This window comes from Lonchura striata, chromosome 3, assembly GCF_046129695.1.
Source record: "Lonchura striata isolate bLonStr1 chromosome 3, bLonStr1.mat, whole genome shotgun sequence".
Lineage (NCBI taxonomy): Eukaryota > Metazoa > Chordata > Aves > Passeriformes > Estrildidae > Lonchura > Lonchura striata.
Genome location: NC_134605.1, coordinates 73,955,338 through 74,027,426, shown reverse-complemented (window position 1 = coordinate 74,027,426; position 72,089 = coordinate 73,955,338). Strand labels below are relative to the sequence as shown.

At 41.8% G+C, this 72,089-nt stretch overlaps 1 protein-coding gene across 1 annotated transcript; it reads right to left on the bottom strand.

Annotated features, from left to right (window-relative positions):
- Positions 1-43,171: 43,171 nt before the first annotated feature.
- On the bottom strand, positions 43,172-71,867 carry FAXC (failed axon connections homolog, metaxin like GST domain containing). Its single transcript, XM_021544995.3, has 6 exons — positions 71,586-71,867; positions 71,012-71,147; positions 65,619-65,815; positions 58,108-58,325; positions 52,402-52,518; positions 43,172-50,869 (listed from the first exon to the last, which is right to left on the bottom strand). The coding sequence occupies exons 1-6, from the start codon at positions 71,852-71,854 to the stop codon at positions 50,586-50,588; spliced, it is 1,221 nt and encodes a 406-aa protein (XP_021400670.1). The 5' UTR covers positions 71,855-71,867; the 3' UTR covers positions 43,172-50,585.
- Between the last annotated feature and the right edge of the window lie 222 nt (positions 71,868-72,089).

Sequence of the window (72,089 nt, the reverse complement as noted above, 5' to 3'; positions counted from 1 at the left end):
AGTCAGTCAGATTGAATATGATGTGCATATAAATGAAGTTCCCAAAGTGGGGTGTGATGCTTCAGGAGAGACAGGGAAAATATGCTGTCTCTGCTTCATCCAAAGTCCAATAGAAACTTGGGGATTTTATTTTTTTTTTAACTGGCTTGAGATAAGCAAGAGCGGAAGCAAAAAAAAAAATACATATATATGTACAAATATATATGTATGTATGTATGTATTTCCCCCCTCCCCATTTATTGAATTTACATCTCAGGCCAAACGCTCATCGCTGGAACCCCATAAATCACATTAGCTCTGCGTTATCGGAGCACACATTTGGTTTGCAGGACACCTGCACACACAGCCCTGCACAGGGCACAGCTGCAGGGCTCGCCTCCCTCGCAGCACACGCACCTCACTCAAATCCATCCCTCTGCTGACACCAGGGATATGAGGAAAGCTGTTGGGCTTTGCTAGGCTTTGGGCTTCCTTGCACACCACATCCTGCTCAGCCAAAGCCACCACTCACAGTTTTTTGGCTAATCAGGGGGTGAGCAGCATGTAGCTTTGGCTGAGCTTTGTGCTTGGGTGCAGGCAGGAAGCATGGGGCAGTTAGAAGAGTCAGGCAAATATGTTGCTTAGGAGGAGATATGGTCCACCCTCAGGAGCTGGTGTGCTCCAAAAGAGATAGGAATTATCAGAAAAATGCAGCACCATAAAGGGTAAAGGGCTAGAGGGAACTCTTCTCCTAGCAAAACAATCATTAGCAAAAGCTACCTTTCTGGAAAGCACTGAATTTCAATAATACTGCAGGGCTAACCTGGGACAGGAAACAACAGTGTCCCTATGAGACAGGACTCCCTGGGTTTGTGGGGCCTTCTGACCATGCTAATGTGCCAGGATTTGGGACACACTCCCGTGGCACATGAGTGCACACCAGACCCCTGGGAGAGCTGCACAGACCCAAGGTGTCCCAGCCCTCTCTTCACAGCTGGGATAATAACTGGCTCTGCCTCCTCCCCCAAGCTGGCTGCAAGGAGGAGCACAGGGAGATGCCCAGCAGCCACACAAGGGTGTTGCTTTCCCTGAGCCTGGCTCCTCTGCTGAGATGTGGCACCCATGGCTCTGGGGAGGCAGTGCAAGCTGTAGGTGAGGGGATCCTGCACCTCATCAAGGACAACCTCTGTAATATCTGCAGTTTCATTTTCAGCAGATCTCTGTCTCTCTGCAGCAGAGTCTCACTGGTACCGCAGCTAATGCCCAGCTGAAATTCAGATTCCTGCAGTCCCACCAGCAAGGAGAGCCTGGGGAGTGCACTCCACATCCACAGGGAGACACGCCGGTGGATGAAATCTTACAGGGCACTCTTGTGCCACAAGCAGCAAATCCGGCAAGAAGAGACCCACCTGTGGAAATAAAAATACTGTGTGTACCTCTCTCCTCAGTGTTACTGGAAGATGAGAAGAAATAGCTTACATAGTGATGAGGATGCTCTGGCAAAAATAGTACCTTGAAGCTAGATGCCATAGTTTCATTATCTTAAAGCCACAATGCATATCTCTAAGAGAAATTATCCCAATGCAATCTGAAGAACTAAACTTTAAAGCTGTCTCATATTTTTTTTAACCTGCCAGGACTTGTATCCTGGTCTGGGTGTTTCTCACAAAACATTAGATAATATCAAACATTTCAAGACATCACTGAAAGGAATTTACTGTACAGCTTTAGGGATACTACCAGACATAAAAAGATGCAAGCAGAACACTGAGAATAGGTAAATATAACAGAGAGATATTTCCATTCCTGCTGCTTAAAAATATTTGATTCTGTAACTTTGGACTACTTGCTATTTATGGTTCAAAATCTAAAGAGCTTTGTTTTGCCTTTACTTTAAAGCTGCACTTTGAACTCCTTTAGAAATACCCTATGAAAAGCAGAGCAGGTATCAGGCCTTAATAACAGGGCCTAAACTCCAGTGTTTGTGGAGAAATATGAAGGATGGCCACTGCTAAAAGAGAAGGCTTAAAGGCAGGAGAACATTTGAATTTTTATCTGCAGTACGGACGGTAAAATAAAATCTTGCACAATTCACCAATGACACTAAGATTGGAAGAGTGGTAAACAAGGAAAGCAGCTTATTGTTCCAGGCAGACAGGAATTGCCTGCATGGATGGTTGCGAGTCAGCAACGAGCATTTTAATACAGGTGAATGAAGTGTAATTCAGGTAAGACATAGGGCAGCAGAGAGCAGGCTCTGCCTGGGCTTCAGAAAATACTCTGAACCACTGAAGACAAGAGCCCCTAGAGAAGCTCTCACAGCAATGATATTGCAGAAGGGACAGTGTGGGCTTTTGTATGTATAAAGAAATACCTGGCAGAAATCACAAACCATCTTGCCTCCATAGTCTAGATACCAATGTCCATCTCTGGAGAAGAGTCCAAAGGGTCCATATACATATAAACTAGATATGAAGCAGGGATAAGAAGGACTTTTCAGCTTCTCCAACGTGGGCACAACACAGATGATGAGCAAGAAGCAAGGCAAAGCACTGGGACTCCATGTTTACGTGTCAGATGCCTGGAGACTTTTCAGAGAAAAGGAAGCATAAGGGTGTAATGTAGAGGGAATTCGTGTGGTTTAAAGGAGTCTTTTATAATCCATAAAATGTCTCTCAGTCTGAATTGTGGCACCAGCTATTGAAAACTTACAGTGGATACCTGTCACTGGTACATTCTTCTTTCTTTCAGGATTTTTCATAGAGAAGCACAGAGGAAAGAAAAAGAAAACAATTTCTATTTCTGCTCTTTGTTTTTCCCATGTGAAATGTGTTTGGAGCATTGTTTACCTGAGGTGATTGCTTGATTAGAATCTAGTGAGGATTGTTTGAGCCTGATGGCCAATCCAATCCACCTGTGTCTGGACTCTGGTGAGAGGGTCACAAGTTGTGAGTTAGATATAGTGGTTTAAAAAGTAGGTATGTAGTTTTAGTATCTCCTTTAAATAGTATATTAATGTATTATAGTATAGTTATAATAAAGAAATCATTCAGTCTTCTGAACTGGAGTCAGACATCATCATTTCTGCCCACCGGGTTCACCTGCATTTACAATAATTACCCAGCACCCACTTATTATTTATAATGAGCCTGGATATCTCAGTGGTGAATCAGCCACTTGCCAAAACCTTCTGTCTGGTTACTGATAATAATCTGAGGTCGTGGACAATGAAGTGTGGGGCAGAGATCCTCGCTCTTATGTTTCCTTGGATATAGGCTGCTGTCTTATAACTGTCCATGCTTCAGTCAGGGCACTGGACTAAATGACCTCCCGAGGTCCCTTTCAATCTGATTTATTCCATGATTCTACCATGATACCTTATAAAAAGTGAGTATCAAGTCACAGACCTCAGCCTCAGACCTTGCAGGGTTTTTCTGTCCATCACCCTTGTAAGTTCCCAGATGGACCACTCTTACTACTGAAGCACTGCAAGTGCCTCTGTGATAAATGGACTTGCATGTAAGGAAAGCATGATTGTGGCCATCTGGGATTATGTTATAAACATTTCTAGAAGAAAAAAGGAAAGTACTCCTGGGAAATAATTGTCATTTGTCATTATTTCAACCTTCAGAAAGAGTTTTGGAAATAGTTATACACTGCCTTTATATAAAAAAGTTAAACCATACCATACATATATGATATGCATAATATTGCTTCCTTGAATTGGCCAGATATAAGAGAGATTGTCAGGTGTGAATATAAGTGGTTGCTTAAGTAAAAATTCATATTGAAGTTAGGGATAGTTACTTTAGATCTAGCTACCAGCATTAATAATATAAACAACAACAATTAGGAGATTTTTCCCAGTTCATCATCTCTAAGGCTTAGATTTTAGTGATTTTAATGTTAATCCACATTGTTTTAAATGCCTGCTGCCCTTCAAAGTATAATCCACCTGGAACAATGAGAAAAACAAGAATCAGTAACCAGTGGTGCTATTAATTATCATTCACGGATTAAATGCTTCAATTTCACTGAGTTATCACCCTGTAACATTACTGCCCAGGAACTTTGCACTGTCTTTCCTTGCCCAAACAAGCTGAATTACATCATTTTTTTCACAGTGCTGCTAACATAGTTCAAGGCATCATCTACATAATGTTGTTCCTGGGAGCTGGTGATTGAGAGAGCACAAAATGTCTGTCCTGAGGGTTTCCAATGAAGGGCTCAAATGGAATAGAAAGTCAGAGGTCCTGAGTGGTCTTCTGGTAAAGATTGTTTGCTATGCCTTTGAGCAGTCCTAAACTGCAAGAGAAGCAGGATACTGGTGAGTTTTTTCTCTGTTTCAGGAGAACAAAAACATTTTTTCTGACTACTATAACTGCAGGTTTAATTTCTTATTTATAATAATTTGATTAAAATTCATTGACATTTTACCTGGAGGCCAGAGGGAAAAAAGTGTTACTCAGACCTTACCTTGGACTTGATCCTACAGATTGAGTCAGCAGGGAGGTGGCTTCTGTGAGGACTCCTGAAAAAGATCCTTTGTGGGATTAATCAGTATTATATATGCTAATATTTCTTGCAAGTAATTGACATGTTTTCTTATAAATCACTTCAGAAACCAGCAGAAATCAAGTGGTGCAATGGATTTGGCTTTACTTTCCCATTCAGGTCAGTGATGTGGGAACACACAGAATCTGCTAGCAGAAAATACAGGCATATCCCTAACATTTTTCCCAACATTTTCACAGGCACCCTGGGAGTCCTTCTCTTCCTCTATCAGACCTCATCATCATCTTGCCACTTAATTTTCTCAACAAACCTATGTAGCAAGAGCTGGTACTGTGAGGAAAATATGTTCTTACTGAATGTTGAACATCTGTATTTTATTTGTGAAACCCTTTCCACCACAGACAAGGTAGTGAGACACTATTGACTAAGATTTAACTGCAGGGTTTAGGGTTTGTCTTCTGCTCCCTGCAGAACCTTTTTTTCTTCAGTTTTTGCTATTTCAACTGCTAAAAAGAGTTATATTTTTCTGACTATTTGCAAACCCATACATACATATATATATACACACACACACAGAAGTGGAAAAAAATATGCAAACAAAAATTTGCAAATTCTAATTGATTAAAACAAATGTTCTTTTCATTTATGAGCTATGCCCAGTCTGTATTTTAAAAGTCAGCTTAATCAGTATGAACACTGTCATAAAAAGTCAGTATGTAAAAATGAGCTTTTCAGCAGTTCTGGGAAACTGCAAAATAAATGGAAACAGCCATTTAATGCTTACCAAGTACAGTATATATAGATTTAATAGATGCAAGAATACAAAGGATTTTATTAAAATGTAGTATTTGTTATTAAAATATACCAAAGGCTAGCTGTTCAGACATATGACTCATCTCTACTAGAAGCAGAAATGGTCAGAAAATATATTGCTTAGTAAAAGTTTGCTTTGGCTGTAAATAACTGCAGATGAAATAATAGAGCATTCTGTGATTTTTTTTTTAATCAGCATTGTGATGTAAGAATGTCATTTGGAATGTAAAAATTTTACTTTGTGTCTTTTTGAATTTTATTTAAGTGCAAATATTTTCTTACTGCATTACATGTTGACATGGTCAGACTATGAATGTTATTTTAATTATTATATTATCTTAATGGCAAATTGACATTTTAAAATGTCACATAAAAGCAAAAATTAAAGAGGCTAGTTTAGTACAATAAACATGATGTGTGATTGAGAACAGATACTTTCCATTTTCTTCTGCTAGCCTAGTAATACTTAATTAAGCTATTTTGGGGATTAATAAAACCATTTCAAACCAGTTTATTAAAGCACACAAACAGAAGAAATTTTATCCAGCAGAAGAAGTTTCAACCCCAGATAAGTAGCAAAAACTAAAAATTTATATTAAAATTTCATTACTTCAGTCATTATTTTGTATGATACTCCTTTAAGTAAAGACCATAAAATTTATTTTAAAAAATAAATAAAATTGGAAGAATTTACTTTGCAGAGTCGAAGTGCCCAAAATTTGCAAAAAAGCTCTTGAAATAATTCCTCTTTCATGGAGAAATTGAAGATGTTTGACATGACAAGGCAAGGCAGTGATGGCTTATTACCCTTAGAATATTGATGTATTATATTGCAAATGGAAGAAAACCACTCAATGTCTCAGATCCCCCACCCCCTTATTCCTTCTCATGGACTGCGTCCAGTGCTCAGCTGCTCTTGCTGGCATAAAACTCCGTTTCCCATATCTGATACACACCTCCATCACTTCTCTGATCTCCAGAGGACACCCAGATAACTCAAACACCTCACATTTTTGCTTATGGTGCATTAAAATTGCCCCATGTCCTTATTTTTATTTCTTCTTCAGAGGAAACAAAGATAGCCATGAGATTTTTTTTTCCTCCAAAGGTGGTGTTTGCTGTTCCTGTTCCTGCTGCCCTTCCCTGGTCCCTCCTCTCTCCAGAATATGTGGTACCTAACACCAGTCTCCAGTGCTGAGCCCCATGCTGTCTGAATATCTGCATACTAACACTGAATGTGTGGCTTTAATTACTCTTATGTAATGCTCTGGATGTGCATTCATCATTACAACCTCCAGCTCCTCTGCTGCCAAACTGTTCCCTTGACAGTTATTCCCTTCCTTGCATTTCTGCAGTCAATCACGCTTGTGAAGTGTAGGAGCCTGCATTTATCAAAGTCTACTCTGGTTTTGCAGATAAATTCCTAAAATATTCAATGTAATTCTGAATTCTAGCCCTGCCCACCAATGCACTTGAAGTGTTTCTCAGTCTGGTATTTCTCTAAGTCTCTCAATTCTCTGCAATCAGTGCAGACTTGCAGCGTAGCAGTGAAGGGTTGCCTGCTTTCTTTGGCCAACTTTCCATTCACCCATCTGCCCAGAGATAATTTTTTTTTCAAAATTTGCTCACGAACCTGTCATGTGATACATGATATCCAGGAATCAAGATTTATCCTGAATATCACTCTTCTTTCTGCATGAGGTCTGTTGCCCATAAATCGGTTACTTTGGCTGGATATATTTGGCTTGATGAGGCAATTACTAGCTGTTGGATGCTTTTTTTTTTTTTGTCATCTAGATGGCTGATCCATTAGCAGATGGATCAAATAATCAAAAATAAATATATATAAAATAAGATATAATAAATATAATCAAATCATTAAGTTAAAATTAGTCTAATTTCTGCAATCCCTTCTTCTCATTTAAAGAGAGACAGCAGATCCCCAGGCTGCCATCAACCACTCTTTTGAAGTTGTCCACTCCCTTCCCAAAGACCTGCTAATACTCCAGTTCTTTCAGGCAGCTCCCAATATATTCAGCCCTGACTTGTCCAGCTTGAATGTCTCAATTTTCATGTAAATTTCTTTCAGATTTTAGCCAGAGTCCTTAGCCATTAGTTACTCTTATTAACTGCTTTAGCCATCTCATTTAATCCTTCATGAAATACTAAGAAATAACAAAACCTTTTCCCTTCTTGGTTGCCTTCTTGTTAGATTTTCCTCACTGTTGAAGACTGAACTGACATTTTTGTCTTGTCGTCCTCTTACCAGTTGCATATTTTCAGAATCATGTATCTTTTAAAATTAACTTTGTTTGCTGCACTTCACATAACTCAGTAAACATCCTCTAAAAATCATTTTTATTTTAAGAGGTGAGCACAAAAAGAAGATGCAACTGCTTTCCATAACATAATCAAATAGAGGTTTTTCAAAGTTCCCATGTCATTTAAATATGCCATATCAGTAGTGGCATGGTGAATGCCAATGAAACACCTTTTTCGTATCATACCAGCATCTTTCTGCTGGTAAATTTCCCCACGCGGACAAGTCTTTAGCAGTATTCCCCAGTGCTCCTCCCATTGTGAGTGAGATTTCACAGAGCTGAGTAGAATAACATTGAAATGACCCCAAACCATGATGGAGCATGGCAAAATTGCAAAAATGCTGAGGCTTTGAACATGAATTATTTTGGATTTTAAATACATCTTTCTTTTATTAGTCTAGTGGTATTAGGAAGCTATTAAATACAGCAGACCAAACAAAAAGAAGCCAGGAACTGTCACGCAAAAAAATTATTCCAGTCAAAGTGGGACCACCAGGCTAACAAATCTCACTGCAAAATACCTACAAGGCTACAACTATTAGTACACCTAGACCCTGGTCATATTATTCCATGTGATGATAAATGCAAGTTGTGCATATTTTTTTCTGGGAAATGGTTTTTAATAATTATCATAATAATATCTATCTCTAAATACCATGTAATTCCTCTATTCTTTCCAGCCCTTTAGCCCTTTTAGCCGGCTTTTGTGTTTCCCTTGACACGCAGTGGCTTCCCAAGCTGGGAAGGGCTCTGAGAACATCTCAAACTTTTCCTCCTTCTCCAGAACCAATTGCAGAAAGCCACTAAACTTGGCTGAGGAGGCAACAAGTCAAGTTCAAGGTATCTTTTTCTTGGCTGTCCTACAGCAATGTCCCCTTAACTGCACTAAGGTAGATGGCATTTTCTCCCAAGTGTCAGTCTCTGCAGAAAATATTCAGAATTACAAGCAAACTTACGACTCTTCCTTCCATTTGTGACTTTCAGGTGCAAAATGGCCAGACCACCATGCTCTATTCAGTTAATTCTCAGCAAATTATGCATATAGAGAGAGAAGAAAATCCCAAACATAAATCAAAAGGAGGTCACATCTTGGATATCTGCTCACTGGAAGAATCTTCTACTGCAAATTTTCTCCTCCAAAACCTGGAAACTTACCAGGGTAGGTGACAAACAAATAGCAATAAGCAGGATTCCATCCACTGGGATTTGAATGCCTGCAAAGATGGCAATTCCATGTGCTCTCTGGGCAACCTGTACCCATGTCATCCACAGCATAAAAAAAGTATTTCCTGATGTTCAAGAGGGACCTTCCTGTGTTTCAGTTTTGTGCCCATGGTCCTGCCACTGGGTACCACTGAAAAATGCCTTGGTTCTTTTCACTCTCCCTTCTTTATACCTTCTCTCACCTTCTCTCTTATTATATATGAACATTCCCAAGTCTAATTCCTTTGTACAGAAACTCATCAACTTTAAATTGCAGTCTTAAAAATAGATTTAACTTATACACTCGTCTGGCATGGGCCCTCTCCAGGACACCTTTGAGCTACGTCAGCAGACCACTACAGAGAAGACTTGGCTGTTATGGGCTCTGCAGTATTTATTTGGGGTTTCAATGGGAGGCTTGCAGTTGCAACACCTTCCATCCAGCCTAGGAGTGGTAAAATTCCATTTGTTTGAAAGATTTGTCTCTGTATTTAATCATGTTCCTTGCATGCTCTTTGACAATGCTCATTTTGTTCTCACATCTTTTTTTGCATGATTTTAAAATGGGTGGGGGGAAAAATTGCACAGAAAAAAATATATATATATTAGCAAAAAGAGTTTCATGCAACTATAATTCCATTTAGATCACTGTCAGTGACAGGCAGAATTTACTTAAAGATATTTTCTGTGCTTTACGGTTACTCATTCATGCAAATAAAGATAGCCCTTGAAGCCAAGTCACCTTGCCCTCTCAATCATCCACCTTGCCCTCCAGAGCTCTGGGGGGAATGCTAAATTAAAATCTGTCTGCTCTGGCAGAGGTGGTTTTTTTGATATAAAGCCAGAATAATTATTCAGACATATGTTTACAGCTGCAAGGTTATATTTTGCTGAAGATTTTTTAAAGTGAAAATGTAACTTGGTTGCTAAAGGGTTTTCTGTTTAATCACTGCAGAGGTATGGAAGACAGGAAAATTTGTGAATTTACCCTCTTTCATCTTGGTCCTTGTGATTTGTTTGTTTAGCTCACTATTTTTTTTTTTAATAACATAAAATTTTTGAGGGTCAAAAACATTTCCAAGTCATATTATTTAAAGAGTTTAATTCTATTTTTGCACATAGAAAGAGTTTCCCCTCTTTTTTGCCTTCTGTGATGATAATAAACACAGGTCAGAGTGAAATTAAACACTACAGGAAAATTGTGTTAGTCATGTTAAGAGTTCAATGAAGGGCTTCAAACAATATTTTGAGTTGTTTTGCAGCAGTGAAAATTAGCTGGAAGGATGACAAATGCAAATTGAGAAATGCCTAGTTGGAATTTACAAACTGTCCTGTAATGAAAAGAGATCCAAACTTTAATTTTTTTAACTGTAACAATCCTTGAAGCAACAAGAACAGAAGAAACAGAAGGGAAAATTCTCAAAAGGAAGACAACTTTGATGATTTAACGGCACTCATGTTGCACAAACTTTGCAGGAACAGTAATAAAATACAAAACAAAGCTTCCTCAAATGTGGAAGGATTTCACTACAGGTATTAAACTCTCAAGTAGAGATGCATCTCAAGAAACTGTCTGCCATTATGCTAACTCAGTGAGAGACATTAAGTACCTCTACATGTTCCTCCTCACTTTTTATTTAGCCCTCGTCTCAGTTAAGCTGGAGCTTTCAAAGGATGTCTGTTGCAAAGCAGGTCTGGGTAGTTTGGCAGACTCCCTTTCCACCTCAACAGCTGGAACACATATGTGATGCATGAGATACATAGTGCATCCTGATTTTTGCCTCTCTCACTCATTAGTGTGTTGTCTGGCCACTCCTGAAAGAAAAACAGTTCTAGGTAGATCAGTGGTTTTCAGACATTCACCTGCCTTGGGGTTTTCCACTGCCCTGGAAACTCTGCCTTGTTAAGCTGCAAAGTCAGGAAGTTGGTGGTCAGGAATGCCAAGGCTCTGAGCAAATGGAAGATGGAAACAATGGAAAAAGCTCAAGTCATAGTAAACATTCATAAAAATTGCTTCATAGTAAAAGATTCCAGAATCTTTGTTTTTATAGATTTATTTATTATGTAAATCGTTTCATTTATGGAATACATATAATATAAATATATATATTATAAACAATACTGCATATTATTTAAACAAAAATCCTTAAGAAGTGATTGACTGCTGCAAGCAGGCACCTTCAAGATCTCTTATGCTGCATTGCTTTTTGGTTCAGCAGGAAAAGACATCCAGGTGTTTGAAGCCAAAGCTAGAGAAAAAAGTATAAACATACTTTTTAAAAGGAGCTTAATTAATATCTAAAAGAATCACGATGTGAAGTTTTATGAATCTCTCAAAGCTTTCATTTCAGGACTGGATAAGTTTCTGAAGATGTAGGAGCTATCTGGGCATAGAGACTGGAGAGAGGTCACATGGGCTAGTCACTGCAGGTTCCTCTGTCCTTGCAGTCCCACGGAATCAGAGACACTGTGAAAAGTTTCAAGTTTCAAGAAGCTTGCAGACAAAGAGAAATTACCTGGAGTCTGTGAATTCTTACATTAAACCAAGAATAGTGATTTTTATATAATTTATATAATAAGTATCTCAAAATACCTTTGAAACTAGGCCACATTTTGTGTGTTGAGAGTAGGCAAAAGGAGGAAAAAAATTATTGCAATTAATTCCGAGAAAGTCTGCTTGTTTATTTTCTTCATCTGTCTGTCTCATAATATATTACACATTGTGAGGTTGAAGTCTTTAGTGTAATCTAATAATCAAGAGAGTTTGAGAAAAAATTCATGTGCACAAAGAAACTTTTTCTCAGTTATAATCCCTAAGCCTGGATAATGACATTACATTTTTGAGACACCATGATCAACATTGCAACAGCCCATTCCAAGACCTATCAGCTTGCATTAACACAGCGATTCATCCTCGCCTTAATCTTTCTTCTTAAACTATTCAAACCGTGAACCAAATAAAATGTCTGTATCCACATGGCTTAAGTTTTACTAAAATCTGATCTTTAGCTCAGAGTCTGATTCGCTAAAACATCTGCCTGCCACTCTAGATTTGTACATTGATTTTCAGGTAAGATATCTCTCTTAATTTAAAAGACCAGACTTCATACTGGAATTTAACACTGAGTACAGAAAAATGTATACTGACATTCAGTTCAGGGGCCTAATGAATCAAGCCAGAATGACTCAGGCCTTATCAGCCTCACTTACGTGTTGTTTCATCTTCTCCCTGCCCATTTAATTTAGGAATAATCTTTTGTCACAGTTATTTTTTTAAAATTTAGGAATCAGGTGGGCTGCAACCAGGGCCACTTTCTGGTACAATTTTTTTCCTTCTTTAATGAAAAGTCAAGGTACTTTCCAGTCTTTCTGAAAAAAGCTCATAAAAGGTACCTTTTCTTTTTTTAAAGGAGTAGATTTCTGCTCTTTGCAGGTATTGCAGAGAGTTGTCCTCTTCTTTAATTGAAAAGCAGCCAATGTTTGATGGAGAAATTTCAGCCTCAACCTGTGGGCTGAAGTTTTCAAGGTATCTAAAATACCCAGTGTCCTGTTTCAACTGTGTTACATTGTGAACTGGCAAGAAGCTGGGTTATCTGTAGCAGCACAGAGAGACAGACACCACAGAATCATCACAGAGTCACAGAATGGTTTGGGTTGGGAGGGACCTTGCAGATCATCTAGTTCCAACTCCTCTATCATGTGCAGGGACACCTTTCACTAGATCATGTTGCTCAGAGCTCTCTCCAACACAGCCTTGAACACTTCCAGGGATGGGGCATCCACAAACTTCTCTAGGCAATCTCTTCCAGTATCTCACCTCCTTCATAGTAAAAATTTTCTTCCTAATTATCCTATTAATTCCTATTAATAATTTCCTCCTAATATCTAATTATCACGACCTCCTGCATTTCAGGTTGGTACTGTAGTCCTGTAAACAGGCACTGCTGTTGTCACAGAAAGAAATATCTCTTTTGAGAAAAGGTATTTAAATCCAAAGAAAATCCTCAAATTTATTTCCATGGCATTTATCAATAACACTCATTTACAGAGAGTCCTGTGAGCATGTGTTGCTAAAAATAAGGGTCAAGACAGAGGAGTTGGGAGTAAAATTGTACCAAGTCATACAGAGAACACCAAATATTTGCCTCCATTCATGACCCACCCTGGGAATCAGCCGTCAATCTTTGAAGTAGTGTTCCAACCCAGTCCCTTTCTTCACTGAGAGTAATTCCTTATTCCCCAAGTAACCTTGCTTATGGAGAGGTAAGAAAGTGTGGAAAACCTTTGCCTGCATAGCAACCTATGGAGCTTTTGAGCCTCCATGGATCAAATAACTAAGTGTCAAGTCCATTGAAATCATTGCCTGCACACAGGAGCTCATAGACATGCCTATCTACCTACATATACATACATACACACATATGTGGCACTTACTCTCTTATCAAATCCAGCTTTTTGGATGGGATGATAAATTTCAAGCAAGAATTCTTGCAAAGAGCCATCCAAATATGTTGCAACAGTGGAAAAGAGGCAGAGCAAGCCATGATCTGCTATGAAAGATCTCTCTTCCTCAGTCTGCATCCCTCTCAAAAGGATCACACCTCTATACAGTTGTCTCTACATCAAGAGAACCAACATGGTGCTCTCCACAAGTCACTAGCTACAACATGAAACTCTCCACTGCATTCTGACAGCCATCCAGCTCCATCCAAAGCCTGAGTCCCTCTCCTGCAATGGGATTTATCTCCTTTCCAAAGGCCAAAGATTTCTCTGTGCTCTCCCTACTACAGCCTCTTGCCACTGATGCCCAGAGAAGATGAATAAAGCTGGAGAGCTAAGTAAAGGCACATAGACACCTTGAGGTATGACCATAAAGAGACACAGGCTGGTGCAGATGGCATTTATTTCACAACTGTGCACTGGAGAGGCAAATTTTGGAGCTGCCTGGTGTGCAAGAGACTTTTCTGTCTCCCAGAACATTGCTACATGTTAGCAGCAGAGTTTTCATAGATATCCAGAGACAAAGACTTATGACTTTTTGCTGTCTCCCTTAAAACCACTGGAGGCCCTTGAGCAGGTAAATACTTCCACCTCCCTCCACAGTAACTGGCACCACAGTGTTTGACAGACTTGTAAAACCATAGGCAACTCAAGTTAATATCAGCCCTAGGGATATATGGAACTTGCTTGTAGCAGGTGTTATTTAGCTTTTGAAGTTCCTGAAATTGCCCAGAAGTTAAGGACGAAAGAGAAAATTTGCAAAAAATATGTGAAAATACTTTTGGGGGTGTAGAGAAGGCAAAGATACTGAAAGCAGTGCCACACAGATAATGCTAAAGCATTTAAATTTCAACATTTGAAGCTTCAGATTAGCTGGCTATGGTCAAATTTTCAGTCTTAGAAGCTAAGTAATAAGATCTAAATGTGGACAGTGCAATTAAACCCTTGTATTTAGAAGCCAAAGAAGTATAGCTGTTTGACATCTCCTGAAATGAGGTGAATGTGTATGTTAAGTACTTACAGACTCTAGTGAGCTCCTGTAGTTTTAAGAGAGACAGACTACCTCATCCTTAATCATTCATGTCTTAAACCAGTTTGCAAAGATGCCTCAGGTGAACTCAGAAGAAAATAAGCAGGACAAAGATCTGAATTTTAAAGGTACATACACAGTCTCATGCTGCAAACAAAGTTAAAACCAGAAAACAGGTATTAAACACTGGATTCTATCCTATCAAGTGATACAGTGGTGGTTCCCTGAACTAGAGTTGTGGCAGCCCTTGTAGAGGAAGTATATTTTCTACAGCAGATGGAGAATTTATGTTCTACAATGATGAAGTCTAGGTAAAGAAAACTATCACCAGCAGACCACAAATATATGGATGAATGAGACAAGACCTATTTTGAAGAGGAAATCTTGGTAACTGATAAAGGAGATACAGTGGTAGCCAGTGATACAAGGTAGCCAGTGGAGTTGCTCCCAGTAACTGGGACCAAACAGAAATTGCAGAATGTGCCTTCACTGTTTGATGAAGAGCCTTCTTCACAGAAACTAGATATGTGCTCTCCACACCAAAGGACTGCCCAGCTCACATTTCCTTTGTCCCATCCATGAGGATGAACCCTCAGTCAGCTGTATTAATCAATGTTCCAGTACATGCCAGGCCCTCGGAACATACCTTGTCTAGGTGTGACAAAAATAGCCTTGAAACTGCATGATAGCATTAAACATCTCACCATGCCCCTATGAGATGGAGAAGAATTTTGTGATAATTCCAAGGTGACAGATACCATTTGGACAAGGAACAAAATTCCTCAAAGACAAATTCACACTGGATTCCTGTCCTTCACTTAGACTCAGACAGACCAATCAGCAAAACCTATTAAACTTCTGGGCTATGTTTATCTGCAATTAGATGAAAGAATGACAAGAAAAATAAAGGGAGCCTAGGCAAGCAATTCCTGCCATTTAAAAACTTTCCGTTGAAAGCCTATATTAAATTTCTGGATAACCTTTTTTTTTTTTTTTCCCTAATGAAACTTTTCATTCTTGTGCTCAGGATTGTGCAGAAACTTCAGTGTCTGAAGTATACTGGCATGCCCATACGAGTCACTCTTTCGTAACTTCTCCTCCTCCTCCAGCTCTCTTAAACAGCAACTCTTAGATAAGAAAAGTTTCTTCAACTTTCTCAGCGTTTCTGTTACAGCACCTGACCAAGCCAGCCTGATCATGGAGAAAGAAAGAAACAGTGTTCATTGCCTCATCTACTTTCCTCTCTCTGCATGGTGTAACCAGCCCGGATAACACTGGAAGCCACAAGCTTGGTGTGCATCAGTCTGATATGAACCTTTACTGATCATGTTTATCCAGCACCTACTCGGTTTGATCTGCATACCAAGCCACATGAAGGCTGTGAGGCAGAAAGTGCATTTCAAAAATGTGATTTTCCTTTCAGATAAATGTGTTTTACTCAGAGCAAGCTGAATTCTAACTTCTCTCCCAGATTTTGCATTTAAAAATTACTCTTGAAAGTTGAGCAGCTAAGCATCCAAATCTATGGGGAAAGTTCCAGCCTCAGTCTGTAAGGCAGGAACTTTACCCATGAACTTGCCTTCTGCTTCAACTTTTGGCTTGTCTGGAATTTATTTACTTTTCATTGTTTTAATCACAACCATTCTGGATGCTTTCAAATGCCCAGAGGACTGCTGTTCAATTGATATAATTGCAGATACAACCCACACAAGTCTATGGGCCTGGATAAGTTTCACCCAAGGCTGCTTAGGGAGATGGTGTAAGCGCTCACCAAGTGACTTTCTTACTGCTGGTAAATACCAGCAAGGCTGACAAGCCAGGGAGGTTCCTGTTGGCTGGAGGTTGGCAAATGTGAAGCCCATCACATTTGAAGGGTCAAACAGACAATCCAGAGAAGTGGTGGAATCACCATCCCTTGAAGTATTTTTAAGACTGTGGATGTGGCACCTGGGGACAGTTTAGTGGTCGACTTGACAGCTCTGGGTTAACTGTTGGATTCAATGATTTTAAAGGTCCTATCCAACCTCAGAGATTGTATGATTCTATGATTCTGAAGTTATCAGAAACAGGAAAGGTAGTTTGTCACTGAAGTTTCTTCTTGTTAGTCAGCATTAATTGACCACTTTAATTGATATTCTCTACAGCAAAAGAGAAAGTAGTGATTGGGAAATGTCCAACCAGCTGTCACTGCCCGCTGTTGCTGCTATGGCTTACTTACCTGAAATCACTACTGCTTTTGGAGAAATTTCACGTATGTACGATATGATGCTGCACAGGACCACATGCAGGCTTATCTACAACTATAGCAAGACCAGACTGATTTTTCCTGTGCTTTCTGTGATGTTGCTGAGTAATACCCCAAGGCCTAAAGAAATATTTGGCTATATGTAACAAAATAGGAAAATAAGCTGAAACAAAAGCTGAGCAGATCAGAAAATATCAAAGCTGTGAAGAGAGATTCACATGAAAAGATGTTTCAAGAGCAACTATGCTTTAGAGACACATGCTTAAATAGAAATGCAAATGTTTGGGGACAATAAAGTCCAGGTCCCTCACATTTCAAACTGATCACCTGAAAAAAGTCTACCTGAAGCTCCTCTTGCCTCCCCTTCTCATCTGTAAGACAAAAATAGCACTGTCACCACCACCACCCTCATTGGAGAACCATGAAAACAAAACAAGATTTCTGAAGCACCTCAAAACCGTGATGTTGAACAATACAGAAAAACTTCACGAAAACTAACAACTTCTGCCTGCCGAGCCAAGTTTGAATAGTAGGCAGAGACCACACACAGAATAACTCAAAAACAAAGGGCTGAATAGTTGCCTCTTAAATAAGTATTTCCCCTTCCACGTACAGAGTAAGGCCACAACTCTGTGGGAAAAGTATTGTGCAATGCTATGACTAAAACTTCTTATGAAGGGGGTGAATTAAAGGCTGCATAGAAAACTTGAACAGTACTGATGTATCTCTTCTGAGTGCTTATCCACATAGCAATTTCTTTTGAAAGCATCTTTTAGTGTAATAAATGTAATTGAGGGAGAGAAAATTATTTAGAGCAATGTGAAGATCCAGAGACAAAGGAAATATTTCGTTTGTGCTCCTGCATCGCCTCTGAGATCACTGTTCCTTTATGTGAACTTTCCAAAAGGAAAAAAATCCAAAAATTTCTAGAAGCTAAAAAAAAACACTTGTTTGCTAAATTAAAGTTTCTTCTGTTCTCTTTTCTATACATCCCCTCAAAAAAAGGTAAGTAAATATCTTTTTCTGATAGTGTTTTCTTAAAAGGCAAATACAGCTGTTTGAGGACTTGTTTTTTGATGACCCAGATGGATTTATGAAGAGCTTGTCACAGAATTTTTACTAAAGTTCAGCTTTATAATTATATGTCCTCAGATCCTGTGGTATCCCAGCAAAACCTCTCAGATGAGAAATCCTAATATGTTTAGGATCTGTGCCTGTATCTCCATATCCAGTAATCTCTCTGTATATCTGTATATAAAAACACATAGGTATGTACTAAATATATATATAATTATGTGTCATTATATAATATATAATTATATTTATTTTTCTATTTAGATGTATACGTATATCCATATATTTCTATCTGGATATAACAAGTGATATATCAAAGAGCTGGAGAACCAAATATTGACTCCCCAGTGTGTTGCAGACCCAGCCTGAGTGTCTGGGAAATGCACCAGGGAAAGGGAAACCACCCATGTACTGATGTGGCTGCAGCCTCATCCCATCCCAGTGCCAGCAGAGGCTGCCTTGGCTCCTGCTGGTGCTCCCAGGGCAGCAGCCAGCAGGGATGGCACAGGTGGAAGCAGCAGGACAGGAACAGGACAGGGACTGGGATGAGGTCGGGGAGGAACCGGCATGTGCCTTGCCATTGAGGTCCCCAGTCATGGCACAGGTATCCTCTGCTGCAAGTCAGCCTTCCCAGGGAAGATGCGGCCGGGGAGAGGAGGGGAGGTTTGGTTCCCCAATTAAATTTTATACATCCCTCCACTGTTTCTCAGGTTGCTTTCAGAATCAGAAAATCCAAGAAATATATTCACAGATGTTCCCTTGTTTATTTGTTGACTCTGTGTAATTTGTTTGCCCTAATTTGTTTTTGTCTATCATGGGACTTCCCTTTTTAATTTCCCTTTCTCTGTTTACCACTCTTTGTGGAGCAGCGGTCTGTTAAGCTGTGAGAGGCACATGCCAAATTAAAAAAAAAAGGGGGGAGGGGGGAAAGGCACCGCAGATTGTTTTAAGCACTGGCTGCCCCTTTGGGCCTGAAGGCCTTGCTTGCAGCCTGCACCTGCTCCTCCTCTTGAGACACGGGGCTCCTGATCTTTATCCCCTGCCTTTAAGCTGCCTGATTCCTATTATCCAAACTCAAACAGCGTTCTCTACATTCACGCCTCCAGCACTTGGCATGAAATTAATAAGCCTGGCTGATATATTTCCCTGGAAGCCTGCCACTCTTTAACAGTGGTGTTAGATTAAAAATTTTGGCATGGTTAATGAACAGGGAAAAGCTGAAGCCAAAAGTTTCATGCAGCAATGCAAAGATTTGGGGGTTATGAAAAGAATACCAACTTTGTTCGCATTTTCTGAATGCCGTCCTAATTACAGGGTTAGATAACAGACACAACAAAATAGTCATGGCTAGAAGAAAGGATGTGTTCTCATCCTTCCCTCGCATTTGATTTTATCTGTAGCCTTTTCAATCTCATCCCATTCTGCTGTATTGTGTAACCTGAAACACAGTGGCGCTCAGTTGGATTCAAAACCCTGCATTCACACAATTAGCACTGAAAGGGGACCACAAATCCAGAAACTGTCCTATCCCACCCTCCCCAGGGTCTAGGAGCAGTGCAGTCCTCCTTCAGGCTCTTCTGTAGACTGGGAACAACCTCTTCCCCAAAAAGCAAAGTCCAAGGTGGATTGCAGGTGGCAATCATGTCCCAAAGACATTCATGCCTTTGGGCATGAATGGATCTTCATCCATCTTTGGTTTTAACAGATCTTGTTTATAGGATGCTGAGAGCATGGTTAGGTTTTATCACTAGAAAAAATAATCCTAACAAGAAATTGCAGGTGCACCCAAATGCGAGTCATAAGTACATGTATATATACATATATATGTGTAAGAAGTGCTGCTGCTTTTTTCAGGTGCAAACCTTTTATCCAAATTTTCCTCGTCAGTGTCACTTTCTGCCCCCTGATTACTACATCATGGCTATGCTGATACTGCCAAAGCCATAAAAGTACTCTGAAACATACAGTCTGCCAAACTGAAAGAAACATGAAACGAGTGCTAAAGCATGCTTAGCATGTCACCTGAGGGCCTGATGTAGTATTACGAAGAACATGAGACCTGTCTTTTCTCCTGACTGCCACAGGTCCCATAGCTGTAAAGCCACAGTGTCCTACTAGTGGCAGAAATGCTTCCTTCTTCCATTTCCTATGGGCTCTGGGCTCTGCTCCCAAATATCCCTCCAAGTACCTCACCACCCATCTGAACTCCACACCAAGAGCCGTCCCCTGCTGCAATGAGGCCCATGCCGGGAAGAGCTCCAGCAGTCTCTTTGCTCTTGAAAAGTGCAACACTGCTACTGACAACAGAAAAGAACAACTTCTCCAGCTCAAGGGAAACTTGGAGTGAAAGGTCCTTGTATCACCTTACTATTGTCCTAGCTTCTTTTCCTCCCCTGCCCCTTTTCTCCTCTCTTACAAACAGATTTGTCACCACGCCCTGACCAAAGCTCTTTAACATCTCCTATCTCTTCTGCAGCTCACCCCTTCCCTCTCTCCTGCCTCCTGCCTTCTGGGATGCATTTGTATTCTGTTTGTTAAAGTACCCATTGGAACTCCATTTTCTTGGTCTTTCCATGTAGCTTTCATCCTTCAAAATTTTCTCTTCCATACTCTGTAGTTATTTCCAGCGGAGTGAAAGGAACATCTCTTCCACATTAAAATGTCTTGGCCATTCTGCAACCACTGAGGCAGCCAAACTCCTCTCCCTTTAGAGCAAGGACCTGCCCTCAGTACTAGTTTTGCAGAAGTGAAATGTGTCCCTCTCTTGAGTTCTGAACAGAGGCACCCTGGTTGTGCTGGCTGTTAGCTCCTTATGCACCACACTGTCAGGTATGGCTCGGAAGGACCAGTGTCACCGTGCAATAATGGCTCACTGACGCTACCACGTCAGCAGCGATTGATACCACAGAAAAGTGTGAAACAATAAGGAAATTGCTACTCTGAGTGATAGGGCAGGGCTCTCTGTACAAGTCCTACCTTTCACAGCTGCTCTTTACACATGCATGCCCTTGGACAGCTTCCCAGGTTGCCTCACTCCAAGGGTCTCCCGGAACGCCCCTCCTCTCCACCTAGGGTCAAGTCATTTTCTCCTATGCTAGCACCAACAGCTGGAGGCCAATGACATATGAAGTGCATGCTGAACATAATAAGAGTTTACAATGCTAATAACTTAAGCAGGCAACATTTGACCCAGGCATAAGTGTGACATGGCAAAAAAAGTGATATGGAAGCACAACTTGTCAGGCTTTGCATCTTACATCTAGATGAAAGAGGGCATCTGCAAAGCATGACCTTTCCTAAAGTGTCCTGCTTGACCTACTGTGGAGCTATTTCAGAAGGCAGGAGGGACAGGTCCATGGGGACTGTCCCCATGACTAGACAGTGGGAGCCTTTGTTTCAGAAGTTTGAAATTTTGCTGAGAGTCTAGAAACCTTTTTTTTTCAATTGTCTGCCAAAGAGCGTCAGCTTACAGTTTTTGTTTTGCAAGCAACTGTTTCAGTGAAAATTACTTTTCTTCTGCCAAATTACCAATTTCCCATTTGAAGAAAACAGACTGGAAGGAAAGTTTTCAGCCAGTCCCAGCCACCAAGCACCAGTTTCTTCATTCTGCAATCCTTTATGAGTCCTTTGTGCACCATTGATCTCTGCTCTTCCAGCCTACCTGACAGCCCCAGGCACAGTGAAACTGTGATTTTCTCTGTACAGCCAGAACAGACTATGCAAAAATGCTATGCATTTCCATTAGGTCGTAAGGCAAGGTAGCCCCAGCCATACGCTCCAAATATTTGCAAATTTATGATGTTTTGAATGTCCAGCATGCCTTTAATTTTTATAGAAGTTTTGCACAGTAGCTCATCATTAGTAAAGCATAATCAAAATTAATTGATTATGAGCTCACTGTGTATTAATCAGAATTGTCTGCTACTGCAAGAAATGGCAATTAGTCTATATTACCACTGTGTGAAAAGCAAACAACTGGTCTAAACACATGCTAAGTCATCATTCAGTATTACATGGTTCCCACCATTCTGGTCTCTATTCCATGTAAAAATGGCAAAATCAAAAAAGATGTAGAGCATAATGGTTTTGCCTTAACTACTGTTCTTATAAACAATAATGAAGAAATAATTTGTTCATGTGGTGTTTTGGAAAGAATGTGACAAAAATGTAAAATATCTCTCCATATAATCTCACTAAATAAGCTGTTCCTAGTGTCTGAGTCAGCCATACTATATGATACTACAGTCTCCTCAGATTACATGGAGTTTGAGGAGTGCAGGTAAACACAAATGTTATAATTGCCAAAATAAGAATGTTAAGACAGGCAAAATCCAATTTAAAACCTAGCTTAAGAGACTGGATCTATCCTCTTCTATCTATCCTCTGAAACAGCTTCAGTTGAGCACATTTAGAAATCTCCCTATAAATCTTCATCTGTAGCAGTGCTTATTTCCTCCATTCCCAGCAGGCAGCCTGTTGCCTCATGCCTTGGAACCCTTCTTTATATTCATTTGCTTTCCCCTTATATTTTATCTGGCTAGAAAAAATTTTCCCCCTTAATCTTTATTATTGTTTATGTTGATGTATGGAAACTAATGAATATAAGGGAAAAAGACATCTTTATTTAGACTGGCTTGCAGGAATAGCTAGCAAAACGGACAGTGGCTGGGAGCTGGTTTCCAGCACTTTCCCAGCAGATGCTCTGAAGAGCTTATCAGTCTGCACAAAACCATGATATTAGTCCCTGTTTCAGGCCTGTTCTGACACATTTCTTTGCCTGCTTTCACTGTCCATCCTGTCCTCACACCTCTTTCCCAAAGCCTGTGAAAGCAAGTCCCAGGCTAATGCTGGCACACAGTGAGGCACTAGCAGAACCAGTGGTGCATGTCAGCGTTTAAGGCTGAATGAGTTGGGGGTGAAAACTCCAGTATTACATGGGGGCTGTGCTGAGAGCTAGGGCTGTGGGGGTTATCCAGTGAATCAGGGAAGGGGTGTATGAGAAATAGATACTATGTGTGAATTGTGCATGTGTTCTGGAGACCCACACAAAAGGTAAGTCACAGGGACAATATGATATAAAAGATAAACCAGAACTGGACCTGAGGATAATTGTCTGCTGTCACTTATTCCCCTGGCCTCTCCCAGATGGTGTCAGATAATCAGAGGTCAGCTGTCAAGCAGCAAAGATCACAAACCTGTGGCAATGCATCATCTTGAGAAGAACATCTGTTCTTCAGAAGACTTATCAATTCTTTATCTTTTGTGCTCACAAGAGGGTGGCTTGACTACTGGTTTCTCCAGAAATAACCCAGCTCTTCCTTTTGTCCCCCCAGCTGTCTTTCTAGATAAAACTTTGTACTAATTTCAATATTTTCTGACATGATTTTTTTCTAGAGGAGGAAGTGTCAGGTGTTTCCCATGAGACTCATTCAGCTGGTGTCCCCTTACTCCGCTTTGCCACAAGGCACAGAGACTGCACCATCACCTCTCCCAGTCCCCAGTCTGTGTGATGCCCCTCACTCCCAGTCACAATGGGTGTGCCAGGGAGGTGTGGCATGAGTGCAGGGCACCAGGAGTGCATCTCCTACAAGATCCTGCTTCCCCAGTCCGTGATCCAGCATGATTCAGGATGCAGTTCTTTTGTGATTAGTGCACACAACTGCATCCCTCGTATGACTCAGTATGCCAGATTTCCACCCCAACATGTCACCTAAGAATTATCATAGTACCTTTCACACTAACCTAATTCCAAGTTAAACCCCAGCAGCTCATATTTCCTGTCTTTATGTGGATTTCCTTCTCCTCTGGTTTGTTTTTTTATAAAGCAGCGGATGGTTGTCAAACACATTGTCTGCACAGATCAGTCCCAGTCAAAGCTGGAACACATCACTGGAGTTTTCCCCTGGCGTTGTCTGGGAACTTCATGCAGCACTCTCTGCCTTGCCCTGCAACCAGCAAAAATATCTTTACCCCAGGTGCCAGCTTCATCCTGCCAGATGGTCAGAGATTTTTCTCCTCTGGTTTTAGAGTGACCCAGCAAAGATGGCACGCTTCCATCTACATGACCCACCACGGAGCTGTGTCCTTATACTCAGTCAGCTTTGAATGGCTGCTCTCCTAAAAATGTGATACTGTCACTTTTTTCAAGAGATCTGGGAGGGAAGGATCCATCTTCATTAATTTGTGGAACAGGGACCTTGACATTACTGAGTGATTTGTTCCGTGGTGCCTGGGAGTGCACTGCTACCTCCAGCCCCAGAAAACCCCAGTTCCAGGCACCAGGTGTAAAACCCCGTGCCATGGACTTGCATCTCACCACGCATTGGCTGGAATGCCGAAGGCCAGATATGCTGAAGATTCCATGTGTTATCCTGGGGCCCTGCTGACACCCTGCCAGGGCCAGGCTGGCAGGAGCTGTTGAGGCAGATGCTTGCCCACGTCTCCCAGCAGAAGCCCTGCCGAGCAGTGACTATCCACTAGAGGGGAAGAGGTATGAATGAAATCTCAAAGTAGGAGCACGGTGCGCTTGTGAAATCTGAGTCTCGCCTAATTATTTCACTTAGCATTCTTAATGTTGCCAATTATACAGGAGGGTGCCATTATTCATGCTATAGGAATTGTGTCATGAGAGCAGGTCAGTGGACTTTTTATTATTAGATAAAGTTCATCTCTCCAGAAATATTCTCATGGGCCAGTCTGTGGCAGCCGAATGAACTCTCACAGGAGTGGTGAACCATTGCTAATTCTGCCTGATCCATATGCAGAACACATTTCACCATCCTTGTCATCCTTATGACTATCAGCAAGGTATCTTAAAAAATCTGTAAGACCCTACTACAAATGCATCCACAGCTCTTTGCCAAGGAAAAACCACAAAATTTAAAAATAAAAAAATTATATACACATTATTTCATGTAAGTTAGAAGGAGCTTAGTATTGACATGCTGAAGTTACTGTTATTGTGATAGAATAGAGAGAGAGAATAGGATAGAGCAGAACAGAAGTTGCTTCTTTGTACAGGTCAATTAGCCTATATTCTACAATTAGGAGTAGTTTAAGTTGATTATACAGTCTTCTATCTCTGAGTCATTTTTATTTACTGGCATGTGTACAAAGCTTTTTTTCCACCATCCCAGTTCTACATCTCTTACAGCCCACACTGTACCCAGAAAATGAGTTCTCTTCTCTTGTCTTTTTCCAATGTCATGTCTTCTTTCCTTTTCCTTTAATCTCTTAGATTTTCATGGTTACATAGTTCACCAAACTCTTCCTCTCCTCTCCCTAAATAAGTTAATTTCCTACCAGGTTTACAAGAAATCTACATTTTCTGCAACTGTTGTATCTATTTTGGTCCTGATTACAGTGTAGTTGCCACATTCACAAGTTTTGATCAGGTTTTCCCTAATCTCCATCATGAAAATAGACTAGCCAACCAAAGTTTCATAGTGTCCAGTGACAGATGGCTTGAAGAAAGATGCAAAAATCTTCATACAGATAATTAAGGAGAAAGCTGCTCTTGGAATGTGGGCCTCTACATGGAGGTAGTGTCTGTTTAAACCCCATCTCTTGACTGGTTTCTGTATTCACTGAGACAAAAAGGTTTATATCCCTTTGCATTTTTCATTAATAACTTTTCATTTCATCTAATATAGCTGTAGACTTACTCATTATCTGCAATTGCCCTAACAGTAAATGTCTAATTTGCTTTTAATCCTGCTAACCACTTGGACCTCTATCATAACGACCCACCATGACTTCACATGTTTATTTTGTATCATGTCAAAAAGTCTTGGTTTTTTTTTTTTTTTGGTTTGTTTTGTTTTTAAGTAGTAGTAGTGCTTTCTAGTTTAGATATTCATTTCATCTGGCATTACCAGAAAGAATATGCAATCTATTTACTTTTTTCATTTTCAATGTTATATATTCTGCCAATATGTTCCCACTTCCTTATTTTCTTTCCAAGCTAAGCAGTCTTAGTCATTTCAACCATAACTCAGATGGAAGCATCTTCTATTTTAACAACCACCTCTGCTACTGAGATGGCAGCTTCTGCTTCACACTTCTTTTTTGAGACAAAGAAAGCAGAACTCAGACCAGAATTCTGGGTGATGTCATATTTTTTGATTTTCATCTTCTCATATTTTATGATTTGCATCTTCATGACATATCAGGTATGACTGGAATGTGTTCTGCCTTCAGCTCCATTCCGTGCACAGCCCACTTTTCAATCCTTTCACTCACAGCTCTGTATTAATCAGCCACTTCCATTGGCTATCCCAATTCTTTTCTCAGCTATGCTGAACTGAGATTCCAAAAATATTTACAAGTAGTTTAATCTACTCCTTCCAATGAACTGTATTAACAGAATAATTTAAGCTGCCCTGTATTCACTATGAACAGAAATCAATGTTTTCTACATATTAAGAAAATATCTACAATATATTAAGTTATTTATTTTCTTTTTTAAATCCTCTTTTCAAAGCCTGATAGTCAACACCAAGAGATTTTGGCATAATCTCTTCTCTCAGCTCATTGAGCTTTTTCCTACTGGTCCTGGTTTTCACTGCAGTACTTCCTACCTGAGCTCTGTTCTAGGCCTAGTTGATGTGTCCATCCTTCTTTATTATTTCTTCACATAAAATAGAGGAGTTGATTTCTCTCCTGTTGTATCATGAAAGTTTTCATCCAAACAAGGAAAAGTTTACACTGTGGATCAATAGCACATGATTGTGCTGATATTTCCTATGCCGTGACCTAGTAGCTCAATAAACACAAGGTCCAAAAATACATTTTAAGTCTGGTTGCTTTTGCTTTAAGGCTAAAGTAAAGTTATGCAGAACAAATTCCGCCATTCCCACAAAAGGGGAAAGGGTGGGAGAGAGAAAGAGAAGCATGGCTTGCTGATATAAGTATGAATAAGTAAGAATATGTCAAGTCCTCTGTAGTAGGTGGAAGAATTTCTCTTTCAAGTTTTATAACCATAGACACCACAGTCAATGCATTAAGTTATCCATAATCACATGTCTTCAGCTTGGATCTTCCAGAGTAAATTGATTAGAAATGCAGACAAACAAGAGGAAAATGTGCAATTATGCCTGGCCCCAAAGTTCTTAACAATAAAATAGTATCACTGACCCACTTGCATGACAGAAAAATTGCTGCCTGGACAGTGTCGGAAGATCAGAAGATACTATATAATTATGTAATTAGGAAAGACCAAAATTTTCAAAGAGGGAATGAAACACTGAAACCTATTACATGACAAAAGGAGCCATCTGACCAAATATTCAGGGCTGGAAAGATGGCAAATCCTGATCTTGTTGATTTGTGGGTTTTTAATTATGAATAGGAAAAGAAGGCTGCAGAAGTGATGCACTGCCATCTCTTGTAGATGTCTGTCTGAGGATGATAAAAATACTCTCTAGAGATAGATACCTGTTCTATACATTGGACACTGAAGGTGCCTCCATGATATCATTCCACTGTAGAGATCCAAGAGAGTAAGGGGACTTGATTTGATTTAAACATCTAACTTGGAGACAGCTGAATTAGTTTGGATGTACTTTCCCCAGTCTTTCTTTTGTTGAATTCCATCTTTCTTTCCAAAGGAAGGAACTCCCTTGCACAGTGACCTCAGGTGTTCACTGTGCAACGGACCCAAGGAGCTGCTGAGCACAGCAGCAGTCTGCAGCAGCTGACATTGCAGCAGCTTCTCCAGAACTCAGCTTGGCCAGTTTTTAGCTAGGAAGACTTCAGTATAGAGTTTTGCTTTCTGCTGCAAAGCACAGGAAGACTCAGGCTAACACCTCATGTACCTGCATTCACTGCAAATAATCAAAATTGCTTGAAGACACCTGAAGAAAACAAAACACAAAACTGCAAAACTTTCCCTAATACACCATTAAACCCACAATGAAGAGAAGAAAGGGAAATATGAGCAGCCATGAGAGGCACACTTACATGACTAGGTGCAGACGGATGTAATCTCACTCCAGTGTGGAAAACAGAGAGCTGCATTACTGCAAGGATGTGCATGAGCTAAAAACTCACTCTTGTCTCTCCTCAGACCTTAGTTTCATTGCAGGAAGGTTGGTGGGGTTGGTAGTTGTGAACACCTGCTTGACAGAAATGAGTGTGAAATGCAATACTGCTTGTTCAGCTCTTTGGCAATGTTAAGTGCCTCTAAAACACTGCAAGTGCTACACATATTATTCAACTTTTAAAGGTGTAACGGGAACTGGCAATCATTATTGGCCTGGCCAGAGTATGTGTCAGATTTGTTCTTGCTGGAATTAAAAAGCATGGCTATTAAAATTTGAGTAGGAAAACTCAATCATTAGCTCATATAATTGCCTCATAATATATACGGACTGTTTTATCCCTCTGTGATCAGACCAGGGAAATAAGCTCATAATTCTCATGGCCTGTATCACCAGCTTTACTACTGGCCATGCATAGGCCAAGAGTCCAGCTCAAATTCTGCTCTGGTGGAAGCTCTATATAGACCAAGCACAGGCACAACAGCTGAGTGCAGTATGAACTTTAGAGATAATGACAGGAAATTATAAAAAGCAGAAAACAAGATAAAGAAATAGAGTCCTACCCTAACCATACGACAACACGACCCCATCAGTTTGTTGCCACTGAACTTCTCTTGCCATCAGACCTCATCAGACAGAGCAAGGCTGTGCTCCAACAGGTGCCTTGCCATACAACATAGTCTAGGTTATAGTTTATTCCACCATCCAGTACTGGAGCATCTCATACACACCCTCCTGGCTGTGCTCTGGGCTCCCAGAAATTCAGTCAGCCCTGATAACCCCATGGTTTAAGGAAGAGTTAATTGAACATATAAATATGCAGACTTCCTAGAGAACATAGCTCCCCTGCACAAGAAAAAAATGAAAAAAAAAAAAATCACTGAATTCCATTAGAGCAAAAATAAAGGCAAACAGGCTCATAAAGATTACAAAAATATAAAGTGCTTTTAAACTACACTTACTAGAGTCCTTGTCACAGACTTTCCTAGAATTTGCATGTATGATATGCCCATCTTTCTGGGGGGTACAGAAGAAGAATATGGTTTGATAAGCATACTGTATTTGCTACAGGAGAGTCTTCTGTGAGAAACTCCCAGAAGTTTCCCCTATGTCCACAGGAGCCAATGCCAGCCAGCTCCAACACAGACTCTTTGCTGACCACGGCTGAGCCCATCAGCAAATGGTTAATGGAGCCTCTGGGATGACAGATTTAAGCTGGGCAGGAGGAGGAAACAGTGCAACAGCAATTGCAGCTGGAGAAGAGAAGCAAGAACATGATAGAAACAGCTTTGCAAACACCAAGGTCAGTGAAGAAGGAGGGGGAGGAGATGCTCCAGGTGTTGAAGCAGAGCTTCCCCTGCAGCCCCTGGTGCAGACCATGGTGTGGCAGCTGTGTCCCTGCAGCCAATGGAGGTTCAGGAAGAGCAGAATTCCATCTGCAGCCTGTGGAGGACCCTGCGTCAGAGCATCTGGATGCCCAAAGGAGGCTGTGACCCTGTGGGAAGCCTGTGCTGGAGCAGGCTCCTGGCAGGACCTGTGTACCCATGCAGAGAGGAGCCCACACTGGAGCAGGTTTGCTGGCAGGACTTGTAGCCCTGTGGGGGGAACCAGTGGAGCAGCCTGTTCCTGGAGGAACCTGTGGAGGGGACCTGCACTCTAGTAGTTCATGAAGAACTGCCTCCTGTGGGAGGGACTCCCCACTGGAGCAGGGGAAGGGTGTGAGGAGTCCTCCCCCAAGAAGAGGAAGGAGCAGCAGAGTCAACGTGTGATGAACTGACCACAGCCCCTACTCTCCACCCCTCCATGCTGCTCAGATGGGAGGAAGTAGAAAATTCAGGAATAAAGTTGAGCCCAGGGAGAAGGGACGGGTGGGGATGTGCTTTTAAGATTTCGAGTTGTTTCCCATTGTCTCAAATCAGCCTGATTTAAAGGGCAATAAATTATATTAATTTCTTCAAGTCAAGTATGTTTTGCCTGTAATGTTAAGTGCTCAGGGATGTCTCCTTATCTCATCCCACAACATTTTTGTTCTCTTTTCTCTCCCATTTCCAGCTGAGGAGAAGAGCAATAGAACAGCTTTGGTGGGCATAAGCAAAGAAAATAACATACAGGTGAGGCAACATTTCAGGCTGGGTACTACAAGCACGGATCTCACCACAGTTTGGTTCTTCTGAACCAAAATTAAGAGATGCAATGAAGAAAGCCCAGGAATGACTGCATAGCCAGAGGTGAATCTGAAAGAGCAGGATCAGATCTAGAGGGTGAGGATGTCCTTCTATTTAGAATGAAAGGAAATTTTATGGAGATGAGGAAAAAATATTCAATGAGTCTGAGAACACCTCAAAAAATCTTCTGAAGGCCCACTGGAAAACAGCCGTCACCACCTTCATTCAAAGTTTAACTGGGACTGAAATAGCCAGTAAAAATACTGAATACATTTGGTCAAATGTATCAGAATTCCACTGGCATGCAGCAGAGATGGACTTGATCTACTGTTCTGACACTATAATTATCTGGTAGCTGATTTATCTTCTACCCTTTATAAGATATGACAGTGTTCACTGATCAAACATAGCTTTCTTCAATCAGAAAAGGTGGTCAAACCCTTTTGTTTTGTGAGCTGGTGCCTGGCTAACCAGACCTCTTTGTATTAGTATGCTGAGAGTGGCCCAGCAGCAGAGTAGCATGGAGGGCAGCAGTTGTTTTGTTTTGAGCCCATTCCGTGTTTTTCAGCCCCAAGCATTGCCTCCAGCCACTTTCACTTCCTTAAGAGGATTATTTGCCAGTGATATTTTCTTGAAAAAGCATCAACACAATGTAATGTGTTGTTGTTTTTTCTTACAAAAATAAGAGAAGTAAATGACCAAGCATATGTCTATGAGGGATTACTGATGTCATTAACATTTCTTGTTTATTTGTGGCTTAAAAATAACAACAGCAACAAAACCAGACTTGTCTCAAAACTCTTAGTGAAGACTAGCTGATCTTGGTAACCTCATGTTCTTCTCTCCCCTTCCACCACCCACTTCATTGCATAGCCTGGGAAAATAAGCATTTGGCTTTCAGCATCAGAAATAGCTCTCAGAACCAAAATTTTCCTCCAGGTTGACTCAGATTAACATTTTTTTTTTCATTATCTCCAGTTAATTTAGACTGTTTTTGGAATCATCTTTGGTAAGGACTAAATCACCTGGGTGAAGTTAGAGTAAAAAAATACCAGTCATGAAGGGGTAGGTCATGATGAGGAGGACCTTTGTGCTGTGGTGCTGAAGGCACCAGTAGAGCTTGGGGTGCATTGGTGTGGGGTTGGCTTTGGTTTCTTCCACTTTCACTTGACACTTCCTTGCACCTTCACTTGACAGCTATAGGCAGTAATTCCCTTTCCACCCAGAAAAGTATGATTCTTACAGAAGAAACATCAGTACTCCTTCAGTGGGAACTGTGTAGTTATGTTCCAGGTGGGACCTGTATGTACCAAGGAAGGTTTCCAGCCTTCTACACAGCATCATTTTTCAATATCTTTAAACATTGATCCCAAGGTAACAACGCTCGATACAAAAAAAAAGTAAAAAATAGCTACTGTTGGTATTCATACATCTTTCTCTTAGGACACTAAAAAATCAGTTTCCAGTGTATTTTTCTTCAGAAAAGGAAAAAATAAGAGAGTATTGTTCTCTCAGGTGGGCTGCCAAAACCTCAAAGGAGATGAGTTTTTAGAATTGGTTGTTGAGATGCTGGAAAAAGATCCAGATATCAAAAGTATAAAAAGAAGTAATACCTAAAAAAAAAAAAAAAAAAAAGAAAAAAAAAAAAAAAAGATAACTGTCTGCTAATTGGTAGATAGGTCACAAGGAACCAGCTGACAGTAAGCAATGTCCAATATTTGAAGTGGTCACAGCACCTGTGCTGCATTTGCTACTTAAGAGGGGGTAACACAAGTGTCTTTGCAGCTATGGATTCTGTATTACTTCCTGGTTTGTTACAGAACTCATTACAATCTATTTTATTAGAAGACATTTCTTTCAACAAACTTACTCCCCTGATTATTGAGGTAACCAGTTAGAAAAGGGAACAAGGATCTAATAGCAGAAATGCTCTCCCTCTTCTCCCCAAAAATCAGTTACTGGTGGGCTGTGTAGGGATTTGTGCTCATGCACTAGTGTTGGGTATGAGCCAGAAGGCTCAGTTTGATATAGGTGTATTTGTGAAAGCAATGTAAGTACAGAGAAATCCCACTTCTTGAAGTTTACATTCAATTTTGGATGTAAAATCCAAATGGATTGGATTTTAGATTCAAACCTTAATTTGAAAGAAACGTGTTGCAGCCCAAGGCAGATCTGGGAAGCTGTAATTCCATGCAAAATAAGCCAGATTTGTAAATCTATGTAAAACCACTGAGAGATAAATCACACATGTACCTGCACAGCGAGTCCAATCCATTCACAGTGGGCATGTGGAGTCTGACCCAGCAAGCATCAGGCTGGCCAAATTGGGATTTTCATCAGTCACCCCATGGTTTCTCATCTGCCCTTCACGGTTAAGGGTCAGGCTCCTTTTGCTTTTCTAGTGGCGCCTGAACATCCCTCCTGCCAGTGTGGGCGTGCTGAACTTTGCACCAGGAACTGGTGGCCAGCCAACCTGGCAGCTGAAAGGATGGGTCAATAACCTACTGTTACACATCTGGCCAGTGTATCTGTACACTGTCTGCAACATGGGGTCAAAACTACCTTGGCACCAGTCACAGAGCTCCCACCTTGTCAGCTGCTAAGGGTGGTTTTTCTTTCAGAAGCGGCAGAGATTTTACTTGGGGAAATATGAGTTTTGCCCCTGCTGTGACCTTTTTCTGTGATGCCTCAATGCAAAGACTGGCTACTCTACTGTAAATGTCAAAAAGCTCCAAAATGCTGGAGAGCTGGTACTACTCAGAAGACATCCTATCCCTACAATCCTAAAGTTGCAAAACGGGCTTCTCGACAGATGCTCAGAGGTACTCTTGTCCCCAATTTGCAATAGGGAAACTGAGGCATGGCAAGCGTGGGTGACTAGCACAAGGTCATACATGCCAGTGGGAGTTCTGGGAATAAAGCCCAGAAGCTTCTGGCATATTGAGACACAGGCATATATTTCATACCGCCTTGGCAGGCTGCAGATGATCTCGTCTCCTCCCCGCACTGTGTGTGCCACAGAAACAGCCTTTGTTCTCCCTAACTTGCTTCCAAATGTTTCAAACATCACTTCTGTTGTGAACTGTAAAACTCGTGCTCAGTCTCTATGGAGCACTTGTCCAGCCAGTATGTGGCTGTTTCTGCTTGCTGCTAGGCTGGACTTCCTCTGATCCTGACTATTTCCCAATTTCTATACCTTTGATCGGCACATAGGGTCAATCAGGAGAGCTTGTCCCAACATTTCTAGTTGTTAGAGACCTTCTGGTTACTAACACTGATCATGAGAACATTTGCTTTCCTTTGGTTTTACAAAAAAATTCTAATTCTTATTATAACTACAACTTTTACCCTTTGCTAATTTAGCAAAAAGCTAAAGTAAAAATAGACACCAGCCTATTAGGAACCCGCAGGAGGGTCTAGATCTATGATTTTATTAAACTGTTGTTGGCTGAAACCTGTGTGGAATGTGGGTCAGGTCTTTCAATGAAGAAGGAATATTTGGAGTGTATGTAGGACAACTTGTGAGCATCACGGATAACCATTAAACTGTTTGTGGGCTCTTTGTTACTTTTTTTCTTGGAAGGAAGTCCTGACCTTGAAAGTTGTGCAAACATGGGAGTTGTGCAAACACATTTCCCCCGCTCCCTTCTTGCCCTGCATGCAGCAGCATGGATGGTATCACACACTCTCCACACACTGATGATAAGCTTAACTAACAAGAGTATGAGGAAAATGTGCCAAACCCGCAGAGGGAAATGAAAATCAAATCCCCTTTCTCACATCAGCGTCAAATTTTTATTTCTTGACAAGATAGGAGCTCAGTGGAAGGGAAACGAAACGATTAAAAAACAGATAAAAACTAGAAAGAAGCTGCATATCCAAGTCATTCACTGCCCTCCCGTGGCTGTGTGTAAAGCACATCCAAAGCACTTGGCAGCAAAGGAAGGACTCCCAAGTCCATGCAAATACATTTGCCAAATTAGTAGATTTTCCTTATCGTTTGCCATCATTTAATGTTTGGCTGTTGGCTGAAAAATAGTTTATACCTTAAATACTGGTAGAATATTACTAGAAAATAAAAGAGGATATGTTACGTGTACAACTGAATTGAAAAACTGTGACAAGATACAATGTATTAATATTAACAGTTCTCTATATTTTTCAGAAAATTATAATAGTGCATTCTTGTGACAAAGGGAATTTAAAAACCTTGTTATAAAAATATTATTCTCTGAAATTAACTACATGTTTTTTCCTTAATATAACACAAGAATGCCCTGAAAAATTTCTGATCAGGTGCAGGTAGGATTACACAGTCTTACTCATTTTCCTGCGCTGCTGCCAAAGGGGAAGGATTGGGATTGTCAAGTGTGTTGGAATCGTTATTTTGCAGTTTTTAATCCAGCCACATTTTTGGCATATGCTGTATTTGTTGTCCAGATATACGACTGAGTTTTAGGAGATTGTTGCAGCGTCGTGCGGGGCAGGGCGCGACTGTCCCCCCGCGAGCTCTGCTATTCCCAGTAACCGCTGGTCCGGCGCAGGGACACAGGCGACACAGTCTTTGGGGTAAAGGCTGGGTGACCTTATTAGGTGGACAAAAGTAAAACCAAAGACCAAGCTGGGGGGGTGAACAGAAGTTTTTATACAGTAACTCAGGAGGAGGGGTGTAGGAACATTAACCAATGAGGGTAAGGCTGCGGAGGGGTCAAAGGTAGGAATAATATTTTATAAACCTATCAGGGAGAACAGGGGAGGGAAATAATACAACGTAATAAACAGGGTGTCGAGTATTACAAAATAGACAGGGAACACTCTGGAAGAAGGGGCTGGGACAAGGAGGATTGACAAGGAATGTTCTGGAGAAAGGGGTAGGGATAGGGAGGATTGACAACTTGGAAAGGGAGGAGGTTAGGGAAGGACTTGGGAAGATTGGCAGCTGGGGAGGGGAGGAGTTTGGGGAGGAGAATAGGGGGCGAATCTGAACCCTAAAACAAAACACACAGCAGGAGATGTTTGGCAATCTAAATCAAAAAAATTGAGTATATTTTTCAGAATTTCTGCTGTTTGCCTAAACTGTTTCCCACTTTTGCCCATCAATATTCTACAAATTGCTAAATTACTGCCACACTGCTGACACCACAAAGGTGTGTCCCATTTCTATGAAAATAATGGGGAGATGTGCTGTCACCACAGAAGCAGAAGCTGAAGGATAGGTGTCATTTCACATGTGATAATTGAGGGCCAGCATATCTTCTGTGAGTGTCCCCACACCATGCAGTGGCAAAGGAATCCAGTGGATGGATGTCTCTTGGGGCCCAGATCCACTGCAGCCACCCCCTGAGCTGTTGTGAGGAAAATCCTAAACAAGGGCTGGAGAGGGAATTTTCAAGGATGGGCAAGTCTTCCTATTTAAATGCAGTTTCTCAGTAAGTAGCCAGCACAGAGGGAGAAGGCTGGGCTCTGGTTTCCTCTCCACAAGAACACAGAAGAGATGACTGATTTGGTGAGATGTAGCAAAGCCTGGAGGCATTTGTTTCAGCACAACATCGTGCATCCAGAGAGCACGTAGACTGGGACAGCTACACCCAGGCACCACAAAATGAAGAGTAAGGTGGTCAGGAACTGAAACAAGAGAAACTAAGGAGGCAGATTTGTCAGCACAGGAGGATCCAGGAGTCAGCCAAGCATGCTGGCAATGCTGTGCTACCACCTGTGTATCCATCAAGGCAAGCACAGAAGAGGTGTTTGCAAAGGAATGATTCAGGATAGAACTGGGAACGTCCCTGCAGCTGACAGCAACAGATCATCAGCAAGGATTCTGCAACAGAAGAAAGGGGCACAAACAACAGAATTATGTACACTTCCCTGGTGTATAAATACAGCAAGATTGGATGGGACATCTCATGTCTCTCTTCTAGGAATAAGAGATAATTAAAATCAACAACAGTGTCACATGGGCAACCCCTTGAAGAAAGATGTCAGGGTCTTTTTTTGCAGCTTCTTCCAGCAGATGTCTTCAGAGTCTCTTTCAATTTTCCCCAGGAAAGAAAATAGGAATATTTATGATCGAAAGCTTCACTACTCAATCCTCTCCTAGTGAGATGGCAGACTGCATGAGCAGGAGGATGCACATCATCGTGTGCAGGAGCAGCCAGCTCTGCTGGAGACTTGTCAGAACAACCAGGAGGAGGCTGAGCAGAACAAGCAAGCTGAAGGCAAATAAGGTAGAAGCCCAACTTCCGTCATCCACAATGATGTTTTGCTGAATGTAAAGTGGACTATTTATTTCTGCTTCCTGATATATGGCTGCTAAGAGATGAAGCACCAAGTAGGGAGCACAACACGTTTCAAAAGCATGGTGCGTCTGCATTAGCTGATGTAATTTTGTTGCTGAAAGCTTGTGGCCTGATTCACTTGGCTTGAATGTTAAACTATCTGACTATACCTTGCTTAGGATGGGGAGGTTACAGGAGGGAAAGATCAACACTTTAAATTACAAACATCATTCAGTCATTTAAAGTTCTGAATAATCAAAAACTAATTACATTTTTGAATATATATGGAACAAAATGCTGACTGAACTAGGCCAGAAGGGAGGCATCCAAAGGGTCTGACATCTCCAGTGCCAGTCAATCACTCACATCTATTTCATTTCGTTCACACGTCAAAGAGAAAAAATATTTACTTGCCCAACAAAGCTTCATGTGCTTATGTTAGCAGTGGTCTGATGACATGAGCTACCCTCAGCTGCAGTACAGGGGCAAACAGGCTTAGATTACAGTTAAAAACAGCACTTCTGTTTGAGGGAGATTACACACAGAGTGAGAATGAAAAAAACAGCTAAACAGGGACTTTGTTAGGCCTTTCCTTATTTGGGGCAATGTTATACCAGATGAAAAGCGGGGTGATTGATGCCTAAGTTGTCATTTTAACCTCAGCATGGAAATTTGGGGATGTGCAATTAACAACTGGTCCTGGTGCCTCCCAGCAGCATGGAATCAGATAAGGGGCATGGTGTGAGCTGCTTCTTGGGCTGGGGCTGCCTCAAACTCATTTCTCTAATTTTTTTTTATTTTTTTTTTAAGTTTGAAGCATCATTCGGTTCTGAACCTGAATGGAAACAGGAAAGTTTCATAAGATTTGCAAGCTGAAATGCTGTCGGATGACTCACTCTGCTTCAACATTTTTTGCCTCATTGAGTGGCACAGAGTGTGTGGAAAGGCTGCCCCTGAGGGTTGCACCATCCCAGGCTGTAGGGAAGTATTCACCCCAAAATACAATGACTCATGGCTCCTTTGAGTAATTTCTGCCATGTTTCAGTATCTGTGCAACAAAGTCATCAATATTTGTAGTTAAGGCTATATGAATTATGATTTTATGACCATGTTTTCCAGAATATTAAGTATTGTATTTATCAGTTCCTTCCTCACCCCAGTTTCTTTTCCCTCTTCCCATCTCCTCAGCCATCAAAAGTCAGTAGAATACAAGATTGTCTGTAGAGCTGAGAGACTGTTTAATTTAGATGATGAATGAACCTCTTCCTGCCTTACAATTCAATGAGACAAGTATGCACTTAGATTTGTGCAAGTAAAAGTTGTCACAGAATCTACTGATGATTAGTTCCCATCCTGAAAGGAAACCTCAAACATCTGCAGCAAATCCAGAAGTTTCTGACCTTATTAGCATGGGAAATGCTCAATGTTAAGGTGATCTGATAGAAGCTGTTCTGAAACTTTCAGGATGCCACCAAGATTCAGAGCCTGGTTTTAGACTGGTAAAAGTTTATCACAAAATCTAGCTGGCCAGCAGCAGCTACTTCAAGACAGCCTGAGCCATAATTGCAATAAAGCAGACTGCTTCATACAGACTTTTTGAGCAGGAATCTGCCTGCTGCAGCCACTTGAACTCCATTGTCAAGTATCACAGCATTAAATAAGATGGCAAGAGACACCTTCCTGTGGATCTTTCTTCCCCATGAAGCTTTACAATCATACTAGCTAGAATTTTAAAGCTTCACATAATAACCATAGGTTTGCATGTATAAAGTGATTGCCTGTCTTCTATTGTGGGAACTCAAAATGTCTCTCAGACATTTTTAGAGGTTCCAGGCCTTGGTCAGAAGCATTCTAGACCCTGGCAGACAGCTGAAAAACAACTGTGATTTTGAGTTTGAGCCATGGAATGAATTACCAACTTTGGAGGTGGAACAAGCAATCACAAAAGGTTAGATAGTATAGTATAAGTAGTTACGAAGTAGAGGGGAAATTTTTTTAGTATTGTACAGGGGGGTTTTAGCACATGTACAGGGGGGTTTTCACTTTGTACATGGGGGTCAGAAGTTCTAAGATGGAGGAAAGTGGGCTGAACCCATCCTTCTTCCTTCTTCTTCCTTGCCTCCATGTTCTTGGTGATGTTGGCACTCACAGATTGGTTTAGAGTAGAAAAACACTTGGCAACGTAGGTAGTAGGTATTGGGGAATAATTGTAAACATGTTATACGTAATATATCTTATAAAAGATAGCAGCAACCCTGGGCGGAGGGAGAGACGAAGAAGACAGCAGATAGAGAGGATGTCAGTGTGTGTGTGCCTCTACCCAGGCCACTGATCAAATAGCTGCAGTCCAAGAACATAATCTGTTAGATAACTAGCAATAAACTGCCTTGAGACCGAACAGCTAAGCCTGCGGAGTTTTTCTTTGGAAGCATGGGTTGGAGGAGGAATTTCACCACCACATGAGGACCCAAAACAAGGCTGGGGTTCTCACATTCTATTATCCTCCTCCTATTCAAAGTTTACCCCAGTTGTTTAAATGCTTGTTCTTTCTCCCTCACCAATCTGGCTATTTGCCAGAGTATATCACAGTACATGGTCCTTTCTGATGCTACCAGGCTCATGTGATGTATGGTTCCACAGCTCTCCACAATCTATGTACAGATTAAATATATATATATAATAATAGAAAATGCATATAATTATGAAGCACTTGATATTTATGCATCCAAAACCACAGAGAGATTAATTTTACAGTCATACCATTCATTCTTGTTTGCCTTATTTTTTGGCTTATTGTAAATGTACTAATGTTTTCATGGCTTTCAATTTTAAAAATGAAGACTTCTTTAGCAACTTTTCTGAGGGATTTGATTTTGTGAACTACTTCAGTAAGCAGGCTTTAAAAAGGCTGCTATTCACTCTGACACTCCAAGTGGGTTCCAAATGTATCCATAGCTATATAAATGGTGTATCAGATGGAGTTGCTTTTTTCTACTCTTCAGTTCTCCTCTTTTGGCCTCAGCAGAAATCATATACCTAACAATAGTTACAGCAGCTAGAAATTCTTCATATCATCCTCACACTTTTACAATTCTTTGTTTTTCTGCAGGATTTTGGTAGCTGGATATGTGCTACAGTGAAACCCCAACTCATGTTTGTTAAGACATGTAGAATAAATCAAGTGTGATATTTGAATTTTTTTATTAGAATAGCAGGACTGGCATTGGCGTTCAGAAAATAGCTGGGAGAATATTTACTATTCTGATGGCACTGAGCTGGGCAGGCAGAGTAGCTACAGTCCCACCTTTAAAATGTGTAACTGTACTTTACAGTTGAAATATTACAGGAAAATTTTCTGGAGCTGTAAAAAGCATGGGCTGTTCACAACTTGCTCAACAACTCAGGAGAGAGAACGCACAAACTTCACCCCCTGCTTTATCAAAACATGCACACATTTGGGAGCCACCTGCTTTCACAGCGATGCTTCCTTCACCAGCAAACCTTCGCATTTTCCCCTTCTGAATCATTGTGTGACAGTGAATCACTGATGATCTTCAGCGGCAGGACCAAAAATAGGGCTGGGCGTAGAGGAAGGCTGGGGTAGGGGCAACCTTTCCTATGTTCAGCCCTGGGTCTCCCAATCAACAGTGAGCCTGGTGTTCTACCTCCAAATACTTCAGATCCTCCTGGGAGCAATCACCTTTCCCTGCTCCACGGGCTATTTCTGCAGTGCTGCACTCACAGTGCCGAGAAGCCGCGGCAACAGGAGCCGCATTAGCATGCGGTGAAGTTTGCACCCCGGGTAATTATGGTTTTCTTTGTCACAGTGAATCACTGCATGTGAAATTACGGCAATTTCCCTATGCAGAGATGTAGTTGATAAATCAAAGCTGCTTACTAGATAATGACCGTGCTTCAGGTGGCTCCCAAAGAAATGCTGCCTTCCAAACGATGGTGAAGCACGGCCCAACCTCAAAGCCTGCATGCCTAGGCAGAGAAAATTCAGCTCATCTCACTGCTGTCTGTGAGGTTAGCCCACCCTCAGCCACTGCAGAGTCCACTGTGAAGGACAGAAAAACTGCATCTGCCTGGTGACAGCCCATGTGTCCTCTCTCCAAATGTTATTATTTCTGTATCACATTTCTCCTTTCAATTTCCTCCCTGTTTTGATAAACAAGTCTTTATTTTAGACCCTCAATTTCCATCCTAATCAGCACTTCTCTAAGACCCTCTAACCCACTTAAGCTGCATCTGCTAAGAAACATTTTGATGCCTATTGTTTATATCTTCCCTTCTTTCTTTGAGTCCACCCACTGGCGCTTCCTATATCAAATTCCAATTTCTTGCACTTAGTTTCAAGGCTCTTGACAACTCACTCTTTCTCGTCTTGTCTATTACTGCATTTATCAACTTGTTAGTATTTTTGAAGCACCCAGAAACCATGGTAATGAGTGCCACAGAGAAGCTCATGAGGAAATTAATCATTCTGCTTCCATTGTAGGACTTGAATCTTGTGCAATAAGTAAGGCTTGGGGTTCACACTTCAAAAGAAATCCCCACCAGCTCATCATTAATTCATCAATCTCTACCTCCTGTACCAGATGAGGCAGAGGTCTTAAGGAAAAAAAAAAAAACAGTAAGAGAAAGAAATTAAATCTGCACCCCATACCTATGCAAAAAAGGTGGCATTAAAATTATGTGTGCAGTGGAACTCTGGTATTCCTAAACTCAGTGTTAGGGTCTGAAGTGCCCTTTAACAAGTGCCCTCCCCCTGTCTGAAATGGTACATCATGGCCCAGAAAAAGTAGCAAAGTAGAGGTAATCACTGGGCTTTCAAGTAAAGACACAACTGGTTTTGGGTGGGATTCAGCCTGGGATTGAGGTTTGAAATTTGATGTCTGACCATAGGGTACACTCCTGAGCCATGTTCATCTTCCACAGTCCCCCATGGAGATCTGGGCCAGGCAGTCAGTGCAGCAGGAGCAGTTCAGCTCACCCAACAGCAGACACTTCTGTTCTCCTGAGGAGCTCAGAGCAGATCTTCATGGATTTCAACAATGCAGGCACCTAGAGAAGCCTAGAAAAGTCTTAAAATAAAATCAAGTGTGTGGTAAGTACATTTCTCTCTAAATGTGCTTGCCACACAAGAGTCTGTGGTTAAATCCACGGCCAACACTGAACTGAGACTATCTTTCTCTTCTCTTTCTTGCTTCACCTTTTTTTCTCAGACTGAAAACTTCACAGTAGTTAATCTGAGCCAATAAAGAACACTGCATGCAAGGACTCATGCTGGTCAGATTATTTGGGCCCTATCACAACATAAACATTGAATAATATTAGTTGCAATAATCACCCTCACTTTCATTTTCCCTTTAGATATTTCCTTTAGATAGGATTTGTTTGCAGCTCTTCAGCCATCATTTCAGATGCTGTAAATAGCCTGTCTGGCCTCCAGCTGCTGCTCCTGGTCTCACCTGGATCCTGCTAGCCTTCTCTACACAGATGCCCAGGTCTCCCAGGACATACTGGGCACCCACCTTGTGCTCTTGAGCCCATCTCCCAACAGACATCAGCATGAAGGAAAAGTTGGCAGACCTCTGATCAGTTGGTGTGAATAATTTAACAGGAAAATAAGCAATATTAGAAGGTTTTGGGGTTGAATGGACCTTTACAGATCGTCTAGTCAAATCCCACTTCAATGAGTAGGGACATTGCCATGCAGGATCTGGCCAACAGATAAATGGCTTTTCAGGGAACTTACCTGTGCAGTTTCCCAAGGGTTGCTGTTCTGGGGCACTCTTGGACCATATGCCTGCCTCCATCTCCTCACACAGAGAACACAGGCACCCACCCTCACCTTTCTGGCAGCACCCTGTGAACCAAGGATCATCAGGTTTACCACCAGTTACTATAACAAACCAAATTCCCACTGACAAAGCTGCAGTAAGCAGCTGTGTGTGCCCATATGGCCCAGAATTACTGTGTAGCATCCAGAGTATTTCTCACATGCCCCAATTTAAAGTTTTTGGGAGTAAAGGATAAACACAGTTTGTGAGTATTTCGCCAAGACAGAAGTTCACTGGAACAGAGAGACCCCTGAATTTGACTGTGCTTTGGCTGCCAGCTCTTCCAGGCTTGCAATATTTAATGTTTCAATAGGTGCACGTTTCTGACCTCAGTGTTTATTAAGGACATTGAAATTTCTAGCCTTCATGGAGAGAAGTCTATGAACAACCTCACCAACCACAAAAGTTTAAGGCAGTGAAAGGAGCCAAAAATCTACTAGAATGGTAATACAGGCTTGAGCTTGACTTGTCTTTGTTTTTGGGGGAGTTGTGTTATTTTTGGTAGGTTGGGTTGGGTATTTTGGGATTTTTATTTTATTTTTTTAATGCAACACTGACACCATCACTTAGGAAACTAGACTTGATGTCAAGCCTCTGTGAGGTTTCAAAGATCTGCGTATAGCTTTGCACCTTTATTGTCTGCCAGCTGTTACCCTGTATTTGCCCCAGCCAGGTCACAGCTCCTGTCACACAGCCCCTCTGCTGCATTTGGGGCAGCACACTAAGCCTGGCTAAGGACTTGCACTTGCTGAAAATTTTCAAAGATATAGTGAAACTAGCTACCACAGTGCTCTGAGCAAAGACCTTAAAGCTTCTGCACTCCTGACAGAGCTGTCCTCTCAGGATTACTTATTTTTACATTGGTAGCAGTAGCCATACAGAGTGAGGAGAGCAGGGACCCCTCCTCACACCCAAGTTTGTCAGTCCTTCCTCTTGTGCTACACCCTGAAATCCTTCCTGAGTGTCAAGGGGAGAGGGGATCAGTGACAGAATTACTCCTTTCAAACAATGCTGGTGGCTAAAGTATTTGCCTGGGGAGATGAGGGCTTAACTGACTGGCCATTAAAGTTTCATGCAACCCCTACTCTCAAGAGAGCAACTCTCAGCTGTTCACAGCTCCACAGAAAGCACAGACACAAAATAAGGACACGAACCAAAAAGCTATTTTAGATCCATTAGTTATAATTTACACACCAATGACATACAGCATAAAGACAAAATATACATATCTTCATATATATGTACATTGATCAACACAGTGCACAATTTAAAGTTATGTTACAGTTAAGTGTACAATTTTAAATATGGCTTTATAAACTAGTAATAACAGTGCTAAAATAACGTATGTCTTGTGTAGTTCATAGACAACATAGTGCAGCTGCAGCATCAGAGTCCCCATTTAGAAATGTGTTGCTTCATTTTGTTAATTAAACCTTGTACACTGCAGCTAGCTGGATATATCCCTTGCCCCTACACATCTACATATGCTTTATTATTACTGGATTGCACACCCTTGTCTTTGGGACTTGCATTCTTCAAGTATCCTGAAAAATAAACACCTGTACATTTGAGGAAAGATAAGTCAGAAGAACTAATTAATAAGCAAGAGAAGAACACACAATCATAGTGCCCAGTGAAAATACCAATGTGACCAGTGCAGACAAAAAAAAGCACTTTTTTTTCACGGAGCCTAAAAAAGAACAACAGTCACATCTTGTTTGCCTTACTGCCCCCAATAAAGCAAAATTTTACTTTAGTATAATTAGACAGGACTGAGAGAAGTGGTAATTTCAGGGTCACTTGGAAGCTCTGTTGGAAACTCTGGCACCACTGAAGCAAATGGCGCTTTTGTCAACAACTTCAAAATGGAGCAGGATTTTATTTATTCCGCAAAACTTGAATGCCTTTTGGCAGCGTATGTTTCAGCTTTAACTTGTTAAGCTGAATGTGTAAATCATTACATGAAATCCCACAAACCTTTTTATGCTGCTGTCTGACCAAAAGACCATAACGATCTCCTTGGCCTTGAAAAACCCAGGAGTGGTGCAACCAGGACAGAGAACTAAGAGTTTAATACTGTAGAGACACACAGGGTTTTCAGTGACTAGAATTCCTGTGCTGTACAAAGACTAATACCATTTAACTTTCCAAATGGCTCAGAGAGCTGCAGAAACCTCTGCTGAAAAGTATTTCATACTGGGGCAGCTCCACAGGGAATGAACATAGAAGAAGCCCTCCACAGGGAATGAACAGAAGCCCTCTCCAATGGCCATCAAAGAGAGGACTGCCCCAAACCACTGAGACAGAACTGATTCGTGTTGCAACCCTTCTCTCCACCAAGGCAAAGCTGTGAAGACTGGGGTCGCTGGCCTGAAAATTAAATGTACATGTGCAGTGTGGGGAAACAACTTCCCTCCACAGAACACCAAAACAACAGCCCACGTTCACCAGCAGGCTCAAAGCTCTGCTCACTGCCAAGGCTCGCTCCCAAACAGACCCTTGTCTCTGCAGCTCAGCCATGGGATGACAGCAGGCTGATGCCCCACAGGAGCCACAACTACCAAAATGAGCCCCTGCACAGTCTACCCAGCACCAAGGAATACCCAAGGCACAGCATACATGCATGTCCCATAGCACTGATCAACTGCTGAAAGCCACTGCAGCCTTCAGAGTTACCTGCAGTCCTCTGGTTCCGTGGCATTAAACAGAACAGCCTGTGTGCTGCTCTGGATCACAGCTGCTCAGAGGTATGGGCATGACTCACATCTATGGGTACCCATTTCCATATCCCAGCTCCTGGACCATCCAACTTAATTCTGCATTTAGAGAGCATAATTTGCTTTATTAGTACCACAACCCTAAATTATGATTTCACAGTATTTGGAGAGGGAAGGAAGGTTAGGCCGAACAGCTACTTGTCAAAAAACAGCTTCAAATTCTTATTCAAACATCTAAGGACAAGACTCACTTGAATTCATCCCCTGCCACAGAAATTTCACTTGGTGAGCTGCCCTGCATAAATCTGCACATAACACACTTTTCCAGCAGGCAATATTTTGTAGGGCTTAGCATCTGACAGATACAGGCCTTTCAAGGAAAACAGTATGAAACTGTCATGATTACTTGAGCAGACATCACTGACAAAAGCAAATTTGTGCCTGAACTGTTGCTGCAGAAATATTTCAGGCAGTATTTTTTCAAAGTGAATATAGATCTGGAGGGACATTGCCAAGGTTTTAAAGATCAAAATGTGTTACTTGCAGTGCTATAATTGGATGGAAACAGTCCTCCAGATCTGAAACATCAGGTTCAGTTTGGTTTTTAAATCAAACACCACATTTCTGTAGGACCTATACATCCCAGTGCCTGTTTCCCCCACTCGGTAACAGTGAGCTCTGCTGACAGAGCCAATGAGACCGACAGGGGTAAACAAATCCCTTCTGACATGACAGAGTGTCACACAGTCAAACACTGCCATTCACATGAAAAAAAACCAACAGACTGCTTCAAATCTAACTCCACTGGAAATGCAGGGCTTGCTTTGAACTCCCATTTGCCAAATGAGGGGCAGACCAATTGCTCATTCCTTTAAAGCAGTTCTATGGAAACACAAAGGCAGTACTTAGCCTTTGGCAGTATTTAGGGTAAGGTAACCAGGAAGAACAGTGCTGTCTCCTCACTAGGATTTGGGCTCATGCTCCAGCTCATAAACAGGGCAAGGGTCTCACCCATCCAGTACAACATCACCCCACAGTGAGTTTCTGGCTGTGGCAGAGGGACCCCCAGCTAGGAAAAAACCTTCTGTGGTCTGTGCCACCTCAGACATGATGTCCTGGCATCCATCAGCCTCCAGCTCCTGGCAGAAGCTGCTATCCCAGCTCACCTGCTGGGCAGCTGGCAATCCACAGCTGTCCCAGGTTTCAGGGCTGCAGAGACACCTGCTGACTCTCAAACCCCACAGCAGCACAGTCTGGACTTCCAGCATCCCTACAATGCACTTGCTCACAATTTTGATCAGCGAGGGAGGAAAAAAAAAGGAAAGAAAAAACCAAATGAAATTAAGATGCTCTCTGACTATTTTTAGTTCTGTATAGCCCCTCAGCACTAACATTAAAAATAGATATGATGGAATGGAAAAAAAAAAAAAAAAAAAAAAAAAAAAGACTGCAGGGCTAAGAAAAACATTGCTCTTTTAGTAAAATTTTGGAAAGTCAAAAACAATTGTTCCCTTTTTAAGAAAACACTTTTTTTTTTTTCCCATGCAAACCAAAATAAATGAACATTTTTTAATTTATTTTTTTAAACCTTTTTTTTGTTTGTTCCCCTGTCATGGTTTGACACTGGCACAATGCTAGTGCCCTCATGAAAATGTGATCTCTACTTTGAATGCTGTGAAGTGGAATCTAGAATAGAGCAAAGCGGGCCTAAGCTTAATAATAGGAAAAAAACTTTATTAAACTACTACTACAAAAGAAAAGAGAAAACTAAAGAAGGGGAAAAAAAACTACATAAATATTTAAATGAAAACTTTGCAAAACATTCTTCCCTCCACTACCTAACTCTAACAAACTACAGTGAGACACAATATGGACTTTAATCAGGTTTCTACCCTTTAAACAACTGATATTTAGTTTATCGAGGGAACAGAGTCTCTCCTGTGCCACAGACCTCTTAAGAAACACAGCTCTACATCCTGTGTTTCCATGTTACACATGGCACCGCTTGGAGAAAAAGTTTGCCATGGTGACTCTTTTCCTTTCTATGTACAGTGCTCTTACTACAATGCATGGATGGTCAGACTGCCTTTAGGATTTTTCTTTTTAAGGATGCTCTGCTAAGAGGGGAGAAAATAATAGTTCAGTTTTTTATTGTTTGGGACTACAGTCTCTCCTTATTTTCCCCTGGGGCTGAGGGCTTAAGAACAGAGATTTTTTTTTTTCTCTTTCTTTTTTAGGGTAAGGGGGCGCTACCACAAACCCCCTAACCTTTTCTCTGTTCACTTCACTTTTGTCTTTTTCCCAGCTGAAGCAGGTCTCTTGACTCACTGGCATCTTTCTAAAATACAGTTTTTCTTGAAGGAGAAGATTTGGTTTAGGTTGTGGCTAACATGGAAAAGTCTAGCTAAAAGCTACTCTTTGTCCCCCTCCCATCTTGAATTCTTTCTTCTAACATCCCATTTTAGGGTCTAAGGTGTCCTTCTTCTCTTTCAAACTGAGGAGGGGAAAGGAAAATTTATAAAGCTTTCATTTCTCAAGGAAGGGTTAAAAGTCTAAACTCCCAGGATGGCTCGATGCCCGGACATCCAGCAACTCCCACACAACTGGGCACCTTGCAGCAGCTCCCCCCCGCTCCTCCTTCCTTGCGGCTTTCTCTCTCCCTCTTGGGAGAGGAACTCTGGAGGGGGAAATGGAGATATCTCAGATTTTTTCTACCCTTCTATCTGCAGGGGCTAGCCTGGTTCCAGTCTTTCTACTACTCTTGGGGCTTTCGGCTTACTTTTTTCAGGCCATGGGGCTTCCCTTCCCCCACCCAGCTCGTGGCTGGGCAGGGGAGACGGGAACTAAAGAGAGTGAGTTTCCCTGGGAATTTTGCTTTTAACCCCTCTGTGTTCTCAGAGGCGTGTCTACTTTCAATTGGTCAATATCTAAATTGACTTCTTCCTTCCGGAAAAAATTATCTTTCCGTGTCAAACCACGACATTCCCCAAAACAATTTACAAATACAGCTTTCAAAAGAAAATGCATGGATTAAATCCTTTTTAAAGAGGTCTGACCATCCTTTAATGGTCTTTTAATGACTGGGACTCATCTGCTGCAAGCACACTTTGCAATGCTGAACAAATGGAGAAAGCACAACCTTCAAACATGCATCAGTAAATGAATGAGAACATCTCCATCAGAATTTCCAACACGCAGATGATTTTAAATAGGAGCTTTTTGATGCAGATTTTTTTTATTCAGAATATCAATACCTACATTTTTGCATATAAAATCTCTCTTGACTTGACCATGGAGTTACCCAGGCCATCACCTCTGCACTTTCAAGCCCAAGACTTATCTTCTTGTGCCCTATTTTTGTGCTTAGTTTCCTGAGAAGGGTCCCAAGTAACTGGACGATATCTTCCTCCTCAGTTTTGGTTCACTTTGCCATTGATACTTGTCCACAACATTGACTGGAACAAGGCTTCAAGGACATGCCTAGAGAATTGTGGAAACAGGTGTAAATTTACACCAAACTTGTCAGCTCTCACTGCAGTGGCTCCATGCATGAACAGACCTGGGCGTTCAGTGCAGACAAAGGTGTCTCTGCTTTCAAAGCCAAGGCTAACTCCAAGTTTCCCCAGAGCAGGTGCTTTTCTCTGCAGGAGGCACTCCAGGTTCCTAGGGAGCAAGCTATTCTTTGAGCGCTGGAGTTACTTCAAGCTCCAGACTCACTACAACTACCAACAATTAACATCCTAAAGCAGTTGTCTGCCCTGTCTGCTCCTAGAACATTTGGTACAACCAACACATTATAAAAATTTTGCTGAGGGATCCTGATTCATCTAACTGTAAGTCACTGAGAATGTCATAATTAAAACAGGCTACCAATAAAGTCTGCAGTCAAATACCCAATTTTAGATGCATATTTAAAAACACAACAGCTCAGTATGTTTGATATGCTCTATCTCTCTCTACCAAAATCAACTAATCACGGCCAAGCAACATTGAAGTAAATGCTTAACTTCAAAGCTGTGAGTAAATCCAATGGATTTATTCTCATCTCTAACCTGCATTTAGGGAGACATGAACATGAAGCATATCAGAACCTGTGCAATCATTTTGAGATCCAGATCCACAGATATGGCAGCAAAGGCAATTTAAATTTAATTCCGCTCTCAGTATCTACTTTCCCCACACACATGGCAGTGCTGAGAGAACTGTCCCATCTCACCTTCTCCCATGCATCAGATTTAGGGACTGTGCACTGCAAGCCAGCACAGTGTCCAGCACCCCCTGAAGCACCTCCCTAGGCAGCTATAAAGCATTCAATTGCCTGGGCCAACATCTTGCAACTACACAGTGTCCCATGCCTACTAATACCTCAAACTGCTTTGCAACCTGTTGGTAAGGAACACAAAGCACCCACTGCTGGGACACACCAGACTTTTAGCAACAAATCCCAGCTCTTTAGCCTTGCCTAGAAATAGCAGGCAGCAGCCATGCACAGGGAGTAAAAAAATAATAATTCAAAATCACAGAAGGAATTTGACCAACACATATTCCAGGTGAGTTAACACTGACATCTCCCTCCTGCATTAAAGTATTCTAGAGTAGTGATTTCAACCTTCTGCAAAGAACAAGAAAAACTAACCAGCTCTTTTCTGCAGGATTATGTTTTTCTCCATCCATGACTGTCTCCAAAAGAACTGGGAGCAGTTCTTTCCTGCAGACCCTGTAATATATGCACTCAAAGTATAGGTAGTTATCAAATAAAATTCCCCTGAAACTTTGGCAACTTACAGAATCTTTTTAGGTTGGAAAAGACCGCTGAGATCATCAAGTCCAAGCACTATCAAGTCCACCACCAAAAAATGTCCCTCAAGTGCCACATCTTCGTGGGTTTTAAATACCTCCAGGGGTGGTGACTGGGCAGCCTGTTCCAATGTTTAATAATCCTTCCAGTGAAGTTTTTCCCAATATCCAATCCAAACCTCCTCTGGCACACTTTGAGGCCCTTTCTCTTATCGTAGAGTTTGTTACCACGGAGAAGAGACCAACCCCCACCTTGCTAAAACCTCCTGTTAGGCAGTTGTAGAGAGCAGTAAGGTCTCTGCTGAGACTCCCTTTCTCCAGCCTAAACAACCCCAGCTCCCTCAGCTGCTCCTCACAAGAGTTGTGTTCCAGATCCTTTCACCAGCTTCACTGTCCTTCTCTGGACATGCTCCAGCCCCTCAATGATTTCTTGTAGTGAAGGGTCCACAACAGAACACAGGATTCGGGGTGCAGCCTCACTCATGCTGAGACAGGGAGCCAATCACTGCCCTGGTCGTGCTAGCCACACTACTACTGACACGGGCCAGGGTGCTGCATGAAACTGATGCACCTCAGCACACCACTGGCTTATACTGACATGGCAGTCAACAAACAACACCAGGACCTTTCGTTACAGCATCCATCATTTTCTTCCATGGAAGAAAACTGTGCCAGTCATATCTCTTCCATTTTTGTCCTCAACCCGTTGCTGTACAGATAAGGTAACAACACAAACCAGTTGTGACAAATGCTCCACTTCCCAGAAGTTCATTCCACTTCGATGTGGGATCTGGTTTTGAACATGAACAAAAATAGGTTGGAAGGTCCTGCTGCCCTCTAGACCTCCAGTTTGCCCACGTGTGTTTTAAATGTGTTGGTCCACCTGAACAATTACACAAAACAAAATATGGTTGAAATAGTCCAAGCAGTATGTGACAGCTGAATCAAGCACAATGGTTTGTTCCAAAGTGGTACAAACCTCTTCCTGACCTGAAGGAAAAAAACAAATCAGAGTGATCCCAAGAAACATCTTATCTGCACAATGGGAGACACTTGTACATATCACTTGCATTGTTCATGATCTCTGTACTCATCCATGTCCACATCCGAGTCAAAGAGGGAATGTCCAGTGTAATCTGTGTCAGGGGTTTGGGAAATACTGTTCCCTTCCTCATCAAATGTTTCTGTCCTCGAATAAAAACTGAAGTCCTGCAACGGGGAGTAAGTCTTGCTTGCTTCACTGCTTTCCTCAGATTCATACAGAGTGTTGTCATCATCATGGTGCCATTCTGGCCAAAATTTCCTCCTTATTCTTTCACAATACATAGCAAGGTTAATCAGTTCACCTGCAACACAACACAACAGACTTCAGTAAACATATCCAGCCAATAATGCTCTAACTTACCTGATGATGCAAAAACACACTAGCTGTGTTTGGAAAAAAACTGTGTAGGGCCTTTCCAAAGAAGTTTCAAAATTCCAAGATTCCATAAATCCTCTTAGCAGCCGTTTTTAACTTTAATGTAACCACATACAACAAAAAAGGGTTACACAGGAATAAACACAAATACATGTTCACACAAATAGCAAAGTAAGTATCCCAAATTCAACCTCTACAAAAAGAAATCAAGACAAGACACTAATACTGTAAGGTTTTTGTAGTAGAACTTTTTGCTTAATTGCAAACACCTGGTTCCTAGAGACAGAATTTGATCTTAGAAATGGTACGGTATGCTTATTAAATACAGTGAATGTGGGGCTTTCACCACCAGATGGCAGCGTTGACTGCAACATAAATTCACATTAAATATAGCCACTGGCTCCTACTGCTCCCAGCCTTAGTATCTTATGCCTCCTTTATGAATGCATGTATGCTTACAAAATAAACCATAAAAAACTCAAAGAAGAAAGCGAGGTGAATATAAAACCTGTACTCATGACAGCATAAGTAGGTTGGTAGGTACAGAGAATCAACCACACTGCTTGGGTATTTCAATCTATTATCTTCTGTTTATTTTCATTAGAGATGAACTAATTCAACAAGCATAGTAATCCTTCTAGACAGCCATGAGCCCTTCAGAATTTTACCTGTGATGCCCCAGACATCAAAGGGAAGAACTGCATAGCCAATATTTATATCTCAAGTGCTCATTATCTGAGGAAAAGAGTAAGCCTGTGCATCTTCACCACAGGTTTAACAGCGCTGTCTTGCACAGAGTAGGTTTACAGGTCAGATTCACTCCTTTTATGCTATTTTACATTCTTTTCCTCCTTAGCTCTTCCCATTTTTCATGCTGTGTGGATTTACTATGAAAAGGGATGCAAAGATCCTTTAACATCTGTATCACCCCACAAAAAAGAAACAAACAAAAAAACACCTCTCTGTGGGGAGGAGGAGTATGTTGACTTCCAATTCATGCAAAAGCGAAGTGACTCCAAAGCCAAGCTGGATTTCTTCCTTGCCTGGCATCTTCAGGAACAGCAAAGGCTGTAATTTCAGTGAGACAATAGCACTTGTAGTTCTACTATCAAGGAAAGTACTCGGCTCAGCTGAATTTGCCTAATGGCTGTTCTTCTGTTTTCTCACACATTACCCAGCATTCACTCCTTAGAAGCTTTAAGGCTTTGTCATGTTCAGCAAGGAAAAGATCAAGTACAGAAATAAAAACAATAGTTGTTTTAAAGAACAACATGAACATGAAAAAGAAAACAAATTTTAAGAGAAAACAACCTTGCAAGATACAAATGCTACATCAAATGCAAGAATAGTCTGCTGAAGTACTGGCAGTCTTCAAAATGTCCTTACAAGGCACTCCAAGTTTAAATGTGGAAAATGCCACCAAGAGCTCTTAATCAGAGATCACTTAAGCTTTCTTACCTTTGATTAGTCTCTCTGGTCGAGTCCCTGGTAATGTCCACATTGCCTGTGCCAGATGTCCAAAGACAGTGGCATCAACAGTGGAAACAGTTGATCCCATAATGTACTTCTTGTCACCTGTAAATACAACAGCAAATATTTCTTGACTGGATGTCACTCTTCTCCAAATTAAAAGAAAAATCACAGTTCTGCCTTTAGCATATTTATTTTACTGAAATCACTCCAATGAAAAGGTTCACATGTTCAAAGACAGGGATTCCAAAGCTGTTTCTAGAGTTCAGCAAGTGAAATCTATTACTGCAGCTCCCCCTGTGTTCAAGCCTTCTATAACCAGGCCACTTACAGAGTCACCACTGACCAAGGAACCTCCTTTGCTCCTCAGGGCTGGCAGCACTCGCACACTTTACTCATTCTGCTACATTTAAAATCTGCTCTGCAGCTACAAGATGCCTGAAAACACTAATTTTGCCTTTGGTGCAATCCCAAAGCTGCTCAACCACAATGCAAAATCATGAACTTGCTGAAAGAAGCTGGTCACAGTTTACCTCTTATCCATGCAGATCCAGGTCCAATTTATTCAGCCCATCAGCCGGAAAAAGGAAAGTCACACCCAAATATTTTCTCTCTCCCTATTTGTTCAGGATGAAATGGATGCACCAGTCAGACCTGCAGCAACTGCTCAAAAATAACCTGCGTCTCCAGAAAGAGAACAAATGGCAGGAGTGCACAGGTGCTCTCACACACCACCACTGCAGTGCCCTCATCCCCACTAACCCCTGACAGGTACAAATCAGAGGCACGTCAGGCACAAAGTGAAACAGCAGCCCTTTGGGACTGGCCTGGCACAGTGGAAAGAGATGTCTGCTCCTCACAGCAGTTCTGCTTACCTCTCTGATCACCCCAATATCATGATGGTCCTAAATGGCCACTACAGCACAAACAGAATGGTAACTAAGACAGGGAAGAAAATACATGTTTCAAATCCACTGTTTGCAATGAAACATTCACTGTAGATTTGTTTTCCCATCACAGGGAGAAGATCTGGAACAAAGACCAGGCACAGAGCACACAGTGAAACATTAAGTATTGCAGAGGTCAGGTTAGCTGGTTGCACTGCTCCTGCCTCAGCCCAAAGTGCTATTAACTCTGTGAAATGTGGTACCTAATTGAATTCTCAAAATCCAGTTACCCCCTCTCCCCAGGACATTCTTCCGAGCTGCCTCTAATTCAGCAGATTATTCAATGTTAGGTTTATTGAGCAAGTCCTGAGGAACTGTCCAGTGTAAAATGCATCAAATTCCAGTGTACAGTACAAGGAATGCTGCCAATCCCTTGCGCAAGAGCACAGCAAAACAGTGCTCAGGAATATCCAGTAACAATAACCTTCTCTGGCCTGTCAGATGTCATTTGAACATGCAGTTAACTCTACCCAGCTCTTCCACAGTTCCATCAATTTAATGTTTGAAAATTCTGTACACGGTAAATGTTGTGTCTTTTCTGTATTTATCTTACACCAAACACTCATCAATCTCAAACACAGCTCAAAAATTGGTCCCTAAACCACAGTTATATGCCAGCACCAGAAATTTAGCACCATACAACTGGGTCTTGAGATTCAATCCATAGTTATGTGCTGGGAAGGAATTTCCACTGCCATTTCCATCTTACTACAATTAAATCAGGCTCTGAGTGAGGGCTAAATCATCCCACCCTCTGGTTCCCCAGGCACAACACCCCACACCTTTAGGTGCATGGAAACAAAGAGCAAGAGGAGAAAATAAAACTGTGGGATCATATAACTCCAAATCTGGTTTTAAGTCATGCTGCTCCACAAAATACAGCACATTTTCTTCCATCATTCCCAGTATGTTCTCAAAACTTCCAGTGCAACCTTAGTCCAGAAGACATTCTGATAAACTAGGTATCTCTGTGTCTGTTTTTAGGTAAAATTACACAGTGTCTGTCACATACAGGCTGCCATAGCACTGATCATCTCAAACACCTCTCTGCATACCCTGGCTAATCCAACAGAAATTAAATCACCTGGTCACACTGAACTCGCATCAACTTTGTACTGCCCAGGAATTTGAGAGTACACAACTCCACTGTTTACAAACACATGCACCAGAGGATTCAAAAGCAGCTACTTCAACAGTGGGTCAAGAAACCCCAGCAAGAAGCAGGTCTGTGGGAGACAGGCCTGCACCTTTCCACAGAGGCAGGTGCAGCACTTGCAGGCTGCTACAGGGCATTTAACTAACTTTAGAGGCTCAGATCCAGGTTAGTCTGACTTCTGAGTTTTCAGCTCTGAGCATCCCTGCCCTCCCCCAAAACATCAAATGCTTTTCAAAATCCACTTCAGGAAGCTGCTGGCCTGCAACTCCCTGCTCAAAATCTTCATCTACCAAAGAGCCTGAGAGGCAGAGAGCTGCGAGGGCACCAACAGATTTATGGTCACTCACTTGCCTCTTCTAAGCAATTACCAAAATGTATGTTTTTATATATTGCTAATTCATGTGCTCATTCCCCACACTTTCTTACACTAGTAACAGAAAGTAAGAAACTGCTACAATACAAGGAAATTACATTTGTGGTTCAAAGACTGCAGAAGAGAAAGGTGATACCAATGGGACAGGCTGACCCATCACAGTGGGATTAGTTCCAATTTCCATGTTTAGAAGATCTGGAGGAGTCTGTCAGGAAAATGGGTATAAGGGAGACAGAAAAATCATTCTCAGAAATAAAAATAAAGAAAATAAAAAAGCACCAAAGATGGGATTGGAAATGTCAAAATTAATGTCATAAGAACTGACAGCTGCAAAGTTATAATTCTCTGGAAACAGCTCTTGGAATTAAAAGTTATTCTTCTTCCCATGTGAATGGTCCTTGTTAAAAAGGGGAGCATTAATCTGATATTCCTGATGGCTACAGTTTGGTATGTGCAGCTATTCTGCACCATAGGCATCATTTTTAAGCTCTTAAGGTAACAGCCAAAATCTCAACTACTTTCTGTTCTGGGAAAACACTTGGGTACATATATAGGGAGGAAAATCCCACAAAGATTGTGCAGGCAGTAAGCTGACTGACTGCCTTCTCCTTCCCCCTTTGAAACAGGGGAGCCTCTTGTCAGGCTGGAAGTCTTCATCCCATCTCCTGTCCCCATTCCAGGATGCCACCTCGAGGCCACAGTTACTAGACCCTACCATAAACAGATGGCTGGAGAAAACATGAGTATAGTGATATTAATGAAAATTAAGGTAATTACAGAAAAGTAGACAAACTCACCAATAATCAAAAGTGAAAATAAAATTATTCATGTAACTGTACACTGACTAATCTGACATCCATTTCAGAGGAGAAGATGAAAAAATGTACAATATTCAGCTGGTACATTAATATAACAGGAATACAGAAAATGCCCATCAAGGCTTTTTGATGCACATTCTCAACAACAATCTGGAAATAAGAAGAAAAACTCTGCTGGTAACATATGTATAATATAATTTAAAAATTGATATAATGAAGAAGTGCTTGAGGATTTCCAGTACATTTTCCACAGAATTTTCCACAATCTGGAAATAAGAAGAAAAACTCTGCTGGTAACATATGTGTAATATAATTAAAAATTTGATATAGTTAAGAAGTGCTTGAGGATTTCCAGTACATTTTCCACAGAATCCAGAGACTGATGATAGCATTTACCTTCACAGGAAGATGATCCAAGCCACCCAGGAAGGGAGAAAGAAGCAGGAAGAGCATTTGTCTGCAGGCTAGAATCAAACTCTCATTTGTAACAAGTCCAATTTTGACCAGATTTAAAGAGTGACTAACATCTGTCAGCAAAACATGGTGGCACCTCCACCTGCTGAAATGTCGTAATTAAAACTGGATGGCTTTTAGAAAGCCAGCAAAAAGGCACAGGCCCCAAGACAGCATGCAAGCAGTCCAATCCAGAGATCTGTCTAGATGATTAAATGATCCCTTTGAACTCGAAATCTTACAAATCTGAGTGTCAGCATACATTTGCTTGTCAGAGAAGCAAGCAAATCAAGATACTTTCACAGGTACTCAGGCACACGTTTTCGTTTTCTCTTGGTAGACAGGGATGACTTTAGCACAGACATATCCACTTGCCACTCCTTTCAGCCTGACAGAGTTGTCTAGCCAGAACCAGGGGGCTCTGCTGAGCTACTAAGTCACAGACTGAACATGGTCCAGCTCCTGTCCCAACCCCACTCCTCCTTATAATGAACATGGAGCCAGGCAGTGCCAATCTCAAAACTACAATATCAGTAGTCCCACAGAGGAGAGCACTTGGAGCTGGCCACAGCTCTGCAGTAGGTAAAAGGACCAGATGTTCTCTTCTAAAGAAAGGGGACTTCTTAATCTCCAAATAACAGATCTTCTCTAAAGAGGCACTAGAATAGATAATTGCTTCTGTTAACAAATAAAATACAGAATAAAGTGCTGTCAAAAGAGGAGCTGTCAACAAATCTTCTGCATGCCCATTGTGTCCATGCCCCGCATACGCTTTTTTCCACCTTGTTCCCAATCCAGCAACTCAACAGGTTTGTTTCAGAAAATAAAGTTACTGAAAACTCTACATCTGGGTCCACTGCAAATAAAATACCTTTCTTTCCAAAACAGCTTGGAAGTCCAGAAGCATGTTTTTTCCTACCCATTCTCAGCAAGCACTCAGCTTCTGCCTTCTGATGGGCTCTCCCCAGCTTGTTTCTGTCATCCACTCCGTACTTGTCTCTGTAGAGCGTGTCTCTTTAGAGCATGCCTCCCTGGAGCACAGGGCAGGGGGGCATCCTCCTGTCCTCCACTCAGCCACCTCTTTAAAGCAATTGTCACAGGGAAAATCACACAGGTACCATCTCTCTTGGCTGCTCAAGCAAAGTGACAACCTGCACTACAGCAATTCCTCAAAAGGCAAGTCACACAGATGCGCAGTAAGTTTAGCTCTCAGTGGAGCAGAAGGCAAGAAGCACAGTGCAAAACAGTTCCAGTTCATATTTCAACCTGAGCCACACAACAGAAATGAGGTTCATGTAATTCTAGTAAGTGAAGTCAACCTTACAACTAATCGTATGGGATCCACCCAAGATAACCAAGAATCTTAAACACACCTATTTTGACAGCACAGAGCCATCTCTACTGGGAGGTTTGAATAAAGCTGCTGACACCAACCAAACACAACAAAGTTCAGCTCAAGAAAATAACATCTGCAAAGGATTTTTCAAATGGCAGCCTCACAGCAGTCTGTCAAACAGCTACAAATAAAAAACAGGAAAGGAAATACAACTAGGAAACAATAAATGAAACACACACAAGCCCCAGTCCACAAGAAAGGTATAAATAAGACTTTTCATTTGCAGAACTAAACACTGCATTTTCCTAATTTCATCTCGCTAAATGCTCTTCCAAAACAGCAAGCCACTGCTGTTTGATGCACTACATATGCATACTCCATGCTCAGAGAAGGAAGCCTCTTATGCCTCTAGATACACAATTTGGCAGCAAACAGTGGGAAAAGAAAACAGTGTCTCTGCCGGAGCAAGGAAGGTACTAAATGACAACTTCTATCTTCTGCCAAAATGAGATTATTTGTGTGTGATCAAGCTGTCAGGAAGCACTGGAGGTCAGTTCCACCCCGTGGAGAGAGGGGCTGTGAACAGAGGACCACAGCTCGCTGTACCTTACCCAGGAGGCCTGCCAGAGTCCGCATGTCCTTCTCCATCAGCGTGTACATCTCCTCCTCTGAGAAGCGCCCGATGCCATGGCCGTACATTTCCCGCTTCACGATTCCTTTGGTCAGATGGCAGAAGATCCACTTCAGCAAGTCGCTGAAGGGGCCAAAAAGTGAAACCATCTTTTGCGTCTCATGAAGATTTTCCACCCACTGGCAATAAGCTAAAGTCCTGGAAGGATGCAGAAACAAGTTATAGCAGTGTAATCCCCAGAGAGCCCAACATCTCCCAGCAGAGGCTCGCACAGAGGTCAGGCAGGTGAGCGCTCACTGCCCTGATGGAGGGGTAGCTTCCATAAACAGCAGACTGAGGCGACTCAGCGTGCCAGCAGAGCAAGCAAACCCACTTTACACTACTTAGGCAGACTGCCCAGTGCTTATTCTCTCATTAAATCATGACTCACTTCAGGAGAAAACAAGATTCATGTTGAAATATAAAGTAAATGCCGCAGAATTCTGCTAAACTCTTGTAACAAAATGCATTTATTAGCTAAAGACAACTCATTGCACAGACCTGGGCAAATCAACAACAAAACAGCCCCCCGAAAAATCAGTCTTTCCCACCAACCTTTCTCCCTTCTTTCTATACTGCTGACACTTAGGCAAGCAGTAGCTTTGCTCCAACATAAATACTGAAACAGTAATTTTTCAGAAGGTTTCTCTTCAGAAACTAAGATCTTTTAAAAATAAAATATAAAAACTTAAGAAGTGGTTGTTATTGAGTTGGTTTTCTTCTGTACAGTTTCCTCTTTTCAAAATACTGATTTTATGAGAGAGACATTTCTAAAGGATTCTGTTGCCTTCCATGCTTTATTGAATAGCAAAAAGTATCTTTTTAAGTCTTTTTTTATAATTTGTTTCATCAGCTTAAATTTTTGTTACCCACATGAGTTTTTGTTATTTATTAACATTACAGACAAATATATCTTGATTTTTTTGCTCCAGAAACCTATGAAAAAAGAAACATTCTTTTTTAATGTCCAGCATCTTCAGAAATTACAAATAAACCAAAAAGACCATATAGATGAACTTTTGTCACCAAGTTCAAGGGTTGCTGGAAAAACACCTAAAGGCATCTCCAAGTAGACAAGATAAACATAGAAAGCCTGCAGGGTCTCAGAAACACTGGGAATTGATACACAAACCAAGCCATTCCAAGGCTTCATTGCTTTAGTTTGGAATATGACTTCAGTTTTATCACTGTACATATTTCCAACTCCACAGAATTTCCTTAGTGCTGATATGATTCACCAAATTCAAGAAAGGAAAGTAAAAAAGACCAGTATCTCCTGGAGAACTCCTGTGATTTCTTTTAATAATGTACATTATATCAAACTCACATTGTCCACTGCAGTTCATTGCCTTCTGCTCTAACTGGTTTCACTGAAGTCAGTAACAGTGAGGTGCTAACAGTCTTTGCTGCAAATGTATAAACAAGAAAGCACAAAAATGTTCCTGCTCTGCTACTGATGGCTTTGACCCTCAACAGATTACTCCATAACCTCCGGCACTGTGTAATTATAAAAAAGCATCCTGCTGACATTTCACATGCTCCCACAACACTTCTAGAATGGGGTGTTCTGCACAGTCCTGGTTTTTCAAATCTGATGGATGAACTCAAGTTATTGAGCAGGTTTCAGCAATGCAAAGTTTTAATCAGAGACAGATTTAGCAGAGACACCAGCAGTACAGGAGGAATGTGAAGCCAACAAATGCAGTACAGAGCTACTGAAACTCCTAAAACATTGGCTTTGTCTGGAAGATGTGGTGTGAGACTGCCCTGTTCCAGGAACAACAGTAAAGCAGGACTTAAGACAAATGGAAAGAAGGCTAGCCTGAAAGCATAAGGGCACTCCATAGAGTAGAATGTTGCACTACTCATGTTTCACTGGCCTTGCAAAGGACAAGGTCTCTTCAGCAGGTACAGCTCAGAATAGGAAAAACCCTTGATGTGAACACTAGGAAACAATTACAATACTATGACTTGGGTTGGAAGAGACCATAAAAATAATCTACTTCCAACCAGATGTCCACTGCAGGGACGCCTACTCCATGGGCAGGGATATTACCCATTAGATCAGGTTGCTCAGGGTCCCACCCAGCCTGGCCTCAAGCAATTCCAGGGATAGGGCATCCACAATATTCTGGGCAACCTGTGCCTCACCACCCTTTGTGTAAAGAACTTCTTTCTAACACCTAATTTACATCTCTCCTCTTTTGGTTTAAAACTGTTCTCTCTGTCCTATCACTATCTACCCATGTTAAAAGTCACTCTCCCTCTGTCTTATAAGCCCTGGTTAAATACTGGAAGGCCACAACGAGGTCTCCCTGGAGCCTTCTGCTCTCGATGCTGAACAACCTCAGCTCTCCTGGCCTGTCTTCACGGGAGAAGTGCTCCAGTCCTCTGATCATCTTTGTGGCTTCCTCTGTACCTGCTCTAACAGCTGCAGATCTTTCTTATGCTGGGCACTACAGAGCTGGAAACAGGTGGGGTCTCACAAGCACAGAGCAGAAGGAGAGAATCACCTCCCTTGACTTCTCTTGATGCAGCCCAGGATGCCATCTCACACTGTGGCTCATGTCCAGTTTTTTCATCTGCCAGAGCCCCCAAGTTCCTCTCCACAGTGCTGCTCTGAATGAGTTCTTCTCCCAATCTCTAAGTTATTATTTATTATTTGAATAAGTTAAGAAGAACTTGCTATCCGAAAGCACTGCTCTGCCTTGCTGCAAAGACCCTCCTTCCCCAGGATGGACCTGACCTGCTTCATCTGGCAACTCTGCAATACAGTTTAGTTACTCTGGGCAACAGGCCTGGCCTGGAGAAGGGCAACAAGAAAAAGAAGTCAAAACAAACCAGAAGAAGAACATAGGAATTCCACTGCAGTGTTTTTTAAGTCACCCCAGTTGCACAAGATTAAACCTGGCCCTATGGACTTGCCATTGTTATTGCTCACTCCAACCACACCAGTGAGCTGGCAACGCACCAAGAGTGATCAACCATGTCCAAAATTTTTTTAATTTCATAAACAGAATGAACAAGGTTTCCCACAAAGCTAATTGGCCCATACTTTAATGCAAAAATACATTTCCTCAGAGCTCGCTTGCGTGGGAGAAAAGGTCTTTGGGCCTGGAAGAGGCAGAAATCAGACCAGGTGTTTAATGACTAGGACAGCAACAGAGCACTGCACAGGATTTAGGTAATTCTGCTTAGGCTAAACTGTCAAGCAAAAGTCTTAAGAGATCTGCTTGTCCCTTTGAATGAGCATAATTGTTACATGTCCCATATCTCAAATTTACATGGGCAATGAAGGCAGATAAATAGATAATTACAGAATTTACTTCCAAAATGCTACAGTTCTGAGTAGACAAAACAAGGAAAAAAGTAGGTTCTGATTCAGGGAGAGTTAAAAACACTTTTAAAATTGGCTTCACAAGCACTTTGTTAAAATAATTCTATTTAAGGGATCATTAATTTGTGTTATCTGACAAAAAATATGCTTCTCACCATTTAATTCCACTCATCACTCCTATATTCAGACTACATTAGTGGAGTATTATCAATATTACAAAAGGTTAGGAAATGCCATAAATTGGGTAGTCTACATACTCTTCTTCAGTACAGCATAACTACACACTTTACACTGGAGTAAGTATTTATGGGATGACATAATTATTTTAAATACTGGCTTGAATGGAGCATTTTGGGAAACATTACCATTCTCATTTGTGCCAGCACATCTGTACAAATCTTAGAGTATAAATAAAACAATAATGCATTAAAGAGCAATGCTGTGGGGGTGAAGTAAATGCAAAGTCTAAATGTAACAGCAGCTTTGGCCTCAATACATAAATCAGGCGAGAAGATGAAGAAAGTGACTCATCAACAGCAGCTTGCCTGATTATCCCAGAACTGTCTGAACTTCAAGGCAAGGGGAAGGCATTCATAAGGATGTGAACAAGGGGTTATTTTTCCTATCTGAACCTGTGCAGACCAGAATTTCTTGATATACAAAGGATTATAACAAACTCATTCCACAATCAGCTGTAGAAACCCCACCTTCTGTGCAACTTCTCAGAGCAACTGGCTTTTAAACCACCATTGAGGCATTCAAGCCTCATCACTGTTAGCAGTAGGAAAGATGCTACTCTTAAAATTGGCTTGATAATTTAATAAATAATGAATAAATTTAATAATAATAATAATAATAATAATAATAATAATAATAATAATAATAATAATAATAATAATAATGTATTAAAACATTATTTATGTTTACATTATAAAAATATTTTATGTTCAGACCTGGCCAGTATGAAAACTGACCAAAGTCAGATTCATCTGTATTCTCATATTATGCTCTTCCTGTGCTTCAAGCATTCATCACATATGATGTTTGCTCTTGAAAGACAAAGCAAGAAACAAGTCAAATATATTTGCAAGTGCATATATACATACACACACATATATAAATCACACACATATACACACATTTATAAATCACTACAACACAGCTCAGCCAGTCTAATGGGTTAGTCTGCTTAAGCCGAATATTCAAGGCTTTATGTTCTCACTAAGCACATTAGTGTCACCAACCTAAGATGTGTCTCCTGAGATGGAAGTGACAGAAAGCATCTCACAACAACTGCTATCCCTACAGGCACCCAGGACGTGCCTGGCCCAAATCCCAGCAGCATTGTTGAGCCCAGCATGCCAGCTCCAGAAGGGAGTGAAAATCAGACCTCTCTTAATCAGAGGTCTGATTCCACAAATGTGCTGCAGTTACACCAAAAACTCAATGCATTCCCCAAAGGTGGCTGTGGGTGTCCCACTGGTTTCAGGGGGTCAACAGGTCACTGCAGGCAGTGGAGGTAACTCAAAGCAAGCCTACAGCAGATGACATAGGTATGACATAGATGACATTGGATCCAGGCCCTGGGGTGAGAGTCACAAAATTATTTCATTTCCATCTCTTCACTGCTGGCTCGCCTTAACACCCATTGAGCTCAGAGGACTTTTTTTTCTTTTGCCAACTAAACATAGCAAAAGCTTAATGGCTTACTGCCTTCTCCAGGGACTGTAGCTCCAGCACCAGCTCCAAATCAGTCTTGTGCATCTCAGAGATATGGTGTAACCCCAGCATGGAAACAGGCATGCCCACTTGCTGTCTTCCTGCCTGAGCCCTGCCAGGTGCCACAGCCCAGGGCACAGAGAAGGTGTCCAGAGGCTGAGGTTTTCAACAGCCCCACACTGCTCCCAACTTCAGCCACAGCAGTCGCTTCCACACTTAAGAGGCACTGACTGCTGAAAATGAGCCACTGCCTAGGTAAAACTAAACATTTCTGGAGGAAATGCTGAGCATCCACCAGGATTAGCTCCACCCAGAGACAGCATACCACAGGATGTACTTTTCTTTGTCCGATAAATTACTACAGTATTACTTATTTATGATGAAGCTACTTTGCATCCTGCTGGCAACGAAACAGTGGGAATCACATTATGTATCACTGCTTTGGAGGCTTGGTTTTATGTACTTTCTTCTGCAGAAAGCAAATCACTTTTTCAAATTCCTCACCATGGGATATGAGGGCACCAAGAAAAGACCCTAAGCTTCAAGTGGGAAAGTTCACGGACAGATGTGAAGGGATTCCACAACCAGAGATGCAATGCTGTCAAGGAGAAATATGGTCCTACACAGTGAAAAAGCCCAATTTTGGTCTAAGTACAGGACGGTCAAAGTTGTTCTCCAGGAATTACAGCAGTACAACTGCAATACCTCATGGCCCAGGCTTTGCCTACTACAAGGAATCTGCAAGGTACAACCTCATCAACATATCAAGCCTCTGGTACAGCCACAGGGACATACAGTAAGACTTACAGTTGGACTTTTTACTGCTCTGAAGCAAAAATACATGCCTTGGAGGAACTCAGCTCTGTGACTACACCGGAAAAGCAACAGGGATACGCTGCCATGTGTGCACAACTCTGTTCTTGATGTAACTTTGTCCACCTGTTAAAACAGGTGCCCCCTCCCAGGACCAGTGGCTGAATTTGCAACACCTGTATTCCACATTTGCCTATGTCATGTCCAGCAGTGCCCAGCCAGCTCCATGGGAGCCTAGATGGATGGACAGCAGCTACACAGAGGAAAGCACTTTGTAACTGGGATACAACAGCATTGTATAAGCCTGCCATCAGCAATGATACATTTAAATCCAAAGCTAAGTGCAGTTAAATCTATGAACCAGAAAAACAACTGACACTAAGGCAAGAAGATGAAGCATTAAGGGACTAAAAGGCTTCGTCTTCACTTTGGCAGCTGTAATAACTGAGGGTGGAAAAATGAACCCAAAAAAAAGTTAACTTACAGGCTGCCTGTATCATGTTCGGGAGGCTATGACACTGCAGATGGGTATAACTGGTGAAGGCCACACTTCTTGGAAGGCAAAGATTTAATTTCTAAACCAAATCACTTCAATATGCTAATTATGCTAAAATTGTTCTCTCAGGAGACACTAAAAATTATTTTAAGAACTATATGTATACATATTGCTGCTGATCTTCAATCAAAAGGTGAAAGAAAAAGCAGGTAAATGCATTCAATTTAAAAATCACACACTGTTTTGAAGAAAAAAACGCACAACATAAATGCAAAACTTAGTGCAGCAAGGACTTAAATGCATACTAGAAAGTAAACTACTGGGAGAAAGCCTTGTGCTTGCTAAGGCAGCAAATGCAGTGTCCAAGGTGCATGTCCACCTGATGTCTCTATGCCCAAACTGGAAAGGGCACTTAAGAAGGACAGAAATGAAAAGCACAGAGGAAACCACAGGTATTATTTTCAAAGGTGTCAGTAAAATGCATAAAGTCCCAGAAAGGTTCTATTTCTATTTTCCATTCATATATATACTTCAGCTTCTCAGGATACTGTGACTAATACTGGACATTAACAATGGGCAGAACTGTTAACAATCCATATCAACAGGAGAATCATGTGTTACAGGAAAGGCAATGATCCATACTGCAATCATTCACACACAATTAAAATCAGTAGAAGTATGAAAACCACATTCTGGATTAACCACAAACACTGGATTCATTCCTCTATGCCCCACAAACCACAAATACATTCAGCCACCTTGATCTCCTGGTCTTCATTAACAAGGCTGCTCCTATACAGAAGTCACATTGAACAGAGGAGCACCCCACTGCTGCTTCCTTCTAAAAATCTGCAAATGGCCTGACTTCACCTTGCTTACACACCACAGCTTTTCAAGAGAATTATCCCTGGCTCATACTAACACACACATAAAGGAGCAGCAGTTTCCTAGGATGAAAAGAGTTGTGAAGTTAATAATCGGGTACCCAAGGTTTCTGCAAGAGAAAAGAAGCGTTCATGTCGAAGCCCAAGCTCAGGGACACATCTGACAGCACAGGAACACAGCCAGCTTTGCCAAGCAAGCTTACCAGTACAGGTGCTCCTCCACCATTTTGGTCACAGCTCTGGAAACAGCTCTTTCATGAGGACCAAGGTGTTTATTTAAATTCACTCCAAGTTTCTCTTCCAAAAAGTCAATAATAAACTCGGTGCCAGATACTTTCTTGTGATTGTACTCAATCCAAGGCATTTTCCCTTGAGGAGAAAGTTTTCCATCGAAATAGTTCTAATGAAAAAAAAAATCAAGTAAACAAACAAATATACAGACAAAAAAGCCCTTCACATCCTGTTTGAATGAGAATAAATATATTTTAAATAATTTTCTGTGTTTTTAAAGAAACAAATCCACAAATCCTTTTAAAAAATAATATTCTAGAGTTGCAATAGCTATTCAATCAGAGCAGCAGCTTTACCCTCCATGGCAATTCGGATAAAATTATTTCCAGGCCCTGCAAGTTGTTCCATATTTTTATGCTGAATGTCATGTGATATAATATTATATAAGTTATATTATTTATTATTTTAATACCCGGGTTATTTAAGGGTTGGAGATGTTCAGATCTCCCAGAAGATTGTGCCCATTATTCTAATGTTTTAAATCACAGGACTCACAACTAAATTCAGTTCCTGCGTACATATGCACTTTGCATGTTAAAAGTAACTTTTAAAAAATAAATTCACTACCCAACTCAGATGGCTGCATTACCTCCAAGGACAAAACACACACAATCACAAATGTGTATGAAAGGCATTATCATTCCCTCCTGAGCAGAAGGGAAATCTGCATTCTGCAACTTCAAAACTTAGAAACCTCAGACATTTACACACATACTGATTACAACTGGGTCTCCCAAGAGCCCAGCACAGCAGAGGACAGCACTACTGCACTGCTGAATGCTGCTATACCTGCTCAGCACAGCACTCACACTCTGAACATCTCCAAAGCAGCAATGTGTTTTTCCCATGACAAGGTGGAACACAGAGATTAGAGAATTTCCGTATCATGTAACAAACATGAGACAAAGTGCTGGCTGCCAAAACATGATCAGGCATTTGTCTTCTATTCTCTTACTCCTGAAGGCAGAGACACTTTCCTTTCTTGTGACTCCCATCCTCGCATCCTGTTATTTAGTGAATGAAAGCTCCTAGCACAGAAAGCTGAACAGTAAAGGCTCTGCACTCAATCTCTGGCAGTCACCCCGAGAATTTCAGGACCTAGCTCCTAATTGCTGAAGGTTTAGGGTTTGCAGCTCTGGATTGATCTGTTTGGGTGTCAAGTATTTATCCTTCCTGAATCCACTTAAGATGGATTAAGGTGCTCTGGCAGCAAGGAACATACACCAGAACACGCCTCCTGCTCAGTCTGAGAGTGCCACTCCAAATGTAGATGTGCAATGCACTGGGATCACGCAGACATTCCCAAAGGCTCTTCCCTTCCGGATGAAAACAAATGGGTATCACTTCTGGGAAACAATGCGTTCTGGCTACAGCCTCTTCCAGGGCTTGTGCCCAAACAAACAGCATGGTAGGGACACTGGATGATATGATGTCTCACCCAGCTCAAGGGTTTGCAAGGGCAAACAAAGCACCTGAATCCCTCCCACGCGCACATGTGGGTGACACGGGAGCCAATCCCATGGCACAAGCTCTAAAACTGCTGAATGTTTGAAACTGAGAGCACTGCCCTGTCCTTCTACCTTCCAAGACCTTTCCTTCATCAAAAATGGTCTTTCAGCACTGAAACTGACTGATACATTTCCATAATTTTCCACTATGACTTTACTACAGAACTACACAGCATGTTTCCTGGAACTACACAGCATGTTTAGAAGATCCTGAGCATTGCTGGCTTTATTTTCATTAAGCCCTACCATTAAGACCTTTCTCTTCTTGTGCACAACCACTGCTGGTTTGCAGAAGCTACTGGACTTGAAGATATGCTCAGTACATCTTGCAATTACTGCAGTCCATACCATTTGCAACCCAGAAAAAAGCAAATTATTATTCAGCTGCACATTTCTTCAAGCACATATATCTAATACATATAAATACATTGCCCAAAAAGATTTTTGTGTTTCATTACATACTGTTTATCAAACAAAATAGGAAATATCTTTCGGTGACCTGAGAAAACCTTAGTCTCTTGAGAAATCTGTTATACTCTTTTTGTATCCACTGTTCTCAAACAGACATTTTTAGACTTGAAACCTCTGTATTCCTATGGCTGATACTAATTGCTATCAAATATTTATCAATTTTCCACTTGAAAATTGTTCTAGATGCTAAGCAAGAAAAGCTACAGTATTATTAAAAACCAAAAAAACAACCAAAAGAATATCTCTTTTCATTCACAGTACATTAAGTGCCTGCAGAGCAACAATAACAATAGCTCTACAGAACCTCATTCATAAGAAATCTACAAAAAGAATTGCACAAGGTATTTCTAGGGTAATTTTACTGCACTATGCAGAAGAAATTAGGTTTCACATTTTCCATTACTCCTGTTTATGATTTTACGTTCACTCATGTCTTTTCCTAAGGAAGATGCCATTTCCACAGACCTGGCATGAAAACAGCACATTCCTGCTGTGCTAATTATTTATCAGGTTACATAACGGGTAAGCTCTTCATATTCTTGAGAAAATCAAGGAATACCCAAAAGATCATGATGAGCACACAGACGGGGCTCTTTCAAAGCAAGCTTTACCAAGAAAAGCAACAAATGTTTTGAAAACACAGCTAGGGATTATGATAGCCCAGTTGGGGTGGGACTGCCCAAATCACTTTTCTTGGAAACTCACACATAAAGAGGCACATTCAAGAAAATGTAAGCACGTGACAATAGCACATGTTATAGGAGAAATTCAGGTGAGAGTAAGGTAGGAATATGTCACTCTACTCCAGCCCTCATGTGCCATTAAAGCACGCTGCACAACAAAAAGCCCAATATTCAACAGTCTGATGCACCACAATAAACACAAGGAATCAAATGTGTAAAAGCAGTCTGAGCATCCCACTGTCTTCTCTTCACTCCATTTCAGAGCCCTCCCTTCAAAGCAGTCCCTCCCCAACAAGGTGATGATCACAGCAGGTCTCCTGGGATGAGCACCAGAGGCCACCTGCAGCACTTCTCCATCACGGGCCCTGACAGTGTGCAGGAAGCAAGGTGTTTCCTTCTGGATCCTGCTAAAGCCCCCTACACAGCCACTCTGCTGCCTGCCAAGTGACCATCAGGTGCCTCTGTCACCTACAGCATCCTAAGAGTAGCACAGTCATGAAGGAACAAGATAAAAGTCTACAGGAAGAGTATAAGAGACTCCAGCCAAGAACAGTGCCCCCTTCAGCTCCCCTCCCACTCAATCCCACAGCAGCATCCATACTTTCCTCCACCTGCCAGAGCTCAATGCAGCACCACATTCCTAACAAAAGGACAGAAACAACATCTGCTTCTTCCAGAAAAAAAGAGCTGTGTCCTCAGCTCATAAGCTCAGCTCCACCCAACTTACTTCTAAAACCCTTCAGAGGGTCAGTAACCCCACAAACACCTTAAGCCCGTGTAAGCCAGCACAGGTAAAAGCACAATCCTGGTGTTTCCAGCATCCGCAGGATCCATTCCTGCTCCTACAAAATGGCACACACAGCATGTGTGGAACAAAGCTGAGTTAAAACCAAACAGACTAAAATGTCATGGCTCTAGCTAGGCCAGCTCTGGTCAGCCTGAGCTGCCAAAAAAAAGCATTTGCAGGAAGGGACAAGAGGAAGCGGCTGAAAGATAGGAATGTTGTTTCTGATGGTCTTATCAGTTTTGTGTACTCACAGCTAGTGAGAGACATGCAACACCAAAAAGTAATGCTGACCTTCAGTACAAAAACCCTCTGAAAATTCCTCTCTCCAAAAAGCTGTGTGATTTCTGACCAGCATGAGCTCTCCATCCTGGAACCACGCAAATGCTGTGTTATCTTTCAGAAGTGACCATGTCCTGTCAAAAACATCTTTTATAATGCAGCTTTCATTAGCTACTCTCCAGCAGAGCAAACCCAACCATCACAAACCTTTGAACTGAATCAGCTGCCATTAGAAAGAAAACAGATCACACCAAGAGAGTCATCCCCTCAAACGTGCAATTTCTACACAAATTATTTTGAGGAAAACAATGTGCACGGTCTTCCTGCTCCAAGGACATGTTCAAGCTACAGAATCTTTCAAGTTCTGTAAACCTAAAGGAGGAAAATACATCCCTCAGGATGGAAGTCTTCCTCTTCAGTACTCCCAAGTATCTGATTCAAGTACCACTGAATTGTAAGAAAACATTAAACTCCGGCTTATAAAGAATTAAGCAAAATGTACTGATTAGATCTTCTTTCTCTTCCAATGTAAAGGAGTTTAGCCACATAAGAAGCTAAATAGCAATGAAAAATGCATTTTTAAAAAGTTGCAATGGGATTGGATTTCCACTGTACAACATTTGACTTATACAAAACATTCTTTCTAACACCTTGCTATGGAGTAAAATGCCAAACTTATATTACTGAGGAAAAAACAGAGGGAGAAGAAAAAAGAAGAAAAAAAAAAAAAAAAAACCAGACATTTCTTCTACCTAAAATCTTACTTATACACATCATTATTTTATCATCTTAAAAGCATTCAGTGCTTAACACACACAGAAAAAGACCCAAAGTCTCCATGTGCTGCACAGCTTGGCAACACCACAACAAGATGTGTGCCACACCTGCAGTATCCCAAATCAACCTTGATGCTAACAGGCAAGATCGTGAGATTCAAGTGTCTACTCTCACAGCTTTTGTTCAGTGGAGTAGCTCAGGCTTCATTCCCTGCAGGAAGATGGCATGGGATGCACCCAACCAGAGCTAAGGAGCAGCATTCATGACCTCTGAAAGCAATCCTACCCCTCCTACCCCACTTCACTGGGGAGGAAGCATTAGCTATGGGAGGCAAAGCAAAAGGTAAGCACTTCTTTCCAGACAGCTTTAGAGATAAGGCCTCCAGAAGAGTAAGAACATGCAGCTGTCTAATAGTGATGTCTTTGGCATGGTGAAATTCAAGGATCAAATAGTCTTGTGCTTTAGTTTTGGGGTGCTATTTAGTATTACATAAATTCCAGACTATTCTCCCACTTCAACATTTTATTGTTAATCATTTAATGTTAAACATTTTAACATTGATTTAGCTTTGCCAGTTAAGTCCACAGCTGTTCCAGATAATCTTATTCAAGTCGTATCTTTAAAGGTTATACACTAAATTTAATTGGAGCCATAAAAACATTGGCATACCCACCTAGCTGCAGGTGTATGTTTACATCTCCCTCGGTGAGACAGACTGGGGGAATGAGAGGCAGGATGCCTATGTGCTATTTCACACAATTACAGAGAGCTGCAAGGCAAAGTCAAACTGCACAATGTACCTGGTAGGGTAAATCAGCCATCCTCAAGTACGTTTCCATTTTCAGGCAGAACGGGGATAAACTCGGAACGCCATTCCTAGGCCTTGAAAACTGATGCAGTATGATAGCATCCTTCGAATCGAGCTCTTCCTCTTTCCTGTCAAAAAACACAGAATTAAAAAAAAAAAAAAGAAAAGAAAAAAAAAAAAAAAACAACAAATAAACAACAAAACCAAACCAGACAGGTGCGTGATACATCAGTACATTGAACAGACAAAGGAGAAACCCCGGCATTGACAACACACCCGCCAGCCCTTAAGGGCTGCTGCAGGCTCCGGCCGGCGGGTCGGAGGCAGCGGCAGGGCCCGGCCCGGGCCACCTGTGGGGGCGAGCGCCCGGCTCGCCGCGGAGCCGCCTCCTGCGCTGCTGCAAAGGGCGGAACGGGGAAACCCGGGCGCAGGGGAAGAAGAAAGGTAAACGGCAAAAGCACGGTGAAGGACGGACCCCCAGCCGGCGGACCTCGCCAACCTGACCCCGCAGGTGCAGGCGGCTGCGAGCGGCCGGGGCTCGCAGCGCCGCAGCCCCGCGGCCTCACCGTATGGCCAGCAGCTCGTGCAGCAGGTACGCGGCGGCGGCCAGCAGGGCTCCGCCCGTCAGGTACAGCGTCTTCTTCCACCAGGAGTCGGAGCCCAGCGCCGCCATGGTGCCGCCGCCGCCCGACAGCGGGAAGGCGACGATCTCGCCCCCATAGAAGGCGGGCGGCGGCTCCTCGGGCCCCGCGCCCCAGCCCAGCGACAGGCTGCGGTTGCGGCTCAGGTCCGCCACGCAGGAGCGCGGCGCCGCCAGGCCCACCCCCCACAGCATCCTGCGCCCGGCACCCGCATCCCCCGCCGCGGAGCCCCTGCCCTGCCCGGTGCCGCCGGGCCCAGCCCGGCCCCGCGGCGGGGAAGGGCCGCGCCGCGCTGGGCGGCTCCGGCGGCTCCCGCGGCCGGCGCTGCGCGGCTGCGCCACCGGGCTGGAAGGGAGGGGATGGGCAGGAGGAGGAGGGCATGGGTGGGACCGCGCCGGGTGTGTCCTGCCCTGCCCTTGCGGAGTCCCC

What these genes read in the sequence shown, in the direction of transcription:
- FAXC (XM_021544995.3), bottom strand. Translation starts at nt 71,854, where the DNA reads ATGCTGTGGGGGGTGGGCCTGGCGGCGCCGCGCTCCTGCGTGGCGGAC. An exon ending in GTGGAGGAGCACCTGTACTG is followed by an intron (nt 58,326 to 65,618) that starts GTAAGCTTGCTT and finishes GCATCCTTCCAG; the next exon opens with GACTTTAGCTTATTGCCAGT. An exon ending in GACTCTGGCAGGCCTCCTGG is followed by an intron (nt 52,519 to 58,107) that starts GTAAGGTACAGC and finishes TTGTATTTACAG; the next exon opens with GTGACAAGAAGTACATTATG.